General features: G+C 39.2%; 3 protein-coding genes and 1 long non-coding RNA gene across 6 annotated transcripts; all 4 read right to left on the bottom strand.

Annotated features, from left to right (window-relative positions):
• Window positions 1-657: 657 nt before the first annotated feature.
• LOC146565988 (uncharacterized) lies at window positions 658-3,149 on the bottom strand. Of its 2 annotated transcripts, XM_085289481.1 has the most exons (5): window positions 2,848-3,149; window positions 2,019-2,169; window positions 1,750-1,797; window positions 1,445-1,549; window positions 658-1,222 (listed from the first exon to the last, which is right to left on the bottom strand). In XM_085289481.1, the coding sequence occupies exons 2-5, from the start codon at window positions 2,151-2,153 to the stop codon at window positions 1,091-1,093; spliced, it is 420 nt and encodes a 139-aa protein (XP_085145607.1). In that variant the 5' UTR covers window positions 2,154-2,169; window positions 2,848-3,149; the 3' UTR covers window positions 658-1,090. The 2 variants fall into 2 exon arrangements, with proteins under 2 accessions (XP_085145607.1, XP_085145608.1); XM_085289482.1 differs by lacking the exon at window positions 2,848-3,149 and having other exon boundaries at window positions 2,019-2,294.
• A 309-nt stretch (window positions 3,150-3,458) lies between these two features.
• On the bottom strand, window positions 3,459-6,697 carry LOC146565987 (uncharacterized). The gene is made up of 3 exons (XR_014894177.1): window positions 4,954-6,697; window positions 4,689-4,802; window positions 3,459-4,519 (listed from the first exon to the last, which is right to left on the bottom strand). It is a non-coding gene; the product is annotated as an uncharacterized LOC146565987 (long non-coding RNA).
• Window positions 6,698-7,677: 980 nt separating this feature from the next.
• LOC146565986 (uncharacterized) lies at window positions 7,678-10,225 on the bottom strand. Its single transcript, XM_085289480.1, has 4 exons — window positions 9,629-10,225; window positions 9,433-9,480; window positions 9,197-9,298; window positions 7,678-9,068 (listed from the first exon to the last, which is right to left on the bottom strand). Exons 1-4 carry the CDS (start codon window positions 9,761-9,763, stop codon window positions 8,952-8,954), a joined length of 402 nt encoding a protein of 133 aa, XP_085145606.1. The 5' UTR covers window positions 9,764-10,225; the 3' UTR covers window positions 7,678-8,951.
• A 141-nt stretch (window positions 10,226-10,366) lies between these two features.
• Window positions 10,367-43,020, bottom strand: rad50 (RAD50 homolog, double strand break repair protein). Of its 2 annotated transcripts, none has more exons than XM_085289479.1 (28): window positions 42,888-43,020; window positions 39,818-39,955; window positions 39,561-39,644; window positions 38,988-39,139; window positions 38,673-38,858; window positions 38,384-38,588; window positions 37,212-37,340; window positions 36,369-36,534; window positions 36,068-36,126; window positions 35,759-35,893; window positions 35,083-35,289; window positions 33,483-33,665; window positions 33,048-33,205; window positions 32,757-32,932; window positions 31,669-31,906; window positions 28,642-28,831; window positions 28,294-28,420; window positions 27,496-27,689; window positions 27,105-27,215; window positions 26,726-26,818; window positions 26,357-26,470; window positions 26,085-26,212; window positions 25,808-25,909; window positions 23,381-23,503; window positions 12,213-12,298; window positions 11,963-12,105; window positions 11,675-11,808; window positions 10,367-10,989 (listed from the first exon to the last, which is right to left on the bottom strand). In XM_085289479.1, exons 2-28 carry the CDS (start codon window positions 39,944-39,946, stop codon window positions 10,803-10,805), a joined length of 3,939 nt encoding a protein of 1,312 aa, XP_085145605.1. In that variant the 5' UTR covers window positions 39,947-39,955; window positions 42,888-43,020; the 3' UTR covers window positions 10,367-10,802. The 2 variants fall into 2 exon arrangements, with proteins under 2 accessions (XP_085145605.1, XP_085145604.1); XM_085289478.1 differs by lacking the exon at window positions 42,888-43,020 and adding an exon at window positions 40,484-40,725.
• Window positions 43,021-60,948: the final 17,928 nt, after the last annotated feature.

Below are 60,948 nucleotides of genomic sequence, written 5' to 3'. Positions count from 1 at the left end.
GCCACTGTGTGAGAGCTGAGCAGTGAAAGGAAATTAAGTGAGGAGGTGGCTCTTGCTCAATGGGAATCGACTCTTCTGATTCACTACAAAGCACTCTCTAAGCACGGCTTTTAGAGCTGATGCTTTTGCGCATGACACATTATCGAACGTTGTGTATCATGGATACTGATTAATATTAATACTGTTACATATTAAACCTAGCCATATTTTCAAATTATGAGGAAAGTTTATATATACGTGATACTGAAAGCTTCAAACCACTATGAATGCTCAGTTTGCGAGTTCTTTTCTATTTACAGAGCTGTGGGATGTCACAGCTGTGGCTGTGAGTTAGCAGCTCCACCCACCTGCTTTGGGTGGAGCTTGTGGTTGTTTTGATTAGACTGCCAATCACAAGGAAGCTGACTTGAAATGCATGCAGTATCAAAGCCAAAGGTTCACTCCAGAGCATGGATGGCATGGGGAACTCTGACAGAGACCAAGAACTGCTGCAAATGAATATAATATCTCCCTATTAAGATGTTGAAAGGGCAGAATGATATGAAACGATCTGCGAAAGGTTCAGTTTTATAAAAATTCAGGTTTAAAATAAAGAAAATAAAATGTTTGTTACAGTAGATTGACACAAAGCATTTCCACACAAATTCCACTTCTGGGCAAATGTGATTTATTGTTCTGTAAACACTTGTTACAATGTGGTGTTAGAGAATTACAATAAAAATATCACTCAAATATATTATTAGAACCAGAATTACTTTTACTTAAAAAAGAAGCAAATTTGCAGTTGTACAAAAACACATTAAGTTGCTTTCTTAAACTTTGTAATGATCAAAGACAGCTACAGATATATTTCTGCTTTTGCAGTTAAAACATAGTTCAACCAAAATAAATCTTTGTCTTGTACTGAATTTAGTATCAATAAATAATAAAAACTGCATAAAAAAGACAGAGAAAAATCAGTGATAACTTACCAAACTATATAAAAAAAATATATAATATGAAAAAAATGCTTGAATTATGAAAACCCATGACTTTTGAAATACACTTAAAAGAGTTATCACGTTAGCCAGTTCAACGATCTTGAAGGTATTCAGGCAGCTTGTGTTACGTTTCCCATGAAATTTCTTCTCTGAATACATTTGGTGAGGTTTCCCAGCAAATCAGGTAGTGGCTGTTCTTTTTCTGACGGCCCTACTTTCTTTAGTACTTCTTTGCAGTTTATCTGAAAGACAGGAATCTGTGTTCAGTATATATGCTCAGTTTTGCAGATGCATTTGTCTACCTAAAGTGAGATTAGCACATTGTCTCTAAATATTTACAACACAGACTGACGCTTTTCTTTCCAAGCTCCTTAGACTATGATGACCTGGATGACTGAGAACCTTCACAGACTACACAGATTTGTTGTTCTTAAGTTGGAGATGTGTCAAAATAGATAACTTACATCTGATTCCTTAATGAATATTTCCAGGTTTCTCACAATATCTTTCTCGTTGTTATTTTTGGCATGCTTTTGTAGGATGTCATGCACTTTGCAGAAGAAGTTATTCTGTATGGAACACAAGGACGGATTTATAAGCTTTTAAAAACACATGCATTTACAATTATACAAGTTGGCTAGTGTTTTTTCTGCAGTTTGTCAAAATAAATAAATAACCAACTCAAACTGCCAATCAGAAGAACAATTCAAGAAAACTGAATGAATTAAAAGGAACATTGTTTCAAAGACATGAAAAAACGTTTCCTCACTCCACATCCACTGTCAGCCAGGTAAGACACATCCTCCACAAAGAACCTCTGTAAGATCCAAGAAAAAATTACTTTGTCAGCTAACACTTATAACATATTGAATCATTTGTCTAGATAAGGCACCAAAAAATGTAATCGAATTTAATAGAAAAAATATTTGTAACTGAACATTGCAAACACCTTTTAAAGGTTTTAACAAGTTAGGGCACCAAAAAAAATTTCAAGCTAAGTGTCACTCAAACAATTTTGCTTATACGATGAACCCTTACCTCATTCAGATCTCTGTTGTATTTCTCAGTCAGGTCAATGATACGGTTTAGGTTGTCGTTACTGACAGGATTTGCAGCATATGGATTGATCAGCATGGCCACAGCAGACACCAGCATAAACATCATCATCTCCATACTTGTTGTTCGTTGGCTGAAAAGCAGAAGTCCTTGAAGTTGTTGTGAAGTGCTGGCTGAGAGCAGATTATTTATACCTGCTCTGTCTACGCCTTCATTACGTTTGCCAATTACAAAAAAACCAAAAAGCAGTCTGCAGCGCCTTGGCGATAAGATCCATGATTAGTTTGTGGTCAATGAGCAGAAAAGAAACTATTTTCTCAGAATAACCAGACTTGGTTGCATTACAGAAAAGATGAAAAAAAAAAAAAGGTACTTTCAAAAGAAACTTCATTACAGACTGTGATCCACGCAAAGTGATTTCTTGGAAGTATACTGCTGAAAAAAATGGGGGAAGACTCAACCAATCTTAACTTCGATTTGCGGTGCGATTTTAAATCTGGCCAAAGGGCCGATGATTTTGGTTTCCACTGAAAATTGTTACATCATTTCCTACTGTACAAATTACAGTGAATGGTAGTGAAGATTTTTGACTTGAGTATTTCATTCACAATCTGATACGTTAATTAAATGTTTCCTTAATCCCTTGGATGGATTCTTACTTTAATGTTGTTATACTAAATTCTGGTTCTACCATCTAAATATTGCAGCAGAAATCGAGACTCAACATACTTGGCGATGATTTAAATGGTTTCTATTGTAGAATTGTAAACTGTAGCCTCACTATGTTATTCTTAGCAAACAGGAGTGGCACCTTATGTGTCTTCTGAGGATGTACCCTTTCTGCGTCGAAGTTCAGTGCAATTGGGCTACAGTACAAGATGTGTTGTGCATTCAGAGATGCTCTTCTGCATACGATCAATCTAACAATTGGCTATTTGACTTAGAGTGTTCTTCCTATTAGCTTAAAGCAGGGGTGGGCAACCACATGCCTCGAGGGCTGGTGTCCTGCAGATTTTAGAAGTGTTCTTGATCCAATATAGCTGATTCAAATGGCTAAATTACCTCCTCAACATGTCCTTTAGTTCTCCACAGGCCTGGTAATGAACTAATCATTTGATTCAGGTGTGTTGACCCAGGGTGAGATCTAAAACCTGCAGGACACCGGCCCTCGAGGCATGGAGTTGCCCACCCCTGGCTTAAAGCAGTCTGGCCATTCTCCCCTGATCTCTGCTATCATGAAAGTATTTTCGCACAGATAATTCGGTTTTACTTTTTCAGTTCATTCTCTGTAAACCGTAGATTGTTGTGTGGGTAAATCCCAGTAGATCAGCAGTTAATGAAATACTCATCTGGAACCAAGAAACTCGTCACGCTCAAAGTGACTTAAATCACTTGTGGTCCTGATTCTGATGCTGTGTTTAAACTTTAGCAGGGCATCATTACCATGGCTGCATGTATAAATATTTGCTTTCCGCCATGTGATTAACTGCTTAGATATTTTTGTTAATGAGCAGTAGAAGAGATATACATACAAAAGTGGCCAGTAAGTGTATATGCATACACACAATGTTAGACTGAGAGGTGGTGGTATCCTTAATATTGTTATCTCAGGTACACAGCTCTGTCAGTCAGTACAGCAGCTCCACCCACCTGCAGGTTAAACCTTCCGTTAGGGATGAGCAACCAATGAGAAAAGTAGCTTAGGGAGTGTAGTTTTCAAGCAAAAGGCTAATTTCAGACAGTGGATGGACTGAGAGTCTGCAGCTCGGTCAGTATAAATGAATCATGCAAAGTTATGCTAACAGAAGCCAAGAACTAAAATAGTGAGCCACAAATGACGCCATCATCAAAATGTGATCTTAACAGCCAAATGTGTGTAAAAGTTAATTGTCTTGCTATAAAGCCCAAAGCATTTCCATACAAACTGGGACTTGTGGATAAAAGTGATTTATTATTGTTCTGTAAACACTTGGTTCAATGCAATGTGAGACAATTGCAATAAATATGTAATACAAATATATTAAAAATCCTTAACTTAAATAAAAAATAAATACGCAGTTGTACAATAACATGTCAAGTTGATCTGTTGTGCTGTTTGACGACAGCTACACATAAATTTTTACAAATGCAATTAAACACAGCTCAGTCAGATATGTCTTTGCTAATGTACCGAATATAGCTACTATTAAATAACATCAACTGCCTAAAAAGGAAGAAAAATACTGTCTTAAACTATAGAATGAAATAAATATCCAATGCTTGAATTGTGATAAATTACAAAAAGAAAAAAAAAAAAGAACAAAGAAAATGACTTGGAAGCATTATGGCAGACAGTCCACAGATCTGGAAGGTATCCAGGCGTGTTTTTATTTTCCACTGAAGTTTCTCTTCTGAATGCATATCTTGAGGTTTTCCAGCAAAGCCGGTATTGGCTTTTCAGTTCTTGCCTTCGGCACAGTCTTCAGTACTTCAGTGCAGTTCACCTGAATGACAAGAAATCAGCTGAGCTCAGTACAATATGTTTTATTGTTTTGCAGATTCTTTGTCTCACCAAAGACACAACAGGTAGATTTAGTACATTGTCTCTAAAGGTGCGTAACACAGATTTGATGTATACCTTATATAGGAAATATGTCAGAGAAGATATCTTACATTTGTGCCGTTAATAAACACTTCCAAGTTTCTCACAATCTCCTTCTCTTTATATTTCTGCTGCTTTGTGGCATGGTTTTCCAGGATCTCGTGCACTTTGCAGATGAAATTATTCTGTATGAAACATAAACAAGTATTAGCGTTACAAATAAACACAATTAAAATGTTAAAAAGAGATCACTGTTCTTATTGCAGTCTCTCAAAAAAGAAACCTGAATGGAAAGCTTGCAAACTGTTTCAAAGACATGAAAAGTAGTCTTCTCACCCCACATCCAGATTCAACCAAGTGTGTCACATCCTCCACATAGATACTCTGCAACGTTGGAGAGACAAATTGTCACAATCAAGTTTTAAAAACTTGAACAAAGCAGAAAAAATAAAAGTAAACTAACAACAAGAACAACAAAAAGCTCTATGAATGCTAAGAGGCAGTTAAATGTATAAGATACGGTCTTACCTCATTCAAAGTTTTACTGTATTCTTGAACAAGGTCAATGATATTGTTTAAGTTCATATTGTAGATGGGATTTGCAGCACATGGACTGATAAGCAGGGCCACAGTAGACACCAGCACAAACGTCATCATCTCCATACTTGTTATTAGTTGGCTGAAAAGCTGAAAAGCCTTTAAAGTATTTCTGCTCAATTGTCAGCTTGCAGGTTGCTGTGAGGTCTTGGCTGATGAACAGATTATTTATACTTGCTTTGCCCACGCCTTCACCACAATTGTCAATTACAAAAAAAACCCCAAATGCAGTCTGCAGCGATGGAGAGATAAGACTCATGATTAAGTTGTGGTCAATACGCAGCTTGAGAAAGGAGAACAGTTTCTCTGAAATGAGTCTATACGGTGGGCTGCATTACAAAAAAGGAGAAGAAGAAAACAACAACAGACATCTATTTACAATGGTTACTTGAAAATATTCTCATAAAGTTGAGAAGACTTGACTAGTCTGAAGTTTGATTTCTGATGTGGTTTTCAATCCCGCCCTCATACAGGTGCTGGTTTTTGTTTAGACTGATTACTATTTCATCCGTTTCTACTGTACAGATTACACAGAGTTTGGCAGTAAACATTTTTCGACTTGATTATTTAATTCATGAACATCTGATGTTTTAGCCGTTTCCTCAATCGTTTGGTCAAACAGTAACTGTAATCTGCAGTTTTGCCCTAATTTTCTTACCAAGAAACAAGTCTGAGATGATTTGAGCTTCGTGATTTATGATCACTATTTTTTTTTTTATTAGTCCTTTATCTATCCACGTAAAAATCTCATTGAGATTAAAAAAAGAGAGACCTGGCATCATGGCAACAAAAGTCAAAAATGCATGTACCTCATAAGTATATAACATTTAAAACAAATACAATATCCCCGTACGAACATGTGAAAAATATACAATAACAGATCAAATTAAGAGCGATATTAAAAACAATCACACTGAGTAAAAGAGTTATTCCCTCGTTCCTTTAAGATGGACTTAAACTCCCCCAAGGTAACCAATTCTAATAATTTTAGTTCCTTCTGCAGATTATTCCAGGAAGCAGGGGCAGCGTATTTAAATGCCCTTTCCCCCAATTCTGTTCTGATTTTTGGGACAGATATTGTGAAAATTAAGGCTGTACTGGTTGTGGTTTTTACACATATAAACACATAAATAAGAGGGAACCAGCCCAAGGAGAGATTTATAGGTAATATGGTGCATTATCCTGATGGAAATGCACCATATCATGCTGAATGCAGTGCATCCACTGCTAACCTTTGTATATTGTATATTTTATTTTATACATATGTACACACACACACACACACACACACACACTTGTATATATACATATTTGGTATGCATATTCAACATTAATGAATCAATGGTACGGAAATGGAGAAAGTAAGGAGAATGAGTTGAGCAAAGTTTGACTTATCTGGCTGTTCTGTTTCACTTAATGCGCCTTATGGTCTGAAAAATACAGTAAGCATATTCCTACGAGAATCCACCCTTGTGTATATGCAACTACCAGCCATTTTGTTAGGTACACCTGTTCAGCTATAGCATCATGTTGACCTTTGAATCAAACAGACTAGCAGCAGATTCTGCTTTTGACATCTAAGAACAGGAAACTCAGTCTACAGTCCACAGAGGCTCACCAAAATGAAACAAGGGGACTGGAAATCGATTTTTTGGTCTGATAACATTCAGACAGTGTTGTGTGGCAGGTGTTTTGTTGCCAGACTTGGGAACGCTTGCGGGGTGGCTCTAGCTCAAGAGACACCGCAGACATTCTTATATTTGTTCTTAGAATTCTCATTCTTATATTTTGCTTTGTTCTTATGTCATTGTATTTTGCACACCTCTGTTGCTTGTGAAGCTTGCACACAAGAATTTCACTTACATGTGCTGTACCAGTGTACCTGCACATGTGATGTGACAATACAAGTGATTTGATTTGAAGTGGTAAATGGACCGATTCTGCTTTTCTACTCCCAGAACATTCAAAGTGCTTAATCCAACATGCCTCATTCACCCATTCACACCTGCACTTTCTTCTATGCTTAAATGCTTTCCATCTACCAATCGCACACATTAATGCTCCAATGGATGCAGGTTAGTATTTTGCATAAGCATATTTGCCATGCAGATCAAAGCAGCCAGGACTCAAACCACCAATCCTCTGATCAGCAGATGAGTAGATGATCTGTGGTGTCTCTTGCGCTAGAGCCACCCCACAAGCGTTAAAAAGTCTGGCAACAAAACACCTGCCACACAACACAGTCTCAATGTTATCAGAACAAAAAAAAAAATCGATTTCCAGTCTCCTTGTTTCATTTTGGTGAGCCTCTGTGGACTGTAGCCTGAGTTTCCTGTTCTTAGATGTCAAAAGCAGAATCTGCTGCTAGTCTGTTTGATTCAAAGGTCAACATGATGCTGTAGCTGAACAGGTGTACCTAACAAAATGGCTGGTAGTTGTATATACACAAGAGTGGTTTCTCTTAGGAATATGCTTACCGTATTTTTTCAGACCGCCAAGCTCTCAGTCAGAACATGCTATATCATGTTTAGGTAGAAACTAGTGAACTAACGTCCTGCTAATTTCCTACTCCATTAAATGTAATAAATTCTGTTTTCATGGATGCCTGGATGTTAAACTTAATTGTTACACCTGGTGAAGCAGCAACACTCATCATTTTTATTAAAGATGAAAACATTTAGACAGTTTTTAACTCTCAGTGATGCTGCAGTATTTGTCTGACTTTGGGACCTAAAGCGGACGGAGTTTTGGACCCAGATTATTCCATGAGGCTCCTGACTACAGTAGCCGTAATGCTCCAACAATCCATCAAGTGGTGCGGCTTCGTAGCTTGCCAAAGTTGTACTGAAACATTTTTTGACAGATTTTTAAGCGCCTTGTACCACATAAAATTGGTTTGAGGTCAGTAAGCACACTACATATGATTTTTGAGAAAACTTGAAGGATTTTAAGTGTGCCTTATAGTCCGAAAAATACAGTACATGAATCTAAGGTACACAGTTGTGGCTGTGAGTACAACCAGCTACTCCTAAACCTTCTATGTAGGAGGAGCTACCAATCAGAAGACAGCTGGCTTACAGGGAGTGTAGCATTGAACCAATCATGCAAAGTAATTATAACAGAAGTCAAGATACTGAACTGAAAATATTGACAAGTATGTCCTCTTTTCAGACAATAGGGACTGAAGGACTGAATAATACGAGACAGCTTGTCAGAAGTAAGGCGTCATCAAAATTTAATATAAAAATAAAACAGGATCAAAATGTCTGTTAAAGCTGACTGTCTTAACATAAAGTACAAAGCATTTCCATACAAATGCAGCTTGTGAGAAAAACGACTTCTTGTTCTGTAAACACTTGTTTCAATGTGGAGTGAAAGAACTACAACAAACATCCAAACATATCAAAATGTGAACTGAACTTGTTTTAAATAAAATATAAATATGCAGTTTACAATAATGTGCAGTTGCTGCCTTAACTGTTGTAAAGTTTAATGCCAGCGACGGATGCATTTTTACTTATGCAGCTTAAAAATAACTCAACCAAAAACGTCCCTGTGAAAGCACTGAATGTAGTTGCTATTAAATAACAAATAAACTGCATAAAAGAGAAAACTATACCAGAAAATAAATATCCAGTACTTTAACTGTATCAAACTGTGACTATGAAAAACATTTGAAGACGTTACCAGATGTCAGACAGTTCACGGATCACGAAGCTAATCAGGCATTTTTGTTTTTAGATTCCCATGAAGTTTCTCCGGCGAATGCAGTTTGCAAGGTTTTCCAGCAGAAACGGTATTGGCTTTTCGGTTGTTGCATGAGGCACGTTAATTAGTTCTTCTGTGCAGTTCACCTAAAAGATAAGAAAACACCTGGGTTCAGTATGATCTCGCTCACTGTATTGCAAATGCCATTAGTACATAATCCTTACATATTTGTAACATAGATGGGACATTTTCATTTGGCAAAAAGATATCTTACATTTCCTTCTTTAAAAAACACGTCCAGGTTTCTCACAATCTTCTTATCCTCCGTTCTGTCATGCTTTTTCAGGATGTCATGCACTCTGCAGAAAAACTTATTCTGTATGCAACAGGAGCGAGAACATATTCACTTCAGACGTGTTTAAAATGAATGACATTTAAAAATGTAATCCAATAAAACTGAATGCTCTACAGGGAACAGAGTTTCAAAGAGATGGAAAAGGATCCTCTCACCCCACATCCAGATTTAACCAAGTGTGTCACATCCTCAACATAGAACTTCTTCCACATTAAATAGAAAAAATATTTGTCAACATTTAAAAATTTAACACACTTTCAAGTTTTTTAACAAGTCAAGGCACCAAAAACGTTATAAAATGTTCAAGCTAAGAGTCAAAAAAACACTCGTTCTTATGAGATGAGCCCTTACCTCATACATAGTTTTATTGTATTGGTCAGCCAAGTCAATGATATGGTCTAGGTTGAGACTCCGGACGGGATTTGCAGCACATGGACTCATCAGCGCAGCAGACACTAGCACAAGCATCATCATCATCATTTCCATACTTGTACTTAGAGTGAAAACCTTTAGAAGATGCGTCCTCAAAAAAAGCCCTTGAAGTGGTTGTTTGGCTGTAGTCAGATTCAAGTTTGTTCTGAAGTCTTGGCAGATAACAGATTACTTATACTTGCTTTGCCCACGCCTTATCACATTTGCCAATTGCAAGAAAAAAAAATGTACGAATTGTGTGACAAAATTCTTGATTAAGTTGTGGTCAATGAGCAACTTTGAGATAAAGGCGCTGTGTTTCTCTGAAATAAATCTACAGCAATTAAATAATCTTACCTTTGATTTGGTAAGATTGGTGTGATAATAGGTTAATAACTTTGGTTTCCACTGAATGTTCTGTAATTTTATTCTCAGCTAATGACAAATGTACACCAGCTAAGATTTTCAAGTTGAATATTCCATTCATCACAATCTGATATGTGACTTATGTGTTCTTTAGGGTTTTTTTTTTTTTTTTTTTTAGCTATATATGAATATCAATGTGTAATTTCCCCCTATTTTTTTAAGCAAAGCATGTGCTGTTGCTGAAAATGCCATCTGATGGCTGCTGGTCACTAGTCAGAGCAGTATTTCAATAAATATGTAGAAAAGTTTCGACAGTTTTTAGCAGTTTTATTTTTCCCCCAAAACAAATCCAAACAGCTCTTTTCCTCACGCTGGATTCCAGCACAACAAGCAAATTCTTCATGGATTAGAATCAAGCTTTTTGTCCTTAAATATTTCTGATGTTAACAGAAGCCTATTGCTTTTGTTTTGGCACTTCTTCTAACAGTTTCTTAAGGATAATTACGGTTATAATATGTTTATATAAGGTTATTGACGACTGACTTCAAAAACAAACACTATCAACCAAACATGCCTTTGCATATCAGTTAAATTATAGTCAGTTATTAAACAAATGATGTGCGAATGAGTTTTCTTCATGCCTCCTGAAAAGCAAACCTGAACGTGGTCTTTGCCCAAATAAAATCAAAGCAAAGAGATAAAGCATTAGTTTACATTTCCAAAGCAGCTTTTCGAATCACTTCAGTGCTCAGTGAAGATAGGATGAGAGGGAATTGATGCTGCACTTTGTGATTTCAGAGTTCTGATCCTGGTTCTTACGGATACGATAGAAATGTTCAATGTAGCTGGATCGCCCGAGCAGCTCCACAAAGTCCTCGTCGTGAGTGATGATCAGCAGCTGGAAGTTGCGCTGGCGAGAGCGACTCTTAATGATTCTGAAGAAAACAGCAGGAGATAAAGAGTTACATCCCACTGCAAGGAAGACAGTGGCTGCCAAGGTATACAACTAGAAGTCTGTGTTTAATGTTTTGACAGGTCGGATGCTGGTTTCTCTGTCCGATACATTACACGGTCTGCTCCAGTAAAGCCAAAATAGTTCAACTTTTACAGAGGAATGGGCATGACAACCTATACATCCTGTAACACTTCAGTGGGCACTGTGTAGGGACACAGTATGAGGCTTGAAGGATAGCACCAATCTACATTAAAACAGAGGAGTCTGTTTTTTACTACTGCAATAATTAAACAGTTCTTTTTAATTCAGTATCACCAGCTGTGCACTTCTTTTTATTTCCTGGTTTGAAGCCCATCTACTCCTCAGTATCTATAGCAACATATCTACATCAAAGGGGCCTTTTTGGTACAAAGTTAACTTGGATTTAATGACAGCTTTTAAGCCCAAGTGAGGTTCCAGATGTGATGAGGCGGCTTATAAATGGGACCGAGCACATTAGACATTCCCTAAGTGTGTACTTTGACACTTTGCTACTTAAACTATTTAAAGGATTTGGTTTTGGGGCTAAAGAGACAGCTGTCAGTTAATGTTAGGAGCTGTTGCATCCTATTAATGAGGGTTTTCACAAGTATAGCAGTAAGAATACTGAATCCGTATATACGCACTCTACAAGGGCATGTGCCAGTGACTCGATGTTCTCCCGGTCCAGGTTGGTTGTGGGCTCATCCAGAGCTAGGATCCCACAGTTCAGACAGAACGTCTCTGCCAGAGCTAGACGGATTATCAGCGATGCCAGTACCTAGACACACACAATCATATTTTTAAAGAGGAAGACAACAAAATGGTCACATCATGTTTGATTCACTGAGAAGTTTGACCTTTTTACTGCATGTCACATGCAGGTTTCATGCGATGTAACCACAAAACCGAAAAAAAAATAATCATTTTTTTACCTTTTGGCCAGCGCTGCAGCGTCCTCTCATATCCAGAGCTGTGTCTCCTTTCACCATAACTACTCTGTAGTTGTAAACCCTCCGCCTCACTCCAGCAGATGAATTCTCATCCACATCAGATCTGATCTCCACATACTCAATATCTGGAGAGAGAAGAGAATAGATAAATGACAGTAAGGAGGGGGAAAAACAGTATTTCTGAAAATACCACAAATTAATAATAGCGCTCTCTTGTTAATGTGAGACACACCTTGACCCCTGTAGGTGCTGCGCCATAGGTCTCGTATGATCTTATTGATTTCATCCATCTTCATACTGTGGAATTTCATGATGGTTCTGTGGAAAACAAATAAAATTAAAAATTAATATACTGCTCAAAAAATTAAAGGAAAGGATCACAATGGGGAAAGAAATATTATACTGGATATATCTACTGATATGGACGTTATGGGAGTAGTTAGTATTGGCACCACATGCCTGCCTGACAATGTCAGGGCTCCTAATGAGATGACAGATGATGTCCTGGGGGACAGATGATGACCAGATCTGGACCAGGGCATCGCTGAGCTCCTGGACAGTATGAGGTGCAACCTGGTGGGGTTGGAAACACAATGTCCCAGATGTGTTTTTCTGATTTAGGTCAGACGAGTGTGGAGGCCAGTCAGTGGTATCAATTGTTTCACTCTCCAGGAACTCCCTACATACTCTGGCTACATGAGGGCAGGCATTGTTGTGTACAAGGAGCAAACGAGGACCCATTGCACCAGCGTAGCGTCTGACAATGGGTCCAAGGATTTCATCCCGGTGCCTCATGACAGTCAGGCGGCCGTTGCCTAGCCTGTAGAGGTCAGTGCATCCCTCCATGGATATGGCTCCACAGATCATCACTGACCCACCACTAAACTGAACAGTGTGACAGGGACCATAATGTTCTCCATGGCTTCTCCAGACCTTTTCACATTATCAAATGTGTTTAGGGTGAACCAGCTCTCATTTTGAAAAGCACAGGGTGTCAGTGGTCGATCTATCAGTTCTGATATTCTGTGCCAAATGCCATTCACGCCTAACAGTGCCCGGCAGTGAGCACACTAGAGTAGGCCCACTAAAGGATGCCGGGCCCTCAAGCCACCCTGATTGTTTGTTCAGAGGCACTCACACGAGTGGCCTGCCAGAGTTCATTTTGTAGGATTCTGGCAGTGCTCATCTGGTTCCTCTTTGCACAAAAGTAGCAGATTATGATCCTACTGATGTGTTAAGAACCTCTAACAGCCCTGTCCAGCTGTCCTGGAGTAATTACCTGTCTCCTGGAATTACCTTCATGCTTTAGATATTGTCCTGGAAGACACAGGAAATCTTCTTGCAATGGCAACTACTGATGTGCCATCCTGGAGGAGTTGGGTCAATATCCCAAAGTTTATTTGGCTTGATGCTATACTCTGATTAAAAAGTGTTCTTTTAATTTTTGAGCAATATATAAAGGATAAACCTAATTAAAGATAGATGTCCCATGCAGCAATGTCTAGTAGAAGTGGCTTTTTGGTAGATAAATACATCTAAGTTTATTGAAGTGCTATTTCCCTATTCGCAATCAGGTAAAAAGGTTATAACAGGTCACATCCTACCATTATGTGTGAGGTAGTTATTAAGCAATCCCCGTGTCTGCACATCTCCAGATATTTATCATTTATTCGACAGTGGATAAATGCGAAAAAAAAACCCAACGTTTGCACAAAATTGAAACATTCAAAAAATAAGCATCTGATCAACTGATTACAAAAAATGAAAAACAACAGCAACGTTTTTTTAATCTTTCAATAAATGTATCTATAATATTGACAGGATATGAAATCATACATAAGATACACGCTCAGCTGGATTTTTTTTCACTTTCCGGAATACCAAGAAACTTTTGGTCTATAATCTAACAAACTGATTAGAAACATGAAATGTGGTTTGCAAAAAAAAAAACCTAGCGATAACAGTACAACTAACGGTATGTCTTCTGTAGACCATATATAGTGAATAAACCATAAAGTAAAAATAGAGATAGTAGGGCAAGTATCCGCCTGTCCAACCTATTACATCTTCTTTACAGAACTTCTCATGCAACAAAAGGAAGGTGTGACTAATGACTTCCATTATGTGAAGGTGGTGTAATATTTGTCCCTTTAAAAAGTAATCCCATTTTGAGTTTTATTATCTTGTAATATAATAATACAGCATTTCTTTATATGAAAATACTGCATTAGCATTAGGTAACATTTAGTCTCAAGATGTCTACTAATATCCTAGAATATAACAGAAGTAAGGCAGGGCACTGTCTATCATCCATTGACTTTAGTAGGCTGACTTAATCACACTAGGTTTCAAAAGTTCAGGATGTTTAGTGCAGAATTCTGCATTTTCTTGATGAACTTTGCTATAGAAATACTAAAACTGTTGTATTGTGATGATCTTCCAGTTCAGAAAAAAATCCCAAAAGGTTGATTCTGTTCACCTAGATTGCCTAGATTGCCAGGCCTCTGGAGAACATAAGAGGCCTGGCAATAAGACATGTCGAGGAGGTAATTTAGCCATTTGAATCAGCTGTGTTGGTTCGAGAACACATCTAAAACCTGCAGGACACCGGCGCTTGAGTGACGAAACATTTCAGTGGGAGAAATGTTTCGTCATTCATCCAAGTGACATCATCAGTATCAGTTCTCCCACTGAAAACGCTACGTCTAAGACGAACAGAATCAACCTTTTGGGATTTACTTACCTGGATGATTGAGCATGCATCAAGACTTTTACAACAAAATGTTATTAAGTATTCTTTGTAGAACCTATTGCACATATAGGAGAAACATGAAGAAAAGGCTTTACATTACGCCACTGTCAGTGCGCCCCAGGGCGGCTGTGGCTACAATGTCGCTTGCCATCACCAGTCTCTGAATGTGTGTGTGAATGGGCGGATGACTGAACGTGTAAAGCGCTTTGGGGTCCTTAGGGAGTAAGTAAAGCGCTATACAAATACAGGCCATTTACCATTACATTGCTTCAACACAGGCATGTTTTCAGGGTTGGCAGCAGAGCATAAACTGGACAGACAACCAACTTTGACCAGGGGGCATTCAACTCAAGTCATACTGCTAAAAACCCTTGCTATGCATATTTACAACAATATACACACAGTAAGTTCATAGAAGACTGTAGCCATTATTCTATGAATTTCTATGTATAAAAAGTGCCAAAATATCTGTCTTGGATTGCAGGAGAAAAAGAGGAGAGACATTTTCTCCAAGTCCAGAAGTGGACCAATCAACTCCCTGCACACTATGATAATGCAGTGATAGTGACTGTGAGCCCACAATATCCTCAACACATTCAATTAGTTTTGCAATTTTGAAGTAGGACCATGAATTAAAACTCTGAAGCTGAAGAACGACCTCATTTTAATTTGAGATACGTGAGGGGTACTTCCCAAAATCTGACGTGCATAGACTCGTCTGTTTAATGTCCGTCTCAATCAGGCTGAGTAACATGAGTTCTGCACACGCACTAAATTACTGTTGTGTATCATACAGACGCAGCAGAAGAGGTAATTGTTGTCACTCAGATCTCCTGAGACTTTGCTTTGGTAATGTAAAATGACATTCTGCACTCTCATTGGTAATCACTTCAAAAAGGGTTAAAGATCATTAGTGGTTACTTCACCCCCTTTCACTGGAAGTTGCTGACTCTCATTATACGGTAGCTGCAAGTCATTTCCTTTGTTGACGAACGTTTACATTCACAAATCTACAGAGCCCGCTCTACATCTGTGACCCAGTAAACCTGGTATCTCTTAGAGATGCCCTCGCTTTCCCAGATGTGTTTAAATACTGCTTGCAATGTATTCAAAACTGACGATCTAAGTTGAAAAGTATGAAGCGAGATGGGTCTGAAGGAATCAGATTTCCTTCTTATACAATGACTCACGCTCCTGTACCGACATTTACAAATTTAAATTATACTTGGATAACTTTTCGCTTTTAATGATTGCTAAAAGTTAGAGTGTGAGGCTTGAACTTTCATGGACTTCTGAAGAAGGGCATGAAAGAAAATGTTTAAGAACCGCTGAGCCAACACATATAGACTGTTATTTTGACCAGAATACAATGAAAGCTATGCTGACTCTTCAATAATTAGCAAACACAAACTCTTTAACTTTGACTTTCAACTACCTTCATTTTATTGAAAGTCACATTATCAGTGACTTCTAGCTTTTGCTCAGTTCTGCACAGACAATTTTTGCACACTGATTCATTTTTTTGCGTCCAAATCAAAACATCTTACCATAGAAACCATTTTCTCTGTATTCAAATAGAAACTGTGACCTGGATGTAATGTCTGATGGAAGGCTCTATGCCTTGCTTGCAATCTTGATAACACTGCAGGCTGTCATGCCTTTTCTAACCCACACTTATGGGTAAATGATGCTTCTGCTCTCTTCAGATACCGTACTCAGATGGTATCAGTGATGGTGAGCTCACACATCCTTACCAAGGCCTTTTATCCTTATTAAGTGTCTCTCAGAGTATCCTGATCTCCAAGAATAAACAGTTTGCAAACATGAATATATTTTTAATAGAAAGAAAGGATAATTTAAAAAAAAAAGCCTGATACATTGACAAATAAACGTAACCTTCAGGTGCTTTTGATTTGCTATAACACAGTTGCATTTAAATAGAAAACCCAGACATATCTGTACAACTCACTGTGTACAATGTCATGCTTTGCTACCTTGCTGATAAATTTTCAATTATTTGCACATTTCAATCATGAAAATCAGCACTGCAAATGCTGAAGCCACATAAAAATGATGGCATTGATAGTTATGCGGTGATACAAAATAGGAAGTGAACTCTCTGCTCTATGAGATGTTTTTTTTCTGTGCTTGGAAGGCTTGCATGTTGAGCAGGATATTTTTCACCACAATAGCAAATTTAGGTTAATCTAATAAGTAAGTTTAAGTAAGTAAGTCTAAGTCTTTTTTTAGGTCATTTAAAACCTGTTGGAAAAAAACGTCATCATTAGATAAGACTTCTTTTGAACCTTCAGAGTAAATGGATTAGCAGATAATACTAGTGATTCATCTACTATCCATTAACTGCTTAGTATGCAGCACTAAAACAGACATGTACAATCTTTGTTTTTTGCATTAATTCTTGATAAGATCTTACTTCGCCATTACTCAAGTCACAGGTATTTAACTGTGCTTAACACAAAAATAATACACATGTTAAATATTTTGTGCACTCTGAGAAAAATAAGTCAACTCTTGTATCTCAACAGTATTCCTACTAGACTCTGGCTGGGCCACTCTGAAAGATGGATTCTGCTGTCTTTCCTTTGATGTTTACATTCACTGTCCTGCTGCATTACCCGGCTTGAGATAGTAAACCTAACATTATGTTTTAGGATTTTAGGCGGTCATTTCAAAAAGCATAAATAGTGGTGAGTGCTCTTTGGAAGTAAATCAAAATCAGTTCTATTAATCCAGAAAAAAACCCTGCCCTGGTAGTGGTAGACGCACATCAGGTACAAAGCTACACAGTTAACAACTCTGTTGTGACCTGCCACATTTATTCCGGTACAGCTTTAACTCTTGCTGTGGGGGGTTGATCTAATCGTTTTTATACCGTAACAGTTTCTGTGGGGGGTTGTTTTTGAGTTTTATAGTCATCTTTGCTGGAAAGTCTTTACACAATGACGTATGAGAAAACATGGAAGCATAACTCGGCATTAAGTCGAGATGCTTTTCAAAACACTCGGAAAAAACAGGCTCTGCAATTATTTAGCATTTGTTCCTGAAAAGTTATTCAAACGATTAACTGTGGATTTAAATTCTGTTTATTTTTTTCATCAATCTTACAATCCATTAGGATACAGTGAACTGGAAAGGTGAGAAAGTAAGTGTATTGTGAAAGTTCACAATATGCCAGGTCTGGGGTATCAGATACAATTTGTTATGGGAGCTTACTTAAGGTTAGCCATGTAAATGAAGATAACATAGAATAACACATAACTGAAGATAACACAGAAAGATAATATATCATCTTAGCACCCTAACGTAAACTACCTATATCTGTAATAATCTATGGGCCTACAATTAAAAGTCAAAAGCCTGTATTGGCTTCTATTTATAAAAGGCTTTAGCGACCTGAACTCAAAACAAGTGCTCGCATCTGCACTCTGCACACGCAAACATGCTTTCAAACTGCTGACTGCACCGAATAGTTGAACTCTTTGCACACAACAAAGTGTACTGTTTCATACCTAACTCTAAGTTAGAAAAAGTTTTTTCGCCATGAAATGTAGTGGGGGATGAGTATGTGGCAAGCAGAACATATAGGTCAAGAGCCAGATAATTCCGAAAACTTAACTTTTGCAAGTGTTGCATTATGTAAATCGGGCTGCTAATTAGTCTGCAAATTGTAATTATAGGTGTAATTTAGCATTATTAGGCAGGTCAATATATATATTTTTCTAAAGATAAAAAGCATGCAGTAGCAAAGTGTCAGAACTAAAAACCAATGACCTTTCATTGAAACTGATGAAACATTATTAAAGTTTAAAATAAAATGTGCAAATGATTCATAGCTGTAGTTTATGAATGCAGTCACATAGAGTCTTGAAAAAAGTTTTCCCAAGATAAATTAACAGCATTATAAAGGCAACTATAAAAATAGACGAAGAAGTTGAGCAGCAAAACTAGCTTTTTTAATATATTAATTTAAAACTAATCTGCTTTTTGGAATCCATAGAATCTGTTTAGTTACTCAAGAGCCTGGTACTTCACATGAAAGACATGACTCATTTTCAAATTATTTTATTTATAGAATGACTAAAGGCCACCTACTTCGTGCAAGACAGTGAAGTAATCTTTTTTTTTTCCCTTCACTGAGGCGTCAACAAGACCACCACAGGAGGCAATACGTTCAGTCAACGTCAAAAAACAGAGGTTATCTGGACAAGCTGATGTGATGTAACACATCAAGTGGAAAACTGCCCTGTGATCTAGTTGAAATTCTTGGAAGCACCATCCTCTGGGGTAAAGCGAGCCCTGCTTGTTATTAATAGGCTGTACAATTAGACATTTTGCTTCCCACAATTAACTCATTCACTGCCATTGACGTCTATAGCCGTCACTTGCAGTGAATGAGTCAATGGGTTTAACTCATTCACTGCCAATGGCTGGCAGTGAATGAGTTAAATGAACATGATCAAATAATATTTCAAATGTGTGCTATGCCAACAAAGCGCAAAGCAAAAGCACTCAAGCGCTCTTCAAATCACCGCTTGATGGCGTGCCAATCACAGCTGTTTGCTGGCCTGCGAGACATGATGCTTCCTGAATGCACTTGACTGAAGTGATATACTACGGATAACAGACCTGCATATCTGCACATCTATTGAGCCCACAAAGACACACTGAAATCACCAACACAAGTGCATTCCATTTGGCATGCTGTCCACTAAGCAAAAGAAGTACTTTCAGACCTCACAGAAATGATCAACCCCATGGACAAAAAATAATGTGATTATTTTTCCAAAGTCCCAATAGCTGTCATGTATGCAAAACAAGGCAGATGAAAAAGAGAAGGATCTCTCAGTTGTAGCTTTACTACAAGTTTTATTCACATCCATCATAAAGCAAACTTTAAAGCTTGCTTCTAGGAAAGGCAAACAAAATAAACACCTTATTTGACTGCAAAGATTAATTAACAGGAATGCAACACAATGTAAAAGTGTAAGCAATGCCCTGTTGATTTAATTTAGTTAGAATTCTTTTAAAACATTTTTCTTCCAAAAATTTTGATGAATTTAGGTTAATAAGGAATACTTAGATAAAGATTTTTCCAAAACAGTAAAAAAAAAAGATAAAGTTAATAAAAACGTCACTATGCAATACCAGTTAAACTGTATCAGATTTCAGCCTGCACTCGGCCACCAACTCAAAGTACTGGAAGACACTGACATCACTTCCCACCCTGTCAATGCTGCTGACGTTCCAGCTATGAAGCTAAAAACTCTGCGGTAGTTCTGGTGACGTAAATTCAAAGAGCCTCATCAGGAAGACAAGCACAAGATGTGTCATTACAGTAAAACTACAAAAGCTTTTTAGGACAGAAGACGTGCATAAAACTTACCAATATTTCTTCATGTAGGCAGGAAAGTGGTAATATTTACACATGTATACATTTTTTGAGCTGTGTAAAAATATAAATCAGAATAGTATGTATAAATTTGTGATTACATCAACTAGGATTGGTAAGATTGACTTTGCACGCCCTTAGATGAAATCGTGACATGTTTTAATTTAATCTGGATGACCTGCTCTACATTTGCTATGTCAGATACCAACTTATACAACCAGTCAAAAGTTTGGACACATGTCATTTTATCGTTTTTTTTTCTTATTTTCATGACTATTTACATTGTAGATTCTCACTGAAGGCATCAAAACTACGAATGAACACATAGAATTATGAAGTAAACAAAAAGTGTGAAAACATGCTCAATATTTTAGATTCTTCAAAACAGCCACCCTTTGATTGCTGCTCTGCACACTCTTGGGATTCTCTCCATGACTTTCATGAGGTAGTCACCTGAAATGGTTTTCCAACAGTCTTTAAGGAGTTCCTAGACATGCTGAGCACTTGTTGACCCTTTTGCCTTCACTCTGCAGTCCATCTCATCCCAAACCATCTGAATTTGCCACAGGTGACTGTGGAATGTTGCAGGATGCTTTTGTAGCCATGCTGATTCAGTGTGCCTTCAATTTTGAACAAATTCCCAACAGTATCACCAGCAAAGCACCCCCAACCATCACACCTCCATGCTTCACGGTAGGAACCATGCACGTAGTGACCATCCGTTCACCTTTTCTGAGTCGCACAAAGACATCGGGGGTGGAACAAAAAGATCTCAAATGTGGACTCATCAGACCAAAGCACAGATTTCCACTGGTCTAATGTCCATTCCTTGTTTTTCTTGGTCCAAGCAAATCTCTTTTGCTTGTTGCTTTTCCTTAGAAGTGGTTTATTAGCAGCTATTTGACTATAAAGGCCGGATTTGCGCAGTCTCCTCTGCACATTTGATGTTTAGAGGAGACTGCTACTAGGACTCTATTTATCCTCAGCAGCAGAGGTAACTCTTGGTCTTCCTTTCCTGGGCTGGTCCTCGTGTGAACTAGTTTTGTCGTAGCATTTGATGGTTTTTGTGACTACACTTGGGAACACATTCAAAGTTTTAGCAATTCCCTGGACTGACTGACCTTCAGTTTTTAAAAGTAATGATGGGCAGTCTTTTTACTTAGCTGATTGGTTCTTGCCATAATACGAAATCTAACATGCCTTGACACATGCTCAATCATCCAGATAAGTAAATGTCAAAAGGTTGCTTCTGTTTGTCTGGATGGAACGTTTTCATTCGGAGAAACAATCCATCACTCATCCAAGTGACTTATTTAGTCTCAGCTGACTGCAGGTTTCCCCAACCTTATAAACAGTACATTTATACAATGACTGAAACTGAATGGACAAATGGCTGTGAGGTCAGTTCCTTGATCATTAGTTTGCAAATTGCAAGACCACTGATCAACAACCACAATGACAAAACATTTCTCCCACTGTAAATGCTACATCCAGATGAAAATAATCAACCTTTTGGGATGAATTCTAACAATTGTCAAATAGGGCTATTGTGTACCAACCTGACTTCTGCACAACACAACTGATGCTCCCAACCCCATTAAGAAGGCAAGAAATTCCAATAATGAACCCTGACAAGGCTCACCTGTGAAGTGAAACCATTTCAGGTGACTACATCATGAAGCTCACTGACAGAAGGCTAAGGCTGTCAACAAACCAAGGAGTGGCTACTTTGAGGAATCTAAAAAATAAAACCTATTTAGAGCTTCTTTTTTTTTTGCTACACGACTCCATATCTTGCTTCATATATTTAGTGTCGTCAGTATGTATCTACAATGTAGAAAGTAATTAACTTACAGAAAATCCATTAAATGAGAAAGTGTGTCCAAACTTTTGACTGGTCGTGTATGTTACTAGGTCACATTGAGGTTCCCCCCCCCTTCTTTCATTTAAACCATCTTGTGACATAAAAAAAATTAATAGACTTGGAAAGTTGGTTTGCACTTTCTAACCAGCAGCCATGAATCCAACATTTTATAAAATGAAATTTTTAGTGTAGATGTTAAGTGTGACTGAAGAAGAACACATCTCAGCAGATATTAATAAAACTATACTTTGATGTGGAAATGAACCTCCCTCTAAGCGAAGTTTGAAATTGAAGCAAGTGAATTTTTTCCCTCAGATATGCATAGACGTCCAATTAAGGCCTAACTAGTTAATGATGTTCTGACACAAGACCTACTAGTACTGTTCAAACTGCAACAATGCAAACAGTACATCAACTCAGAAAGAAAGGTTCCATGTAATGTCTGAAGTTTACAACACCCTGCTTAACTCAACTTTTACAGCCCTGTAGTCCTACCAGAGCCCTGATGTCTACAACAGCTCTTGGACATTTCTAGAGAGAGGCTAATAAGCAGAGGTGATAGGGCCTGTTTATCTGTGAAACAATCTGCTTTCTCACAGTAAAGCTGCGCAATCTCTCAGTCATTTTGAAAACGCTGAAAAAACCTATTTATTTTTACTTGCTTTATCCTGGCTTTTTATTGTGCAAACACAGACACATTTACTTCTATAAATTTTTTTTATTTAATGATTTTTGTTTTTTTAAACTGAGGTTTGTATATTTATAATTGAGGTTTATGGTTTTTATTGCGTATATCTGTTTATATTTATTGTAGACTCACTCATAGATATGTATTATGTATATTTTGTGTAGCATGTATAGCACTTCTTGATCTCTGATGAAGACTCACAAGTCTCACATTAACAAGTTACTGTTCTAATACAAGGGAATGTGTCAAAAACTTTGAACTCCTGACACACATTTCACTATGCATTTCATGTTATTTATCTGTGGTTTTACCCTGAAACTAATCAATCTCATCTGTTTCAGTATGTGTCACCATACACTTCCATTTTCCCAAGCTGAGTAAATAGCTGACTAAACTGCTTAGCCATGTTTCTGCAAGTGACACTCTCTTATACGTGAGGGAAAAGCACAAAAATCTGCACAAGATAGAACTGCGATAATTTGCATCAGTTGACACTGTCATTTCCTGTTGACATTGCAAAGTATCACAAAATATGGTAGAAATCTTTCTTTATTCAACAAAGCTGTCAAATGAAAACTATTTACAGAATTTTAAAAGAAGACCATAAATCAGATGTTATGTATGGAGAACTATTTTTTGTTAATAACCACAAGCTGTATATATGCATATGTTAGGACAAAACTTACTGATCAAGAGCCTTGTAGTAGAGATCCAGGTCCTTGATGACCAGTTCTGTGGTCCTCATTGTAATCATCTTGTTTCTGTAGCGCTCATCAGCTTTGTCATACTGATCCTCTCGCAGCTCTTTCCTGTAAGCAATATTTTCAAATTGCACTTTTAGTTTAATGATAAATCGTTGAATAATAGAGAATGACATGGTTTTCTGTTACTGTTTCTCAACACTACCCAGGGCTTTGATAACTTAACTTTAACTTAAACCATTTTTAGTACACTAGGACACATCAGTACTACAGTATTAGTGCATTAGATGTCAGTCGTCTAACGCAGCGGTCCCCAACCCCTGGTCATTTAGTACTGGGCCGCGAGAGTTGAGGCGCAGATGCGAAATTTGTGGTTTTCAGGGTTTTTATCGTTAACTCTGTTTCCCTGGGTCTTTTCCCGTGTGTTATGAATAAATTTTCTTTTTTTGGTACCGGCCACACAGAAAAAATAAATAACTTCCTCATGCACGATCACCTGTCTTTGCCTTTAAAAGAGTTCGAGTGCTACTTCCTAATCACAAAAGACCCACGAACTGACACGGAATGGATCTGCGACCCATTTGTCAATAAACCGGGTGAATCCAGCATGTCTGTGCAAGAAGAAGATCAACTGTTGGAGATCACAACAGGCCTTAAAAGTATGTTCGAGACATCAACTTTGCCGGTATTCTGGATAAAAGTTGTGGCAGAATACCCCAAGATTGCCACAACAGCACTAAAAACTATGTTTCCATTTCCAACATCATATCTGTGTGAAGCGGAGTTTTCTGCAGTTACAGCTACCAAAACAAAATCGTGGAGCAGACTAAGCATAAGCAACACACTTCAGGTGTCACTGTCCCCCATTACGCCCAGGTGGGATCGTCTCGTTGCAGAGAAACAGGGCTCTTGTTGATTTAGCATTATGGCGAATTAGATATTTTCAAGTACTTTATATTTGTTTTGTAGTTGTGTCTTATTTTGAAAGAAATATTTAACTGTTACCATAGCGACCAGAGAGCGTTAAGGTTACTCTAAATGTTGTTGGTGTATTTCACACACTCAGACAATGTTTGCCAACATCAAGTGTAAAATGAAAAATTGGTATGCAAGATTTTGTTCAATCAAATATACACTGAGACGATAAAAGATGATCTTAACTTACCTCTTATTTTATGTTTGCATATTTATGTGCCTTATGGTTTACCTACACATGTCAAATTACATGCTTGAAAAGTGGATTTTGTAAGCTGGACTAATTCACATAGCTTAACATCCCATTGCCTTTGAGTACATTTTTACAATTATTTCATGTTTGATACAGCCCTTAAATACAGCAAAATATTAGTCCAGTTATGCTCCACCACATTCATGTCATTAGAGTCAAATGCCAGATCCTTCCCAGTAGGGCTGGGCCATATTATACCGTTAAAGGTAATACCGCTGTAATGTTAGGCAATGACAAGAAAATGAAAATTCACGATAGAATGTGGATAAAACGCGCATGCGGAGTGCCTTTGTATTCATACACACATACGGAGAATGAGAAAGGCTAAAACAGATTGTTGAATGAAACAGATGAACCAGAATTGGTTTGTAAAAATGGTGCAACTTCAGTGACGTGGAACTGGTTTGGTTTTTGTCCATCAGATAGCTCCAAAGCACATTTTTTTGTAGAACATGCAAGCAGGCCGTCGTTATTACCGTATTTTTCGGACTATAAGGCACTCTTAAAAGCCTTTAATTTTCTCAAAACTTGACAGTGCACCTTATAATCCGACGTTACAATTGTGGAAAATGACATGTTGCAGGCTCAGAAATGGTAAAAATGGGTTGGTGGCTAAGAACCTCTGGGGTCCTAAGATGTACCTGTGTGCCTTGGTTACTGAACACCTGATCATAGAGGAGAAACTCTTGGACAAACAGACAGAGGTGTATCATAATAGGATGACTTCACACACTCGGCTGTACACTCTATGGTACACATAAGTATTGGTATTAATATTCTGACAGGGATCTGAACAATACACAGTATTTATAAATGAAAACAAATAAAGTTCTAATTCACAGCAGTCTAATCCAGAATATATACAGATATAGCAGAGGTGTTATTGCTGCGAAAAACATCAACAATAATGGTTAATCATGCTGTGTTTTTATTATATGATAACATTTATTTCTACTGAATTAGCTCAACGTCTCTCGGGATGGAAGATCTATTGGAGATTCACTTCTTGTCATCCTCATTTGTTTTACACAGAACCTGAATGGACAGCTGCTTTTGGGATATCATGTTTTTCCACAATTTTCCAATCAGTTTTCTTATCTGTATTATTTCCTCATTTTCTGCATGACCATATGTGTATAGAGTAAGCTCTGTATGTGTAAGTGCCGCATATCTGCATGTTTCACCTATAATGCAGTATCTCCTCCTCAAAGCCATTCTGTCGGCCCAATGCAATACTGCGGTTTCTTTTCAAATCCTCCAGCTTGCGCTCTGCTTCACGCCGTTCTCTGGAAAACCACAGAAAGAGATGAAGGGAAGGAATTTAAAATACTACAAACAGCTCTGTAACATTTACAAGTGTTAAGTGTGGCATTTCTGATGTGACGGAGCCTGAAACTATTTTAATTGCTTGGTTGCTTCACCAATCATGTGGAAAATTGATAATGGGTGTGGTGCTCTTACTTGCGTAGCTGCATGACTTGCATGTTGCCCATGTCCTTCATAAGAGCCTCACGTTTACCCAGAACTTCTTTCAACTCCTCAACACGTTTTCTCAATGTCAGGTTGTCCTGTAACCAGCGCTCCTGGACCTAGGATTCATTAAGAAGGTTTAAACTTTTAAAAAGTGCTTGCCGTACTCATGTAGCTAGAGTTAGGCGAATCTAAAATAAAGTTTCTTAACTTCGTTTTAAAGTTACGAAACATGAAACAGTGTTTGCTCTGTTGTCCTGTACCTTTTGAGTGTCTATGTCCTGACGGATGTTTCCCATTTCCTTATTAATTTTCTCCTTGTGCTTCTCAGCTTCATGGAGCTGAGTGTTAGTTTCATGGAGCTCAGACTCTTTTTGCTGCAATGATAGGGTCCGTGAAAGGGTTAAACACATTCAGAAATAATAAAATCAACACATTTACAGTCAAGCTTCTACAGCTAATCTCACAAGAAACAATGCTAAAGTGTTAAAATGAAAAAGTTGGTGTTTCAAAGTTATATAAAATATATGCGTACCTTTTACTCCGAGGCTACAATTCAATATATGTCACAGAATAAATCACTGGGGGTGGGGGTTGTGATGCATCTTGTACAACAATGCCAAACATGTTACCTCTTTATATTCATCTTTGCCCTCATCGACATATTTAGTGATGTCTTTTTCCAAAGTGGTGATCGCCTTTAATTTCTCTTTAATGGAGCTGATCTGTCAGAAACACAGTCAGAATTCAGACTTAGATGAACAGATATTCACAGTTTATTTGTGGCAGAACAAAGGTCTTACAAAAACATAATGCTCTGTCATTATCTATTAATATGTGTATGTGTGTGTGTGTGTGTGTGTGTGTGTGTGTGTGTGTGTGTGTGTGTGTGTGTGTGTGTATACAATACAAAAAACTATGAAAAATGTAAAGTAAATGTAAAGTTCTGTGCTGTTTTTTCATTATAGAGAAAGCACGTTCCAAAAGAGACAAAAGTGAGACTGTGCCCACCTTCTCCTGCCCTTCTTCCTGCTTCTGCCTCTTGCGCTCCAGCAACTCTTGTTTCTCCTGCTGTAGCTTCTCCAGAGTGGCAGACAGAGGGGACAGCTGTTCCTTTGCCTCCTGGTAAACCACAAAGTGGAACAGGAAAAAAAACCCACACACAAAAAAGGGACAACATAGAAAATTTATAGAATTTTTTTTTAAACCATGCAACTAAAAATAAACAATGTTCACCAAACATCTGGTAGCCATATATAATGAATATATAAGACTTGATTGTATGATTATGGTACATTTCTGTTATTTTGTATTAAGAGTATGAGAATAAAGTGTGAAACATTTTAATCTTCATGTGAATATAAAATATGTAAGCACAAAAAAAAAATAAAAAAAAAAATACCCTGATGTCTCTGGTCAAGGATTGGATCTCAGTGGTGAACTCGGCACACTGCTCCTCCAGCTGCTGCTGTTTCTGCATGTCACTGCTCAGCTGGAGCTTTTCTGCTCGTGTCTCATTCACTGCACTTCTAAGCATCTGTATCTGTTCCTGCTGGTCCTGGATCAGCTTACGTTTCAACTCCATCTTGCTGGAAGCTGAAAATATACAAAGAGGTAAAGAGAAAGAAAAAACAACTAGCAACTAGAGACACATCAACAAACCAGCCAGGGACTCATATCACACGATTTCCAGCATCTTTGGTCACTGATGACCGGCAGGGTCAATGCATACCATTTTATTCATGAACAACATGCATACAGCGGTGCAAGCGATCAGTTATATGAGAGTAAATCGCAGGTGGAACAAAAATGTTTTTAACAATAAATCCAATCAGTAACTTAGATGATCGTCAACAGGCTGAACGAGGACATCTTAAAGAAGCTAACAAATGGCTAGCAGCCTCGGTATGAGCAAAGAATCAAAGCAGTAAAACTGTTTAAGCTGTTTCAGTGAGAAAAGTAATCTAGTGTTTGAGCGAAATCAATAAAACAGCCCTTCTCGAATAACTGCTTCTATATCTTCATACCCCCCTCCCAGTCACACTCCTTATGTAGGTCCTCAGAGCATGATAATTGAGCCAAATTCTTAAATTAAAAAAAAGAAAGAAATAAAAGATTTTGAGTGCCAAAGTTAGAAAATTAAGAATGTAAGAGACACAATTTCCCCGTGAATGGATGTGCTTGCTTTGTGTCATCTTACTGGTGTCTAACTTGTGCTGAGTTTCTTGTTTCTCCTGACTGACTTGTTGTGTGGTTCTGGTCAGGTCTACTCCTTGGAGTTTTGCTGCATGCTGAGCGATTTTCCTCTCCACGTCCTTAAGGTCCATCTGAAAAGCAAAAGAAAATCCAAAAAAGGACATTGCTTAAATGGAACTCTAATAACAACATCAATCAACAAGAATAATTTATAGCCAATTAAATATCAGGAAAATAAAGAAGAGAATGAAGAAAGGTGAGAAAACAAAGGCCCACAAAGGTTTAAGCTGGGTAAAGAGAGATCAGGAAAGATATAAGTGCAAGTCCAGAACGACAGGCAGGAGGTTAATACCAGATATCTGTCCATGAGAGAAATGTCCTGCAAGCAGGCCTTGGCAGTTTCTTCCTCAGACATCAGCGTGCCAAGCAGAGTCTCCTGCTCCTCCACGTCACCCTTCAACCTCTCAATTTCTCTATTCACAGTCTGTAGACGGTTTTTCAACTCCGGTAGCTCCTTTTCCTGAAGCTGTACAATGGACTGTCTGAGAGACATGACAATGAAAAGTAAATATACTTTGAAAGTGTGACACTTATTAAAAACCTGTATGTACAACAATGTCTCCTTTTGACACCTTGTTATTAAAGTCTACAAGCATATTTGGAGGCACATTTTCAAATATCTGTCACAAAACTATGAAAGAAGAGTTTTGGAGTCATGTCGTACGTACACTTGAGTTATTATAATATACAACTGCAGAACACAACAGAATTATTATTCAACATTATTAATAGTTAAAAGACGTCAATCTCCACCCCAAAAAACCAAACCAAACCAAAATAAACCTTAAGGGCATTTGAGCGGATGGTGGGGGTGCGGGGAAAAAAGAAAACTCTTAAACCCCCACAGTTCTCACGATTCATCTTGTGAAAAACCACCTTTTCATCAGTCTCTGTCATAGAAATGGCTGTTAATATACTAATTTATAAACCAATAGTCAACCTTTTGTTATCTGACAAAGTTGAATTCATGTAAAAAGAAAAACGCTTTAAAAAGGTGTACTACATCCCACAAAAAGGTAAGTGTTCTCAGACTAACAATTCTGATAAGGTTGCTAACCTCATTTCACTTGAATAAAGGCAGCCTTTGAGAGACTGTGTAATCGCTGGGTAGATTTTTCAGATAACGTTCCTGAATGGCTCAAATCACGTATCACTGACAGGAAATTCTTCATCTTTGGCGGAGATTGAGTATCACTCTGTGATGTTCTACACGGCAGTTGTCATTGAAGTTGACAGTAGTTACATTTCTCACATTACTGTACATGTTGCTATTTACCACCCTTATCAGACAGCATAACATTTGTTACCATGACAATGATGTACTGAACTATCTGGCCATACATTTAAATGGTAAATGGTAAATGGCCTGCATTTGTATAGCGCTTTTCTAGTCCCTAAGGACCCCAAAGCGCTTCACACTACATTCAGTCATTCACCCATTCACACACACATTCACACACTGGCGATGGCAAGCTACATTGTAGCCACAGCTGCCCTGGGGCGCACTGACAGAGGTGAGGCTGCCGGACACTGGCGCCACCGGGCCCTCTGACCACCACCAGTAGGCAAACACGGGGTTAGTATCTTGCCCAAGGATATTTGGCATGCAGGCAGGAGGCAGCCTGGGATCGAACCACCGACCTTCTGATTAGTGGCTGACCTGCTCTGCCACCTGAGCTACAGCCACCCCCATTAACAAAAAGACATTAACAAAAAGATTACTGCATTTTATCTTCATAAATAGATTTTCAGAAGTTTGCTACTACAGTTTTTGACTTTTATGTCCCAAACTGTGGAATAGCCCACCTGAAAACATTAGGAAAACAAACCGCTGATAACTTTGTGAAACTCTTGAAAGTTATCAACTGTTGTGTCTATAATGTCTGTTTTCTGAAGGAGAGGAGAGGAGAGGAGAGAGATAACACACATATAATATAAGATATCCTGTCCCACGACACACAGTGGCCATACTATATGTGCTAAAAGGGGACACCTCTTAAACTAGTGTTTCTACTTAACTTAAGTGGAAACACTCATCAGAGTTAACTAATTTAACTTTATCTAGTGTTTCCACTGTAAAGCTGCACCTACTAATGAGTTTAGCTACATTTAGCTGAGCATTTAATCATCTTATTGCTTCCAAGTTAAAGAGACCTAATAAAAACAAACATCCCTTTTGAGAGACACTTGGCCTACTTCAGTGTCCTGAATTTGAACCACAGGCAGCCAAGACATTTGGTGCATTGCAGGGTCACTGAAGACAGGCTGTGCCTCATATGATAATACAATCAAACGAAAAAGTAATGGCATATCAGATGACTCAGAGGCTCGACTCAGACTCTGGTTGTAGAGATCACAGCTATATAAGGTGAATTAATTAAGTATGCACACATAAAATCAGCTCACATGAACTCATTGGATACATTGTCACACGGCCCTGTAGCAGAATATTCACACCCTTTGAAAGATGGCAGCTGAGAAAAGTTTTTCCATCTCCATTAATAAAACGAAGCAAACATAATGTACAGGCAGCCACAAGGTGGGGCTGAAAACCCTCGAAAAATTTAAGTACGTGACTATTTACATAAGATTATTTGTAAATATGACACTGAAATGTTTTCGTTTTTTGTATACATGTTTCTCTGACTATCATCACACTCACTATAAAAGTTAACATGAAAGGTTGTCCTGACAACAACAAAAAAGTGTCTGTTGGCTTACTAAACTATGTTCATCTCAGAGATTTAACACACACTGTATGTGTGTGTGTGTGTGTGTGTGTGTGTGTGTGTGTGTGTGTGTGTGTCCAGAATTTAGAACTATGACACTCTAGCTCCATCTACTGGAAAGGAAAGAGAACAAGAGACTGTCCACAGGCTAATTTATTTCCTTGTTAGGAAGAAAAATGGTAACTCTGTAAATTTTGGAAAAATCAATTAAAGATATTTACTTTTATGGTCATTTATTTATTTAAAAAATCAAACTCAGTATAGGAACCTTATGCTACACAGTCCTATAGACTGGTGTTTATCAGTCTATATGCAGTGCTGCTTAAATGCCTTTTGCTTATTACAACTGGGTGACTACAGAAAAGACATCAGGGATTTGTTCTTTGCACTGTTTTATGGTAGAGTTTTAAATTACTATGATGCTAAACAACAACAGTTCTGGTCTTCTATTTTTTATTACTCTTTATTTTTTCAATTTTTTTCTAGTTCTAATATTGTTGAGGGTATCACCTGACATTTGTTTTTACTTGAGTTTAGAAGCAGAAAAAAAAACACTCAAACTCAGATCAGAGACCCCTCTGGTTCAGTACCTCACAGGTTTGAGAGCCATCATCTCATCTTTCTTCCTCTCCTTCCTCTTCAGGTCCTGCTCTGTATTTTTCAGTTTGTCCGGCACCAGGCGTAACTTCGACTGCATGTCGTTGATAACCTCCTGCAGATCAGACTCAGAGGGGAACGTCCGCTGGCACACTGGGCAGCAGGGCTCCCTGTCCTCTGTCAGCTGACTGATGAATTGGGTGTACACTGCTGTGGCTCCAGCTAGCATGGCTATACCAGGACAGGTGCAGAAAGAGAAAATTTATTAATCATTTGCCAATTATTACTAGAAAAGACGCCAACCAACCACACTGTACATTAGGCTTTTAGTTAAAATGGGCATACACACTAAAGTCAAGTAATCACTTCCTTGGTTAACTTACTGCATACCCAGAGAATACATATATAGTTATATTCAATAGGAAATACTTTTCTTGATTGTGTGATGCTTTTGAATATGTCAACCAATTTTAACAAAGTTGATTCACTCGAGATTATAGCGCAGATGGAAAGATGTTGTTACATTAATTTATAATGTAGTCAAACGCACAGAAGATGCATTTAAAGAGCGACACACTGAACCTGTTAAATCCACCCAGCAACACAAAGGATTCTGTATTTCTTTAGAATGAACCTCATCAACCTCTGTAACATCTTATCTACATAAAAGATAAAATGTATATTAATGATGGACATGTTCATCACCTGTTGATCTGCCAAGTTTTAAAGAATAAGTCTGGCACTTTGGCTGTGGCCATCTTGGGTTTTTTTTTTTTTTTTTTTTTTTAGACAAGACATGATGATCAAGGACTAATCAATAAGTAGCTACTCTGCTTTATCCTCATTTTTACACTACATTGGGTTATTACAATGAACACCACTATATAAAACGGGAATAACAACTAGCAACTTATTGGGAAAGTAATTATGACAAAGTAAGTTCTATACAACTGGACATTTTGCAGCCAGAGCACTAGTGAAAAAGAGGCATTTTTATAGTTTACAGTTAAGGTCCACACTGCAATTAAGGATCTTGTCAACTCCAAGGTGCCAATTCTAGTTAATTTTTTAGGCCATTAACCTCTTTGTTTGGATATCTTCTCCAGATCTTCTTGCAGTTTGCCCAGGTCCTGGTCTAGATCTTGACTACCACACACATTGAAGAACTTCTCTTCGTCACTGGTTAACTGCTGCTCCTTCTTACGCAGCTCAGCAGAAATGTGACTTTTGTTCTGCTCACTTGAAGCCAAGTCCTTACTGAAATGTAGGAAAAAACAGCAATATAACACCAATCAGTCCCTCTGAAAAACGTCTTTTTAAAAGCATTTTCTTTCATCGTGTGTGTGCTTCAACGTAAATGCATTTTGCTAACTTGAGTTTTGCAAGTCTGTTCCTGGTGCTGTTAATTTCCTTGGACTTGGAATAGATCCAGTCCTCCAGCTCTCTCTTGTTGGGAAAGTGGCCCAGTAAGGACACCAGATCCTCACTGTGACGGGACTTGAACTTGCGTACCTGCTCCTCCTTTTCGCCCTAAAAGATTAAAAGAGCAAACGGAGAAATGAGAGTCTACAGAGAAAGGAAACATGATGTGGCAGCTGGCATAAAAGGGAACGACGAAGAAGGGAGGTTAGAGGTTAGAAAGAAGGTTAGATTACCATGCAGGGTTACTTGGTTTTACTACCACTACAGTACAGTTGGATGAGTTTCTGCAACATTTTTTTAACATCACCTTCGAGGGGGTCAACTCTAAGAAAGGCTGCAGTAATCAACGTTGACTCTTTTTCTTTAACTGTAGATGACACATTACCTTATTCTTTTTCAGCATGTCCATCTCCGTGCGTGCAGTCATGTGTGTGTTGAGCGTCTCCATCTCTTGATCTAGCCGTCTCTGTTTGCGGTCAAGTTCAGCTTTTTCTCTCTGGAGCTCCGAAACCTCAGCCTTCAGCTCTTCCACGTTGGAGTTCTGGATTGCACTCTGCAGCTCACGCTCCTGAACAGGAAAACAAACATTGAAAAAAATGGCATCAATTATACAACAAAAGACCACAGTGTGTCAGCAGTATAGTTCCAGTTAAACTTTCTATGGCAGAAATTTTAAAACTTCATTCACAAAAATGATAATAACAAATCGCAGGACTAATGCACAACTGTTTGACAAAAAAATTTCTGAACATTATGCAAACAATCTCTTCGAGAAAGCTCAGGAAATGTATATCTCTCTGTCTTACTCCCTTTCTGTGTGTCCTCTCTGTTATCTGTTATTCGAGTGTAGAGCAGGGCGATATGACCAAAAATATTTATCACTATATACATTTGAAAATTTGCGATAACGATATAACTGATGATATAATTGACACTAGACAAAATACTTTACGACTCCACAATTTTATTAGTGCAAAAAAACCCCAAAACATCAATATATTTTTACTTAAACAAGCAGCTGTTTTTTTATGTGCATTAAAGTTATATAAATATTTAACAGTACAAATGCAAATTCCTTACTGACAGTTTAACCAAAAGGCATTTCCAGTGGAAATTGGCCGACATATCCTCAGCATAACCATGTAGAATATCCACAAAACTTAAAAAGAGGTTATACACACACACACACACACAATACGGTAATATTATGTTGAAGCACAGTACGTATCACTCCGCGAGGCTCCTGCCTACGATAGCCGTAATGTTCCGACAACCCATCAAGCGGTGCGGGTTCGTAGCTTAGCAAAGTTGTACTAAAACATTTGACAGATTTTCGAGCACCGTGTATGACATAAAATCGTTTCGAGGTCAGTAAACACAACCAGAAGTCATACATAAGGCACACGGGATAATAAGGGGCACTGTCAATTTTCAGAAAAATCAAAGGATTGATTTTAAGTGTGCCGTATTTTCCAAAAAACACGGTAATAACGACGGCCTGCTAGCATGCTCTACCAAAAATAGCGCTTTGTGGTGTATCTGACGGACGAAAGCCAAACCAGTTCCACACCACTGAAGTTGCAGCATTTTTACAAACCAATTCTGGTTCATCCGTTTCATTCAATGATCTGCTTTCGGCCTTCTCATTCTCCGTCGCCGAAATGCTTTTTCCGCCATGTGCGTATGAAAACAAAGGCACTGCCCTATTCGAGTGTTATCACCATTACTGACAAAACATCAAGTTACAACCTGAGCATTGTTACTTCTTTGTCTGGTGTGAATAAAGAGTCAAACATGCTACAAATTAAAAACATTTTTTGAGGGAATGTGTAGGGAGGGCACCAACATCTTTTTCCAGAATAACTGTGTGTAGGTTCACATGCTTTGTGTGCCCCAAACAAAGTGTAATCCTTAATATGGAATTCTGCAAATTAACCAAAAAACAACCACCTTTTAAAATTCACAGCAAAACAAAATACTCTCACCACTTTAGCCAATTCATTTTCCAGATCCTGCAGTCGAGTAGACGAACCCTCCAGCCTCTGCAGCTCTGCTCTGACACTCCTCAGTTCTTGCTGCTTCTTTCCCTGCATGTCTCTCTTCAGCTCCACTGTTCTCTCCAGGCCAGTTTTCTTATCCCTCATTTCATCAATAGACTGCTGCTTCTGCTGCTCCTTTTCCTGCAGATCGACCTTATGACACAAAAGCAAACGCAGGAATAAGGCACCATGAACATGACCTGCATATTTATTTTTAATTGCACAGTCCAAAATTCACGAGTGATGTAAAAACTTCTGTGAATATAGTAAGAGTGGAATTTTCAGTGGCTTCTTGTGTTCAGTAGTTAAAATCTTTCACAAAAGAGAAAACTGCACATGAAATGTCAACATCGTCTTAACAGTTTCTGTCTATATTACTGAATGTTTTATGGAAAAACCTTCTAAGACACTAGTGAATAATAAAGATATATTTATGTATTAAGAGTCTCTGCAGATGATCAGACAGAGAGAAAACAATAGCACTGCTTAACAGCATTAACCAGAAATGAAAAAATGAAAATATTTAAAAGAATTCTTGTCCATTTTGTTTTTCAACTCTGTTTGTAAATAACATGAATTCAGGAAAACTCTTGGTTTTTTATTTCAACTGAGAATTTCTTACCATAACTTGGCCAAGTGTCCCTTTTTCCTGCTCCAGTCTCTGCGTTACGTGACGATGAAAGCTCTCAAGCTGAAGAGCAGTGAAGGGTGGTCGGTCATAGCCCTCCATCTCCAGGTAGGTTGACAGAGAGCGAACCTGTGTGGGAAAGGGGAGGAAAAGGGAGGAAAAATATACCAACATGTGTGATTTGTTCAAGGAACAACCTAACATTCGCTTGACACTGCTGTGATGAAATTTTCCTAGTCTCTGTCACTCGATTATATTCATTTAAAGCCTTCATTACAACAACTGCGACTGTGCCCCCATTACCTGAGTGTCACGTTTCCTGATGTTTTGTGTATGGTGGTCAGCTTCCGACTGTAGACGACCTGGGAAGAAGGAAAAACAAAAGCAAAATAGGTGTAAGAAGCTAGTCTTGTACTAAAGAAAAATAAAGTTTATGCTGAAAAAAATAGCCTTAATAATACGAATATTTTCAGCTGTCATTTATTTAGCATTGAGTGTGATATTCTGCCAGAATGCTGGAATATATTCAATCGTGCGTGTGCTTTCACATTCAGATACAGATGTTTAGCTACCCTGGTAGCACCAGGTGTACAGCTGTGGGTACCTTGTTCACCCAGAAGTTCAGCTTTGATTCTGTTGAGTCTCTGACACTCTCTGCCAGCTCTCTCCAGCTCCTTCTGGCACTCGGTCAGCCTTCGCTCCTTCTCCCTCACTGTCCCCTGGTGGTTCTGGTAAATGTCCTGCAGCTCCTCATCTGAACCCTGAAACACCTGCCACACACAGTAAACTGGTTTCAGAGTGGCTCACCGAGTGTAATTAATATAGACATTTGGACCTGCTTTTATAAATGCTTTAAAATAAAAACAGTATATAGTGGTAATAAATTTGGTCTTTCAGTCATAAATCTGCCCCAATTGCTCTGGTTCCATATAGTTCAAAGTCCTGATACTGTTAACTATAGGAATAGATCCCATCACCCAACAAACAGAAGTGAAAAGATAGAGTAGTCATGCTAGCCAAAGGTTAACTGGCTCATTGTTAAGTTAAACAATCTCATTCACCCTCTGTAGCTTTTTTTTTAAATTTTTATTAGTTCCTCACTGAAGATAATGACACATCATACAAAGTGGACTCTAGAGTACAATGAGGCAACTGCTAAGCTTTTCCTGCAGAAGAAAATTAGCCTGTGTGGCAAAGTCTGGCATATTTACATGAATACATAAATATAATTAAGCCTATTATAAGGGAGAAAAACATTAATAATACAACCTCATTAACTTTGATCATGCATTTTATTATTTATCTCATACTTAATTTTTCAGTCTTTTTCATCCCGGCATTCCTCCTTTACGAAAAGTTGTCATTCCTAATTGTTCTTCTGCTTTAGGTTTTTCATCACAAAATAAAATAAAAAAATATATATATACTACGTATATTATCAAATTACCTGCTCCATTGTTTCCTCCAGCTCCTTATTGTCCTCCTCCATCTGTTTCTTCCTGCTGTCTAAAGCCTTGATCTCATTATCTAGCTTCATCACTTTCCCGAGTTTAAGGTCAATATCCATCAGTCGATTCTGAAAAAGACGATTACCATTATACCTTAAATATTATTGTGCTATAAGCTTTATTCAGCTGATTCAGTGAATGAAGTTACTTAAAGCATTACTGGTTGTTCATTTGCAGTGAAATACAATAAACTTGTAACAGACTCCTACAGGGATGTATTTGCAGTGAAATATAAAAAATATATTTGGTCAGTTGATTTAATAAGAATAAGTTATTTAAGTTATTTTATATATTTTATCCCCTTCCAAGGTGCTCATTGCACCCATATGCTTTGACACAGGATTAAAAAAAAAAAAAAAAAACTTTTAATCATAGCACACCCAAATAATTTATCCGTGTTCCTCAACTTCTTCCACTCAAGAAGAAATACTTGCAAGGTTTGAAATCTGCTTGCACCACAATATGTATGCATGTATACATACACTTCATTAGGTAAACCTCTTGCACTGCTCAGTGGCACAAGTATGTAACCAGCAAATCGCATGGCAGCAATGCATTTAGACTTAGACACATTCATTGCAGACACAGTCAAAACAGCCTGGTGAAATTTAAACTGAGCTTCAGAATGGGGAAGAAAGGTGATGATGATGGTCTGAGAAAATCTCCAGAGATCGGCAGTTCTCTGGCTTAAAATGCCTTTTGATGTAAGCGGACAGAGGAGAATGACTGGATTGCTTCCAGACAACAATAACTTAAATAACCACTCGCCAAGATTTTCTTGGCACATTTTGGACTCCATTGTAACAATTGAGCATCGTTTAAACACCACCGCCTCTCTGAGTGCTGATCATATCCATCCTTTTATGACCACAGCGTGCCCATCTTCTGATGGCTGCTTCCGGCAGGATAACACACACTGTCACAAAGCTCAGATCTTCTCAAACTGGCTTACTGAACATGGCAATGAGTTCAGTGCAGTCAAATGGCCTCCACCGTCATCAAATCTCAACCCAACAGAGCACCTTTGGAATGTGATGGGATGGAAGCTTGGCCTCATGGATATGCAGCCAACAAATAAATAAATACACAAAACACACATACACCAGCCCACCTCAAGCGGCTCAATCTGGTTCTCTATCTGCTGGACGCTGGCTTTTGAGGCCATCAGTTGGGCTTCCTTGGTGTCCACAGTTTCTCGAATTTGCTGGGCCTTCTCCTTGTTCTGCTTCAGGTAGCGCAGCTCCACCTGACACTCTTTGACTGTCTGACTCTGTTTGAGTCGCAGCTGACGCATTGTCTCTAGAGCTTTGATATACCTGATCAGGAGAGAGAAATTGACATTAACAGAAATTCCTTTTAGGCTAAAACTGGGTAATGCAACACTTGTGTCGTCCATTTACTTGGTTGCAGCAAAAATGGAGTCAAATTTGTCTTTGAGTGCTTTTCCCTCACTAAGGGGCCAGTTAGACTCTTCTTGGTGGCAGAAGATGACATGATTTAGGACAGGCTTCGACACACCCAATGCAGAAATCATCTCCCGGTCCAGCTCACCACACTTAGAAGACAAGCTGACTTTCTCACCATCTCTGGATGAATTATAATAGACAGTCGCATAAGAAAAAGGTCAGGAAACCTTAGTATACAATCCACAAATATTTCTCTTTTTTTTTACTTTAAACAAAACTTTACATAAGAAACATAAGATTTTGGCTTACTTCCATCTGGTAATGACCTGCTCTAAGCTTTTGAAGGTGTAGCTTTTTGCCTTCTGAGTGCATGACATAGAGCGTTGGATGGTCACTTTCTCTCCATTGACATCTGAGAATAAGAGGCGAATTTGAGCACGCACATCCGTCTCATGGGCATCCTGGAATCATATGAACATCGCTATACGTGAATAAAGGTGAAAAAAATCATCCAACAAGGACCTGAAGAAGATGTAAAGGCTAAGACTGAATTTTAACATGTTCAGAAAATGCTAAATTTGAGAAATCATAACAATTCTTAAGGTATGAAGACAAACTAAACCTGATAAAGATATTTAGCACCAAGCAGTTAGGAGTTTTGTCATTTTCACAAGTGACTTAAATCAGGCTTTTTCACACACTTCATCCCTGTCTTATGTTTTCTAGTATTAAATTTGCATTTAAAACATATAAAATATTACAAATACACAAACAAATCTGTTGCAAAAAGTAATTTCAGATGCATGCCACACATTATGAGTCTTAAGTGTACCACTGCAGTCAGAAATAGAGAAATGTACTTTTAGTTCAACACAAACAAACCTTTGGATCATGAACAAATGCACCTCCTTTAGATCCAGGGGGAAGTTCTCCAGATGTTGCATACTTTAGGCATTCAATAATAGTCTGAAAGCATCAAAAAGAAATGAATACATGACAGCAGCATTTATCATTCTGGAATATTATTCTTCAACTTCCTGTAAGCCTTTGGAAAATACAAAAAGTGCTATGTCGACCCTTGTGTTCGCTGTCATGTTTCGATAAGTCAAGTATTGCTTTTGTCAGAAATGCTTTCGTACTGTTTTCCCTGCTCCATTGGGTCCGACCAGAACAGTCAGAGGAGTGAAGAAAGAGATGACTTGTTTGTCTTTATCCTCAATCCCAAAGCTCCTCACCCCCAGGATGCTCATCTTGTCGATCTTTGACATTTTTGCTTTCTGAAAGAGAAAAGAAGGAGAGGTGATGAAAATAAGACACACAGGGATTCTCTTCCCTGTGAGTCAACGAAATATAGTAGGAGTGACAGATTATTGGTTTCTTATTGGCAGTAGCCACATTAACAAACAGGTCTTATCAAAAGAATAACTAACATCAGATGATGTGCTCGCTGCAGCGTTTGTGGTTTCCAACTGTTATCAGTTTGTGCTGCGTAACCACTAATCTACACTGACAAGTCTTTCAGCAAAACAAACCTTCCGCTATAATATTTGATGACTTAAAAAGACCTGAGCTGAAAACTGGAATCTTTACCTGTTATGCTAATTAATTTCTTCAACAACAGACTATAATAAAGCTTAACTACAGAGTTAGCGGTGATTAATTATTTCAAAGGTGCTTCGGCGTTCAATAAACTGAAATAAATATTCTTTTAGGATACATTTAAATAAAGTAGCTATCTTAGTAACATGTACCCGACGTTCAGTATATTGGGTATATCTGGAAAGCTGGCAGAACAAAGTACTTACTAAGTGTTGGTTAACTCAGGAGGCTAGCTTTCATGCTACGTCGCAGTGTTTTTAGCAGTTAGCGCCACACTGAGCCACAGCAGCGTGACACAGGGTTTAATTTCGCTCACAACAGTAGTGTACAGCCACAGATACGACGTGAATTCAACTCACAACAGACAATTTTTACCCCCGTGCAACTCGGACATGTAACTACAGTTTTCGCGCTGCTTGGGAAGGAGGCAGCGTGAGAGAGGCAGAGGCTGACTTCCGGGAGGAGGAACGTCAATATAGAATATGAACATAGAGCGGCAAGCTTACGCCATAGATCTGTCCATCTGTAGCCCGTGTTTGTGTTTTATTCTGCAAGTTACAGTATGGTCGAAAGTTCTTAAAGTTAGTTATTAGTTTCATTAGTTAGAATATGTTTATTTCTTTTGCAAACGTTTCACCCTTTTTAAAGTAGTTTCCCTTTTGCAGTTATTTTTTTTATTGTGCAAATGTTTAATTTCATTGTATTTTTTGTAGTTTTTAATTATCATTTAAGTAATAACTTTTTTTACTCGTTTTATCACAACATGGGGGTATTTGTTCGATTCTAATATCTGGAACGGATGTAATATCTGGAACAGAGGTGTCAAACATAAGGCCCAAGGGCCAGAATCGGCCAAAACAAAGACTCCAATCCTGCCCGCTGGAGTGCTTTGGAAAATGTGACTTTTAACTGTAGGTCTTACACCTTTTCATGCTGATAGGCCTCTCCCACAGCCATACTACACTAAAGTAATTAAGTAATAGATCAAAAATTACATTACAGAAAATAAATTGTTTTCACTATATAAATATAGACTTTTTTTTTCAATGTGTCCACAGTAAAAATAAAAATGGAATTGTACATATTTATTTCTTAATTTAAGCTTTTTGCTGACAGATTTCTTTCATTTTGTACGTCAGCATTTCTTCATTGTGTAGAAAAACAAGCTGCTGTAGCAGTTGCACTTGCTTTTCTTTAACTAAGATATCTCTAAGATTAAATATGCAATGAAATTTCTATACAGTGACAGAAAGGAAAGTTTTACTTTTCTGGTCATCTTAAGATTAAAATGGGCTGCATGTGGCCCATCATGTAAAATGAGTTTGATATCCACGACCTAGAACAAGGCTGAAAACACTTTTTTAAACGTTTGTTTTATATCTGTGCAGTGTAGTTTTAGTTACTTTTCCAAACCGTGTTTGTTTTCAGTTAACTAGTTTTATTTGATTACTCGGAATATAAAAACATTGCTATACACTGAATGAGTTCATCCTTTCTCCACACAGGACATAACTTTCTCTTCTTCTTTCAGCTGCTCGCTTTAGGGATCGCCACAGCAGACCATCTGCCTCCATCTCACCTTTTCTTTAGCATCCTCCACTTTCAAACTAACCCTCCTTCACATTTACATCCATAAACCTGGCTGCTACATGTTTTCCATTACATCTGCTTTCACTCCAGTGCACATGTCCAGACCATCTCAGCCTTGCCTCTCTAACTTTGTCTCCAAACAGCTCAACCTGAGCTTTCCCTCTGATCTACTCATGTCCATTTTGGTCACTCCCATTAAAAATTTTAGCATATTAGCAGCTCTGCCTTCTTTTTTTTTTTGTAGGTGTTACCATCTTCAAACCATATATCACAGCAGGCCTCACTGCTATCTTGTAAAACATTCCTTTCACTCTTGCTGTTGTCCTTCTGTCAGAAATCACCCCTGACACTAATCTCCACACACTCCACCCTGCACTCTCTTCTTCACCTCTCTTGTGCACAGTCTGTTGCTTTTGGATGGTTGACCCCAATTATTTAAACAAAATGACAAAATGACAAAATGCCAGCCTTTTCTGTGCCACTTTCAGTGTTTGTGTTATCTACCATCTAGTATCTGTTTGAATGTTGAAAACATTTTACACCTGCATGGAAACTTTTCTGCAGCTATAACCCCATTCCCACACGTCGCCCTCAGATTCAGAATGAGTAGCTCCAGTCATGTGAATGTATACGTTTTGTCACAATATGTTGAGAGCAGCGTTTCTCCTGGCCCCATTGTGGTGATGTTATCAAAGGATGGAACAATGTTCACTCTTAAAAATAATTTAAAAAAAATCAAGCAAACAATTTAAAAAAAGCTTAGATGTGATATTTATCATTTTGTGGTTATAACTGATTATCCTGTGCTTGTATATTCAGCAACATGTTTAAGTAAACATGCCTTAAAATATGATGTAAGTAGCTACTTAATTTGTTGGTTGTCGCTTTGTAGTACATAGTGTTAAAAATTTTAATTAAAACAAGTTTTTGCATGTAATCAATAACAATATATACATTTTTAGAAAAAAATATAATTATATTATATTATATTATTGAAAAATCCTGGACCGAAATACTTACTATTCCCTGTGACTAAGCTCGATCTGTTCTTCTTCACTAGATATACCACAGGAGGGCAGTGTTAAGTTGCGGAAATTTAAGTGCTGCCCAAGGTTCTCTCTTCTCCTTCTCCCCTCGTCACAGCTTGGCAACCATTTCTTTCAGTATTCCTGTGACAAGATAAAACATAAGACAAACGTAAGATAAATTTGCAGTGAGGAGGTTGGTCACTAGTATCCCAGCCAGTTTGATCAGTTAGGATGCCGATGGTGTTTATTTCTAACATGCTAACATTTCTACATTTAACATCACAAATTAAAATCAGCTGTAATGTAATGTAAAAGCTAAAAGACACATTTTTCCATATTGTAGTCTGGAAGTAAAACTGGACAGAAAACAGATGGCTTCAGAAAAAGAGGGAGAGAAGGAATCTAATTGGAATAAAGGGAGAGGAGTTATTTTCAGCATGTGTTTGGGGTTGAAGAACTGTTTGAAGACATCCGCAGGGACCTGCAGGACTGGTGTTCCCCACCTGCAGCTAACCCCTAAAACCCAAGAACATCATCTCTCTGATGTCCTCTCATTTCCCTCCCCTCTGAAAAACTGCAGCAGACACACACACACACACACACACACACACACACACACACAGACACACACTTACTTCCGCGAACTGCCTTCTGCTTTCAGCCCACTGATTCAGTCCGTCTGTGTTATCAGACTGACTCATTGTGCCTCAATCTGTCCAGCTCCTGGCCTTCTTTCTATTTTCATCCTGTCCTGACATAAAATGCCATGACCTTGTGCCTTGCACTGAACCACTGGAGATCTATCTATCTATCTATCTATCTATCTATCTATCTATCTATCTATCTATCTATCTATCTATCTATCTATCTATCTATCTATCTATCTCTCTCTCTATATATATATATATATATATATATATATATATATATATATATATATATTCAGTGTTGGGGAGTAACGGAATACATGTACCGCCGTTACGTATTTAGAATACAAAATATGAGTAACTGTATTCCGTTACCGTTTAAAAAGGTGGTATTCAGAATACAGTTACTTTGTTGAAATAAATGGATTACACTGCGGTACTTTCCTGTTTCATTTTGTCGCGGGTCAGGACTGTTTGGGTTTTGTTTGACAGCTACGTTCTTTCGTTCCAGGCGGCAGCGTTACGGTTGCCATGGTTACAGGGCGACGCTCTCTCTCCCTTTCTGCGACTGTGTGTTTCCTGGGTGAGAGAGCGCCTTTTCGTTGTTGTTGTTGTGCTAAGCTAACAGGCAGAATGCTACAAGCATAGCTCTAAAGAATGTAGCATCCTCTGGATATTCTTACACCAGAGAAGAGCTCCTTAACTGCAGGACTACAACGCCTGTGGATTTATTTCCAATATTTGTCGCATCTGCGGCAGATTTACTGCTGACTCTGATCAGGAAAGTGAGACGTCGAAAGAGAGGTAAGCGAGCCGGCGTACTCGTGCGTTTGAGGAAACGCGGACTGAGAACGGCCCTTCCTGGGATCTTCCTTTCTAATGTACGCTCACTCTGGAATAAGATAGACGAACTGGCCCTGATGAGAAGCATGAACAGAGACTTTGCCTCCTCCTGTGTCTTATGTTTTACGGAGTCGTGGCTCAGTGAGGACATCCCGGACTGCGCGCTCAAGCTGGAGGGCTTTCATCTGCTGCGCGCGGACCGGCAGGCCGCTCTCTCCGGTAAAACCAAAGGTGGAGGTGTCTGCTTCTACATCAGTAGTGGCTGGTGCACAGATGTAACAGTGATTGCTCAGCACTGCTCTCCCTCTCTGGAATATCTTTTTATTCACTGCAAACCGTTTTATTCTCCGCGGGAGTTTGCTTCATTCATCCTGGCCGCTGTTTACATCCCGCCAGACGCGGATGCGCGAGCAGCTCAGTGCGCACTCGCAGAGCAGATTCTCCACACGGAGCGGACATACCCGGACTCTCTCATCATTGCTCTTGGGGACTTTAACAAAGCCAATCTGAGCCATGAGCTTCCGAAATACAAGCAGTATATTAAATGCCCGACCAGAGAGGAGAGGACATTGGACCACTGCTACAGCACGATCAGCGGGGCCTATCGCGCGGTGCCGCGCGCTTCACTCGGACTTTCTGATCACGTCATGATCCACCTAATCCCCGCGTACAGACAGAGGCTGAAGCTCTCCAAACCTGTCGTGAGGACCAAAAAACTGTGGAGCAACGAGGCTGTGGAGGAGCTTCGCACGTGTTTGGAGACCACAGACTGGGACACATTGAAGGCTGCTTCTAACAGCTTGGACGAGTTTACGGACACTGTCACCTCCTATATCCACTTCTGTGAGGACAGCATTGTGCCATCACGCACCAGGGTGAGTTATAACAATGACAAACCCTGGTTTACCCCTAAACTCAAAAAGCTGTGGCTGGAAAAGAGTAAGGCGTTCAGAAGCGGAGACAGGGACTGCTACAGAGAGGCCAAGTACAAGTTCACTAAGGAAGTGGACATTGCCAAACATCAGCACTCTGAGAAGATGCAGCAGCAGATCTCAGAGAATGACTCGGCCTCTGTGTGGAAAGGTTTTAGGAATATTACAAACTACAAGCCTAAAACCCCCCACTCCACTGACGACTTGCTCTTGGCCAACACCCTCAACGACTTCTACTGCCGTTTTGACGAGCCATCAGGCAGCCTTCACACCTCCAACGACCCCAACAATAGAGGCACTTTGGACATTCATTCCCCCACCTCTCCCCCCTCCATAGAGCCATCACCACCTTCAAACTGTTCACCTACAACACCCCCCTCCTCACCCCACACAAAAGAGGATTTCACACCACCTCCTCCGACCACAACTCTTCATATTCATGAAGCAGATGTGAGGAAGCAGTTTAAGAGTCTGAATGCTCGGAAAGCTCCCGGCCCAGACGGTGTGTCTCCTGCCACCCTCAGACACTGTGCAAACGAGCTGGCCCCAGTGTTTTCTGGCATCTTCAACTCCTCACTGCAGGCATGTCATGTGCCTGCCTGCTTCAAGTCCTCTACCATAATCCCTGTCCCCAAGAAACCTAGGATCACTGGACTAAATGACTACAGACCCGTGGCTCTGACATCTGTGGTCATGAAGTCATTTGAGCGCCTAGTTCTCTCCCATCTCAAGACCCTCACGGCCCCCCTCCTGGACCCCCTGCAGTTTGCATATAGAGCCAACAGGTCTATAGACGACGCCATCAACATGGCCCTACACTTCATCCTGCAGCATCTGGACTCCCCAGGAACCTACGCCAGGATCCTGTTTGTGGACTTCAGCTCTGCCTTCAACACCATCCTTCCAGACCATCTCCGAGGCAAGCTTTCCCAGATGAATGTGCCTGATCCCATCTGCCGGTGGATCACTGACTTCCTGACGGACAGGAAGCAGCACGTGAGGCTGGGGAAGAATGTCTCGGACTCCCGGACCATCAGCACCGGCTCCCCTCAGGGCTGTGTTCTTTCTCCTCTGCTCTTCTCCCTGTACACCAACTGCTGCACCTCCACCCACCAGTCTGTCAAGCTAATCAAGTTCGCAGATGACACCACTGTCATTGGGCTCATCTCTGACGGGGATGAGTCTGCCTACAGGAGGGAGGTTGAACGTCTGGTGTCCTGGTGCAGCCACAACAACCTGGTGCTGAATGCCCAGAAGACAGTGGAGATTATTGTGGACTTCAGGAAGCACACAGCCCCACTCCCCCCCATCATCCTGACTGACACCCCCATCACCTCTGTGGACTCATTCCGCTTCCTGGGTACCACCATCACCCAGGACCTGAAGTGGGAGCCCACCATCACCTCCGTCATCAAGAAAGCCCAGCAGAGGATGTACTTCCTGAGGCAGCTGAAGAAATTCAACCTGCCAACACGGACGATGATGCAATTCTACACTGCAATCATCGAGTCCATCCTCACCTCCTCCATCACCGTGTGGTACGCTGGAGCCACTATCAGGGACAAACAGAGACTGCAGCGTGTTGTGCGCTCTGCTGAGAAGGTGATTGGCTGCAGACTCCCATCTCTGCAGGACCTGTACACCTCCAGGACACTGCGGCGTGCAGCTCGGATCTCAGCTGACCCTTCTCACCCTGGACACAGTCTGTTTGACCTGCTCCCCTCAGGCAGGAGGCTCCGGTCCATTCGCACCAGAACCTCTCGCCACAAGAACAGTTTCTTCCCCTCTGCTGTTGGACACATGAACAATAACCACATGACTGTCCCCGCCACTAACACATGACCCTACGCTGTGTCACTGCATCATTTCATGTCTGGCACTGATCACCACCTGCACTCATGTATATATCTTTCTACGTAGCACTCTTAATTCTTATTCTCATGTATATATCTCATGTATATCTCATGCACATATCTTTCTTTCTACATAGCACTTTAATTCTTATTGTTTGCACTGAAGCACCGCAGCAAATTCCTAATGCTGTAAACCTCAACATCTGGCAATAAACCCATTCTGATTCTGATTCTGATTCTGATCATGGGCAGTGTAGTCCGTGTTGCAGGGAGAATGGACTGCCATACACGTTATGTGTCTGTGAGCGCGAGAAGGGAGAAAAAGGGGAGTGGAAAGGTACGAGTTGTCGTCGAGGAAAAACAGGAGCTGGAAGCATGTAAATATAATAATAACCACTGCAGCCAAGAAGAGTGCCTGACGAGCCCAGTTGTAAGTAAGCTATTAAGACTCGACTGTACACCATGTTCGTGTTTTCCTCCGAAAACAATAAGTTCCGTTGGAGCAGTCTTTCAACGCCTCTCTCTGTCTCTCGCAAGAAAAATTGACCCACACAACAAAGTAAAGCTATTTTTCGGCTATGAGCTGACAGGGACCCCGCCGTATTAGTCAGAGGTCCCTTTACTACAGTTCGGAGTCGCGGACCTTCAGTAATAGTAATAAATCACACAGCAATAGTACATTCACGTTGTTGTAAAAAGCACGATAATATATTAAGTAATCCAAAGTATTCAGAATACGTTACTCTCATTGAGTAACGTAACGGAATACGTTACAGAATACATTTTGGGGCATGTATTCTGTATTCTGTAACGGAATACATTTTAAAAGTAACCTTCCCAACACTGTATATATTATATATTATATATATAAAAAAAAACACCCAGCACGCCCCTGCGGGCGGTTTATCCTTCAAGCTCGGGTCCTCTACCAGAGGCCTGGGAGCTTGAGGGTCCTGCGCAGTATCTTAGCTGTTCCCAGGACTGCGCTCTTCTGGACAGAGATCTCCGATGTTATTCCCGGGATCTGCTGGAGCCACTCGCCTAGCTTGGGAGTCACCGCACCTAGTGCTCCGATTACCACGGGGACCACCGTTACCTTCACCCTCCACATCCTCTCGAGCTCTTCTCTTAGCCCTTGGTATTTCTCCAGCTTCTCGTGTTCCTTCTTCCTGATATTGCTGTCATTCGGAACCGCTACATCGATCACTACGGCCGTCTTCTTCTGTTTGTCTACCACCACTATGTCCGGTTGGTTAGCCACCACCATTTTGTCCGTCTGTATCTGGAAGTCCCACAGGATCTTAGCTCGGTCATTCTCCACCACCCTTGGGGGCATCTCCCATTTTGACCTCGGGACTTCCAGGTTATACTCGGCACAGATGTTCCTGTACACTATGCCGGCCACTTGGTTATGGCGTTCCATGTATGCCTTGCCTGCTAGCATCTTGCACCCTGCTGTTATGTGCTGGATTGTCTCTGGGGCATCTTTAAACAGCCTGCACCTGGGGTCTTGCCTGGTGTGAGAGACCCCAGCCTCTATGGATCTTGTACTCAGAGCTTGTTCTTGTGCTGCCATGATTAGTGCCTCTGTGCTGTCTTTCAGTCCAGCTTTGTCCAGCCACTGGTAGGATTTCTGGATATCAGCCACCTCCTCTATCTGCCGGTGGTACATACCGTGCAGGGGCCTGTCCTTCCATGATGGTTCCTCGTTTCCCTCCTCTTTCTTGGGTTTCTGCTGCCTGAGGTATTCACTGAGCACTCGGTCAGTTGGGGCCATCTTCCCAATGTATTCTTGGATGTTCGTTGTCTCATCCTGGACTGTGGTGCTGACACTCACCAGTCCCCGGCCCCCTTCCTTCCACTTAGCGTACAGCCTCAGGGTGCTGGACTTGGGGTGAAACCCTCCATGCATGGTAAGGAGCTTTCTTGTCTTTATGTCAGTGGCTTCTATCTCCTCCTTTGGCCAGCCTATTACCCCAGCATGGTACCTGATCACGGGCAGGGCGTACGTGTTGATGGCCCAGATCTTGTTCTTACCATTCAGCTGACTCCTCAGGACTTGCCTGACCCTCTGCAGGTACTTGGTGGTTGCAGCCTTTCTAGCAGCCTCTTCATGGTTCCCATTTGCCTGCGGGATCCCCAGGTACTTGTAACTGTCCTCTATGTCTGCAATGTTGCCTTCTGGTAGTTCAATCCCCTCAGTTCTGACTACCTTCCCTCTCTTTGATACCATCCGGCTACACTTCTCCAGTCCGAACGACATTCCAATGTCATTGCTGTATAGCCTGGTAGTGTGGATCAGTGAATCAATGTCTCGTTCACTCTTGGCATACAGCTTGATGTCATCCATGTACAGGAGGTGGCTGACAACTGCTCCGTTCCGTAGTCGGTATCCGTAGCCAGTCTTGTTAATGATCTCACTGAGGGGGTTCAGGCCTATGCAGAACAGCAGTGGGGACAGAGCATCTCCTTGGTAGATCCCGCACTTGATGGTGACTTGTGCTATGGGCTTGGAGTTGGCCTCTAGTGTTGTACGCCACATCCCCATTGAGTTCCCGATGAAGGCTCTTAGGGTCCCATTGATCTTGTACAATTCTAGGCATTCCAGTATCCAGCTGTGGGGCATTGAGTCATAGGCCTTCTTGTAATCAATCCAGGCAGTGCACAGGTTGGTCAGTCTGGTCTTGCAGTCTCGGCTGATTGTTATATATATATATATATATATATATATATATGAAAGGCCTTATCTTACCTAATCCTATTATAGCACCCTAACTTACTGAGATATGATGGAAAAGCACAAAAAACCTGGAGAAGAGGTTGTAGAGAGGAAGAAAGTAAATGAACTGATATAATAAAAGCAGCAGCTATATTTTTCTGCTCAGTAAATAAATAAATAAAATCAATAAATAAAACATTTTGATATGACGGTCAACATCAGTCGCCATTTCACAAGCCAGACTGACAGACCCGCCTTTCCGTGAACCGTCTGTTTTTGACATTTTAAAAATTGTCTCACAAAAAAAGAAATTTCATTAAATCTTTGGGGACTTGGTGCTGCCCACTCACTGGAAAGCTTCTTGAAATAGAGAAAGACAAAAAGCAGAAAAGCTCCTAGAATCGGTGAGGCGTCAAGTGTCCAAAAAAAAAAAAAGTGTGTTTTGTCAGTCTGAATGCTGTGTGATGGAACCAAATTATACATTAAGTAATCTATACATTAGACATTTTCAAAAAGAATCTTCCTCTGTGATCTTTACACTTGTTTCGACCTTACTAGTGCTCTGAGGATGGACCATTTTGGTCAGTGGCCTTAAGAGTGTTCTGAGACAAAAATAGGAACACATTCTGAAAAAGCAACATTTTCCCATCATCTTACCAGCATCCAATGAATAGTGACTTGTCCTCTTCTTGCCACCCTCAGCCTCACTTTTTCTACTGTTTCTTTCTACATGTATTTTTAACTTACAGTGTAGACAGAAACCCCTTTCAAAACCAAGGGGGGAAAAAAATCACGTCATTTAAATCGTACCTCTGTGGTGCATGTGTTACATTTTCAAATACACAGTTAATCGTCTCCCAGCTTGATATCTACAGTACATTTGAGTCTCTTTGTCAGACTGTGACAGTGTCAGAGAGACATTTTTGACTGTTTTACTTCTCATGGCATGCTGAGGGCTTTATAACATGAGCCCTGGCATGCAAACGCTTTTTTTTTCTTATTTATGATTTCAAAATCCCGGTATTTGTGCATATCCATCACAGCACCTCCCACACAGTCAGGATTTGTCAAAACGACTTTTAGTTTCACTGGAGGAGTCTGTCTATAAAAATCACTTGATGGGTTTCAGGTAAGGGGAAGAAATAAAAATAGAAAAAGAGCAAAAATATTTATGTTTTTGCGTTAAAAAGTAACAATCAATCGATCTCTTTGACTTTTTCTATTGGTAAGGCCTCATAACATTTTAAGGATAACATTAAAGGGTTTTGTCTTTCATCCCTCCATTCACAGTACACTTTTTGAACTTCACTTTGCTAATTTTGGCTAACACAAACACAAATACTCCCTTGACATAGTCTGACGTTTTCCTTCTTTTTTTTTCTTTTTTGTTGTTCTTCAGTAAAGACTCTGCCCTTTGTCTTCATGCATGGCTACACATTTATCCACTCAGTTTGGGTCAAAAAGGCAGGAAAGGACATGACTGATGACAGGATTAAATATTATGTAAGGTAAAAAGAGGAAACGGCTAGGCTGTCCCCAGCTGAACATACCTTTTCTAACAAAGACAGACAGAGTTCAAAGGTGATTTTTGAACTGTTTTTCATAGCTTCTTAACTTTTATACCGGTTCCAAATAGCAACACCTGATTGTTGAGTCCAAAGCTCCAAAGAAAGGGCAGCAACATGCTGTATGTGAAGACACATAGACAGAGAGTGACACTGTGTAGTGATACACACAAATTAGTCAGCATAGTTATCAGGGCTGATAGTCGCTTGCTTGTGGTTATTGTGCAGGCACTACACAGCTTTATAGCTCTGTACTTGGTGTGGGTGACAGCTACACTTATTTGTGGGATTTTGTCAGCTGAAGCACTTCTGAAAGTGCTTCAGCTGACAAAATTGGGGAAAGTAAAAATATAAAGAGCAATCTTCACCATAGTGTCGCATTTTAACTCTATATGTCTTTGTCATTCTCATGGCCCAGTTCTGCTTTTCAAATGCAAAAGAATAAATGGTAGACAAATTAATTGCTCATCGTATTTTACTTCAGGTATTTCTGTTTTTGCAAACCTGAACACTACATTGTCAAAGAAAAGGGGTCCTGCATCACTCCTGTAACCCAGCTGCAGCACCATAATGTTATAATCAATGTCTATATGGGGATCAAAGCATTTTTTTAAGGCAGACTTGAAATAATGTGAATCTATATTGAATTTTTTTCTCTACTTGTCTAATATTTGTTTATTTGTTTAAAGCCAAGCTTAGGAACAAATACACAATATCCAATTGCTGGAAACAGCAAAAACTTTTCAAAATTATGTTTATTAAAAAGAAAAACAAACTGGGAATGAAAAGTGAACTATTTAAGCAAAAAAAAAAAAAAAATCATCTCAGAAGACACAGAGTGTAATACCAGAAGAAAAGGATCGAGTCCACTAAGAAATGAAAAGGAGAAAATTCAAAGGTGTTTGTGAAGAGTTCATTTAAAGTTCTTTTACAGCACTTCTGTAGGTTTCTACGATAAACTGTAAGTGGCTTGTGCTGTTTACTGATGCAATACATGCTATCAGTTTCTACCCACTCAACATATTTGCACACTTTAATTTCATCTCTGTATTTCAGAGATGTCCTTTGCATCCCAATAAGTCAAATCCATAACTGAAGAATAAATAGGCCTTGCTGGACCATTTGTTTTGGTCTGCATAGCAATTACACGCTTCTTACTAAGCAACTGCTTGTCTGCATGCTTGCTTTTAGGCCCTTGGGTGTGTTACCACTCCTGGTGACGTTCTAATCATTAGGGCAAGAGGAGTTCATCGATTTTGAACCAAGTAATTATGAGAACGGAGAAAGATTGGTGGCTATAAACAAGTGAAATTAGTGAAGAGGATGGGAATAATGAAAATGGGCGTGGGTGAGTAACAGTAATGAGGTCACAGAGTGTCCTTCCTGTATGTCTGCAGGCTCATGTCCAGTCAGATATCTTTTTTTCCATTCCCTAGAAATTACTTTGTACATTAAAACAATGAAGCATAACCTAAAAATCTGCTTAAGGACATATAATGAGCAGCTGCATCTGATAAACCTTGTGTGCATGCTTTATTTAGGTGGGCTAATTATCGACATTTGCTTCACAATACAATTGACTATTCAGTGCTCGCACACTGGCACACCTGTATCAGACAGAACTGTTATTTATCATAGCTGCAGCTGCATTTATCCCACAGAGACACTTTCATGAAAAGGTCTATCCAAGCAATTCTGTGCTCATACAGAAGGGTTTTGAATATGGCCCTTTGTCAAAGCAGTTAGCCACATAACATTTGGCATCATGGCAAAATTGCCAGTAAAGAAGCACTTTCTCATCTGATGATAAAGGGGAAGTTGATAAAGCATCTTGGATGAAAGGATCAACTTCATTCTGTTCTTGTTATAGCCAAGGAGCTTAGAAAAAGCCAAGTACTTGGTAGAACAATAAAAGAGGATCATTACATCCTATTACAAAATTGAGTATTTGTAGAAACAAGAATAAAAGTATACTGTATTTTAACAGTACACTGTTTTTTATACGTATTAGTGTCCATTTGTGATTTTTTATCATAGGAAACACTCAGATGTTGTAAATATTACTGATGATTTTGTTGTTTTAAAATCCCTCATTACTAGTGCAGAACAAAGCAATGCTTTGTGTGCTCATGTCTCTTAGTTAATCTGTAGTGAGCTGTCTCTGCTTTTCTTCTTATTAAATTATTTTATTATTATTATTTTTTAAACTGCCTGTGGATAAAAAAGGCTGCTTGATGAACAGCTCTTAGGTTCTGATCATGGCAGAACAAAAACAGGCCCTCAGTACACGGAGACAGCAGTAGACAGGACATAAGTTCCAGGCTGTGTACTGGGACAGCAAACACTGACAGGTGTAACAAATTAGCTGGGACAGTGAAAAGGAACATCTGCGGGTTGGAAGTCCCCAAATCCCAATGAAACACACCACCAAAAGTGGGTAAGAATAGCAGAGTTAAAGTCCTTTGGGACTTCAAGCTCCAGACAGACTAACCAGACAGTCCGGGTGGCTGACAAGATGCAGGAAAAGTACTTGTGATAGATGTGACGATCTCAACTGACAGTGACTTTAGGAAGAAGGAGCGTGAATAGAGGTTAAAAAAAAAAGAAACCTGATCAAAGTTAAAGCTGAGTTGTGGTGCACATACTATATAAGCACAAATCTCTTCAAGGAAAAAGTCCCTAGCTCAATTCCTGGCTGCCCTGGACACTTGCTACATGGACAGTTCTGCTTTCTTCCATTCCTTTCTACAATAACCGGCCACTTCATTAGGTACAGCTTGCTAGTGCTGTGTTGGACCCTCATTTGCCCTTTAGAAAAGCCTTAATAATTTGAGACATAGATTCAACAAGCTGCTAGAAACATTTCTTGAACATTTCCATTTTGGTCCATATTGACCTCCCAGTCCATTATTCATTCAGTGGTGGTAGTTTCAGTCATTGTGCAATGTACTGTTTATAAGGTTGGGAAAATCTGCAGTCACCTGAGACTGAAGAAGTCACTTGGATGAGTGACGAAACATTTCTCCCACTGAAAAATGCTACATCCAGATGAACAGAATCAACCTTTTGGGAGCGCATCACAGTTTCACACAGTTCCTACAGGCCTACTGGCTGTACATCCCAACAGTGATTGTGGACCCAAGGTAGTAGAAGATGAGTACACTGTGATCAAAAAAGAATGGCTATGGTCTGCTACAATACTCAGGTCAGCCTGGACGCTTAAAGCTTTGTTGGTACTACCTGTACCCTTCCCCATGCTGATGCTTGATTTGCATTCAGCAGATTGCCTTGACAATGTCTACATGCATTGAGCTGCTGCCATGTGACTGTTTAGATATTTGTGTTAACAAGAAGTTGAAATTATTGGGGCAATCGTGGCTCAAGAGTTGGGAGTTCGCCTTGTAATCGGAAGGTTGCTGGTTTGAGCCCTGGCTTGGACAGTCTCGGTCGTTGTGTCCTTGGGCAAGACACTTCACCCGTTCCCTACTGGTGGTGGTCAGAGGGCCCGGTGGCGCCAGTGTCCAGCAGCCTCGCCTCTGTCAGTGCGCCCCAGGGTGGCTGTGGCTACAACGTAGCTTGCCATCACCAGTGTGTGAATGTGTGAATGTGTGTGTGAATGGGTGGATGACTGGATGTGTAAAGCGCTTTAGGATCCTTAGGGACTAGTAAAGCGCTATAGGCCATATGCCTAATAATGTGGCTAGTGTATCTCTCTCTCCTTTCCACATTTCTCACACCTGCAACTTTCTAATAAAAGACAAAAGAAAAGGGCTCTGACCCTGAACTGGGCTACAGCTGATTCCAGTATATGGCATAAAATGTAACCTCATCTCATTAAAACCACATGAAGAACTCATGAGAGACTATGAATGCAAATGAGGTAGCGGGTTACAAATTTGACGGAGGCAACTGAAATAAATACCAATGGGATTGAAGAAAATAGTCAACTGACATATGGCAGTGTGGTTAATGCACTTTATATGGGGACAAGGAGGAGAAGGTCACAGAAAGCAATATATGGATGTACATACTGATGGTTTACTTGCCATTAAAATATGATATTAATACTCTGAGGTTTTGTGTTTAATTGAAAATGAATTGAGTTAAATATTTGAGGTGTTACTGATGTACTATCTGCTGTATTTAGAAATATAATAATAATGGAGTTTGATAAAGGAAAAAAAAAGAAATAGAGAGACAAGTCTATGATGAATTGTTACAATGGCAAATCATTTTTGTAGTTCATGTTTATCATATTATGTGTTTGTTGAGTATATATTGTCAAAGATACCATTGACCATTACCTTTCATTTAATACTAAAATGTAACGGTCAATTGTAGTTATCTAGATTATGTATAATAAAACAATATAAGACTTATTAATGAAATTTGTTTTAGTATATGTTTTCCTACTGGAGACTATCACTAAGCATGGGGTAGTACACATTCATTTACATTAATTTACCCCAATAACTGTTTATTTTCTGTTTTTCCTCATCTGTGTATTTATCACTATATGGTGGCATTTCTCTTTTGTTTAAAGCCTGACATTTGTTTTTTCAATTTAAAGAAACTGTGCTAATGAAATTAACAGAATAATTATTGGAAATTTTGAATATATCAATTTGTGATGCTAACATCTAATATGATTTGTGGACATGATTGCATCTGACATTTCACAGATACTTTGACTTTGCTGCAAAAACCAATTTCACCGAGCATACAGCTGTTGACAGTTCTTCTGAAGGTTTATTAAGGACTCCACAGCATCCTGCGACAGCCGGTATCAGAGTGACAACAGCGCTTTCATGGCAGTGGATGACATCTAAATTGTTGTTTTTTGACCCATGGATGTTCCGATCCAGTTGGCTTCCCTTCCTTCTTTTGAGACAATTCAAAATAAATAAGAAACAACAATACCCCTGTGAAATTGTCAAGTCACAGCAGTAACAAATTCATATAACTGATGTAGCATAACTTAAGCAGCAAGGAAGGTGATAAGTAAATAGCATTAGCAGACGATTGAAGTTCTTTTAAGCATATTTTATTGCTGGCATCTCCATTGTACCATAAAATAATCAATCAGGCATGCAAAAATCCCACTTTGCTTTATACAGGACTTTGCCCACACCTGACCTCGTTAGTCCCTACCATTGAAACAAATAGGTCAGACCAAACAATACAATTCTAAACAAAGAACAGGAATAAAGTCATGCATGAAACTGACAAACTCATTTACTCAACTAAATGGTTTGTAAAGTAAAACACTGCATACAAAATAACTCAAAAGGCTACTTTAAAGAAAACAAACAATACTATACAAAATGAAAACCCCCCCATTTGGTTACACCCAGTGATGCACTCATTGACCTCATGACCCTATATAAACAGGAAGTAGTGGGCTGCCCTTCCCATACACCTGTCTCACATATACGACCTGAATGCACCACATGGACACCATGGTAAGTATAACCAAAGCAACATAAAGAAACATAATTTACCAGACATGTGCCTATAAACAGAAGAAAATTCAGATGACCTGATGTTTAGTAGTGTTTGCTTTAAAACACATGCATGGATGTAAAGGATGTAACTACTACTACCACAAACAAAACCCGGGATAGTGTGTGTTAAGAGAAGTTACACCAGCAATGTCTAAATCAAAGCATTATGGCTGACTGTAAAATAACAGAACACAAAATAACAATATATGCAAGTGACAAATGGCAAATGAATTCTGTCCTAGCCACTTTGTCACAATAACATCATTCAAATTGCTAAATGGAAGTATTTTCTACATTTTGCTTCCTTAATTCTCAGTAATGTTAATCTTACCTTATCAAACACTGTATAATAACAATGTTTATTCATGCTTGTCTATATTTATGTCACTGAATCCTTCTTGGCTGACTTGTCTAAATTTGTAACTTTTTGGAAAGCATGTATAGTATGTACTTTTAAAACACGTGCAGGATAAATTAGTGCAAAATCGTGCAATTTGTGAAAAGATGTTTTTTCTTTTTAACATGCTTACACATGTGTGACTGGTATGTGTCTGTATGTTTTTGTCCACCTTGTTCTTCTGTATAAGTCTACCTCAGCATATCACTATATGTTTGACCTGTGTGATAACCATATGCAGATGTGCACCGTAACCCTGCAAATGCCCTATCTGATATCCTAATGGACTACTAATGGAACAAATCATCAATTTTGCTTCTGTAATAAACCATTATTGTAAGCTTGATCATCTCTGGAAACTCATTTCAAATTTTGCATTTTCCATCAAATATCCTGCCCAGTGTTGGCTTTTCTGTTTCCATTCATCTCTGCTGATTACATTCCTCCTCCCTAGCTGCCCTAGCTGAGAAGCACTGACTTCATATACATATGTTAATACTTATGCATATACATATGTTAATATTAATCATCAGAATTGTATCTTGAGATGCTTCATTCAACAACATCATCTTCAGTGTAATTCCTTATTTCAGACTAGTTCATGCTTGCCTCCTTTACTAGTGATACAACAATTTACTGCCTAACCCGGAACATCCCTGCATTTTGTTCTTTACTAGTTAGAGTTTAAGTTCAGTGTTTTGACTGTTGGAGTTAACTAGTAAGATTTTCAGTGTTACTAGTTACCGTAACCACAAGTGTGTCAAAACGTTGTGCAGCTGAGATTTTTGGTGAGACCTGTTGTCACAAGTGTGGTCTCACTGCGTCTCACTGGATGTAGTGAAAACGCTACATCCAGATGAAGAGAATCAACTTTTTGGAGATTTACTTACCTGGATGATTGAGAATGCATCAAGAAGTGAGGCTTCTGTTGATACTGTTTGACATTTCACAAGCTGCCAAAAGAGAGACTATTTGTCATGATGTGGAGTTTACTGTTTAGATATGTCCTGCTTAGCTTCTTATTCATTGCATATTGCTGTCAGTTTTCCATCCTTGTGTTAGGATGCAGTCAAATAGTCAATTTCACTTAGAAAGACTTCTGAGTGAAGTGACCTGGAAGTATTCGTGTGACAGACATTCTAATTACTATGTAAATCCTCTAAATACTAAGATGGTTCAGTGCTTCTTTTATTGCTTCCTTAAGCAATGAACTTTCCATTATGAAAGGAGGTGGGCTAATTTTGTCTCACAGTTCATAGCAAAATGAGCGTTCATGAGTAAAATCCTTATAAATTCTCCGTCACGCCTTTCCGTGACCTCCTGACATTTCTCATTGAAGTCAAAGAAAAGTGATCGGTTAAAGGAGGCAGGAGATCATTTTTTTGGTCTACTTTAGTTTTTACTGTTTACTCAGTTTGTGTTAGTCACATTTTTTTTTTTTTTTCCCTGAAATTTCTGTCTTATTCCTCAGTCTTTGTTCTGTTTCCCCCACTTTCTTTGCCACCTGTGTTCAACCAGTAATTAGTCATTATACCTGCAGTTATTCTTTCGTTTGCAGGAACATTTTGATTCCTTACTCAAGATTTCTAGCTATTATTTCTTCTAGCTTTCTAGAGTTCCTAGTTTTTCTTTTTTTCTTGTGTACGAACTTCTTAACTGTTTATTAGACTTTTAACTGCTCCTCTTCTGGAGTAGTTGCCTTACTGACTGCCGCACGATGTGTGACCGTTACCTGGTTTTGGATGAAAAATTTGGATTTCAGACTTGAATTTTTCTATGTTTTCTATGTTTGGGTCTTTCTCCTGCTGAATAGTTTCACTAATGAAGCTTACTGTAAGTTCAGTAAGGAAAATCTAGTCACTTGTCTGCCTGCTTGTTTGATTTATTTTTTTTGCATCACGTGAATGTGTGTGAAAGCTCCACTTGTTTCATGTACATAGGAAACTGTAGATGTCTGCATGTCATGGTCGTGTCTGCTCCCTTTAACAATAATTGAGCTGGGCAGGTGCAGAGGCCAGTAATCTTTTTTTTTTTTTTTTTTTTCTGGTGTTTTGCGCTTGCACATTATGGATAAACATTGTGGATAAATTGATGGGAGACGAAGGGAGATATGCAAGAAAAGCTGCCATTGTTCTAGCTTTCACTGCCCTGAGATCAGTTATGATCTGCTTATCGTAAACAAACACAGCTAGCAATGGTAAGTAAATGAGCTTCAGTTATTTATCTTTGTAGCAGATGAGTTTCCTCCTGCTAACTACCTTGGTAAACATGTGATATAATAAACTTTCTTTAAATCAAGATATAACCCTGTTTTTCTGAGATGTGCTTACCTTTCTGTAAAAGTCATATCACTGGTTGATAGAGTGCAACAAACAAAAGTGCAACAAGAAAAATGTACTGAAAGTGAAGTTGTTTTTCATTTTTTACTCCATTTTTGTATTTAAATTGAATTAATTCTCTCACTTTAAATGCGCTAACATGTGAAACCTGTTACTCTAACCACTCAGAACTGCCACTCACTAGATACTTTGTCCTTTTTAAGACCATTCTCTGTAAACCCAAGAGATAGGTGTACTGGAAAATCTCATTAGATCAGCATTTTCTGAAATCCTTTGTCAGATTCACACGATGTAGCGGCGTGGCAGGCATTAGTAGGACCCAAATGCAGAACTCAAAACACAAAGGGGTGAACTAAACTGGGAACAAGAACTAGGAGCTGTGAGCCAAACAAGGACCACAGAGAAACACACACAGCAATGAGGGACAACATGACCACAGACAGAGGACTAATGACAGGATGGGAAACACAAGGGAAAACGGCTGCACCTAATCAGACACAATAAAACAGGAAGGAAGCAAAACTGAACACAGTGAACACAGGACAAGGGACTACCAAAATAAAACGGGAAACACAAGAAACACACTGAGACACGGACTGAGTGAATAGAGGGAACAGAGGGCGCGAGAGACATGACTGGGAAACAGATGACTCAACATGGAGATAGAAGTTAACATACATGACTGACTATGCAGGCAGGAACAAAATGGAATAACCTACATGAACAAGAAACTCAGAACTAGAAATACAAATGGATAAACTAGGAAGAACAAGGAACTAAACGATACCAAATAAGAACATAAGAAACATAGAAACACAGAGTCATAGACCCGGTACCATGACACAGATAGCCATAAAGGCTTCATGAGATTGAGTCAGAGACAATAAGCGTAACACTTGGTTTTGGGGATAAGGTAAAAAATTGGAGTGAGGCATTAAGTTGTGACACTTAATGTTAGAGTAAAGGGATTAGCATTGCATTATATCAAAATAGTAATCTAAATATGTTTGCAGAATGCTTAGAGATTAACCTTTTACATGACTGATGCTTCCCCTTCTTTATAAACCTACTCTAGCAAATGAAAGTGCAGACAGATGGTCCTGATGCAGTGATTCTTTTATCCTGGGGTATAAAGGAAGAGGCAAAAGAGACTGAGAAGAAGAAAGGGACAGAAAATCTCAACAGGTTGCATTATACATTTGATAGTAAGACTTGCCTGATTATAATGGTATCCATTGAAGTTGTTCCACCAAA

This window comes from Mchenga conophoros, linkage group LG10 (assembly GCF_057382185.1).
Source record: "Mchenga conophoros isolate Kocher_MC1m ecotype Shallow Benthic linkage group LG10, M_conophoros_male_GT1.1, whole genome shotgun sequence".
In the NCBI taxonomy this organism is placed as follows: domain Eukaryota; kingdom Metazoa; phylum Chordata; class Actinopteri; order Cichliformes; family Cichlidae; genus Mchenga; species Mchenga conophoros.
The sequence above is the reverse complement of the archived record's forward strand: the minus strand, read 5'-3'. Positions and strand labels throughout refer to the sequence as shown.

What these genes read in the sequence shown, in the direction of transcription:
- LOC146565988 (XM_085289481.1), bottom strand. Translation starts at nt 2,153, where the DNA reads ATGGAGATGATGATGTTTATGCTGGTGTCTGCTGTGGCCATGCTGATC. An exon ending in ACAACAGAGATCTGAATGAG is followed by an intron (nt 1,798 to 2,018) that starts GTAAGGGTTCAT and finishes TGGATCTTACAG; the next exon opens with AGGTTCTTTGTGGAGGATGT. An exon ending in TATTCATTAAGGAATCAGAT is followed by an intron (nt 1,223 to 1,444) that starts GTAAGTTATCTA and finishes CCTGTCTTTCAG; the next exon opens with ATAAACTGCAAAGAAGTACT.
- rad50 (XM_085289479.1), bottom strand. Translation starts at nt 39,946, where the DNA reads ATGTCAAAGATCGACAAGATGAGCATCCTGGGGGTGAGGAGCTTTGGG. An exon ending in CCAATGGAGCAGGGAAAACA is followed by an intron (nt 39,645 to 39,817) that starts GTACGAAAGCAT and finishes TGATGCTTTCAG; the next exon opens with ACTATTATTGAATGCCTAAA. An exon ending in GGACACTTGGCCAAGTTATG is followed by an intron (nt 35,290 to 35,758) that starts GTAAGAAATTCT and finishes TTGTGTCATAAG; the next exon opens with GTCGATCTGCAGGAAAAGGA.
- LOC146565986 (XM_085289480.1), bottom strand. Translation starts at nt 9,763, where the DNA reads ATGGAAATGATGATGATGATGCTTGTGCTAGTGTCTGCTGCGCTGATG. An exon ending in ACAATAAAACTATGTATGAG is followed by an intron (nt 9,481 to 9,628) that starts GTAAGGGCTCAT and finishes TTAATGTGGAAG; the next exon opens with AAGTTCTATGTTGAGGATGT. An exon ending in TGTTTTTTAAAGAAGGAAAT is followed by an intron (nt 9,069 to 9,196) that starts GTAAGATATCTT and finishes CTTATCTTTTAG; the next exon opens with GTGAACTGCACAGAAGAACT.